The following is a 72,089-nucleotide window of genomic DNA, read 5'->3' on the forward strand; positions in this document are numbered from 1 at the left end:
AAATGAAAGAAGAGAGATGACTTTAAAACTAAGGAAAATGTTCATAAATTTTTTTCTAAAAATTTTAAGTTAAACTAAGGATTTGAATTCGTCAGTAATGCCCCAGTCCATCAAGCGATCTGTCTGGTTGAATAATACACGTCATGTCTTCTTGACGAGTTAAGGGGTGTTATATTGGAAATTTGAAGTCTTGCAAAGCAAGTTATCTATTAATGAAGGTAGAGCTAGTTGTAGCTGTAGACAAGGTACAAGTAAATGTGGAGGATACAAAGGTGGTAACAGAAGTGGAAAAGAAACATATGGGCAAGGCAATCAATCATATGGTAAAGGCTAGACTATTGAAGAGTATCAGACGTCTAGTCGTGGACGAGGATTTAGAAGCCAAGGCCGAGGCAAAGGCAAATGAAAAGACAGATTTCAACAAGGAACTAAATCTTAGGAAAAAAAATTTAATTGCAATAAATATCGTCATTTTAGTTACTAGTGTAGATCAACTCCCAAGGTGGAGAGAAATAATGTATTAGTAGTAGTTAAGGAAAAATACGACAATGTGGAATCTAGTGTATTTCTTACTAAAGAAAGTGAAAATTGAAATAAAAATATTTGATCTCTTGATAATTGTGTCAGCAATCACATGTGTAGCCAAAAGAACTATTCTCAAAGTTGGACGAGACTATTCATAGACAAGTAACTTTTGGAGATGAATCACATGTTGCAGTTAAAGGTAAAGGTGAAGCTACAATTACTCAGAAGAATGGAAAGAAGAAGTAAATATCAAATTTTTATTATGTACCAACTTTGAAAAGCAACATCATCAACCTTGGTGAACTTTTGAAAAAATGATGTAAAGTAAGTGTCGCTCGCTCACCCTATAAAATAAAAATGGAGAATTAATTGCCCAAGTTGATATGACAGGGAATCAATCATTCACTATTAACATTGAATTAGAAGAAGTGAAGTGTATGAAAACTGCTATCAAAGATGATTCATGGTTGTAGCTTTTAAGGTTCGAGCATCTTGGATTTTTTGGCTTGAAGTTATTGTCGAAAGCAAAGATGGTGAACAGATTGCAAAAAATTGATCATCCTGATCAATTGTGTGAAGTTTGCACCAACATAGATGTTGGAACATTTAGAAGATATGTATAATATTTCAAAATTTACAAATGAAAGGTTACAAGTGACCCAAGAGGTATATTACTTGGCTATTGATCTAGAGTTGTCACTATTCATAGTGATAAGGTATGTCTCTTAAATACCAAAAGTTATGTCACTTGGTTATTAACCAAGGGTTATCATTGTTCATAATGATAAGTTATGTCTATTAAATTCGAAAGCAATGTCACTTGGTTATTAACAAAAAGTCATGATTATTCAAGTAGGCATCTATTGAATAATTAAATTTATTATTAAAAGATGTAACTATCTATTTGGATAGTTCTGTTTTTATGAAGAGACATGAGAACTCCTATAAATAGGAGTGGACTTCCATTTGTATGATACACCAAAAATATAGAAATATTTGTGTAATGCCCCTTACCCAACCTGGCTATCGGGCTCGATTAAGTAATCTTACGACAAAACTAAATGACTAATGATCACTTTATTATACACAAAACTCTAATATTTAAAACATCATTCACATGTAAACTAATATATATAATTTCATTTCAGAACTCTATGGGGATCTATTTATGAACTTCAAACATATAATACGATTAAGTCTAAAAAACATTAATTTTTAAAGCTAAAATGAAAATTTCGTAGTTGGTATTGATACCCAATTGATACTTTACAAAAAATTAATACCAAAATTCAATTATGTTTTCTTAGTAAAACAATGATATCAATAATTAGTTGATGGTATTGATATTTTATGAAAAAGTATCGATAGTCAATTGAAAATTGATACCATTTTGGCATTATGTTTTGTTTGAGTATTGTTCATTTGGTCAAGTATCGATACCAAATGCTAAAGTATCGATACTTATCTCAATAATTGTAAAACTCTCATCTTAGCAAATGCAATTCATGCCAAAAAGATACCTGATCACAAAAGACAATAATTTTGTCTATTCAAACACTTAAATAACTAACCAATACGCCATTCTAAGGCACTACGATCAAGTTCATTCATTCAAGTAGCCTAATTTAAAATTCACATAACAATAATCATCAATTCAAGTTCCATTCACCAACCATAATAGCAATAATAACACATGCATAAAAACTTGCCATACCAAAACATTATAACCAATCTTAACCTTAAAGATTCACCTACCAAAAGCCAACTTAAGTATACATTCAAAGCTAACCATTCAACTAGATATAACATTATAACATAGCATTTGACATATTCACAACATAAGGTCAAGTGATATTAGTGATTTTAATTAAGTGTATAATGTTTTAAGTGATGTCGCTAGTGGACGAAATTGTAAATGAGATAAAAGTAAATTAAATAGTAAAATTGATTTTTGTGAGTAAATATATTGAAATTAGTATGATGGAGTGCCTATGTAAAATGGTATTGAATTATGAATAATTAATGAAAAAAAATGAGAAATAAGAGAAGTAAAGAAGTGAAATTTAGCAAAAGAAAGGTAAATACTCATATAACCTCTATTTATTTTTCAAAGGATTAAATTGAAACATATTGTAAATTAAGTGTAGAGAATGCAAAATAAATTAAAAATAATATTAGTGTGGGATTGATGAAGCAAAATAAAATTTAAAAATATTATAAGAATTAAAATGAGTAAATTGACATGTATGAGACATGATAAATGAAAGAGGAAACAATTGTGAAATGTACAAGACAAATTGGAAAGTGAGATTAATTAAATAAAATGTGAAAGTGTAGAGAAAGATGTAAATAAGTATTCGCGAGTTAGAAATTATTTAGTTAGTAATTAAATGAAATTAGTAAAGTGAGTATAGTAAGTGATATAAATCATGATAGAGTAAATAAGCCACAAAGTATGATAAAGTGATATTGAAATGCATTTATAGGGGTGTTATTAAATTGTATAGGACTAAATTGGAATGATTGTAAAGTTAAGAGTAGTGAAAATTGATGCAAATGAGGGCTAAATTTCAAGAGTATAAAAATATAGAAGTGTGAAATAGAGACACTTAAATTTAATTCTAAAAGATATTAAAGTAGTAAATTAATGAATATTGATTTGTAAGAAAATAAGGATTTAAAATGCACATAGTGTAAATGTCTTTATATGCTATTAATTGATAAACAGTAGCAATGGAAACCAAAATATAAAGGCCCAAGTAGACAAGATATGAACACGTTGGATATCAAGTGAAAGTGGCATTTCGGAGCAAATTAGTGATAATGGCTCTTCGAAGCATTCCATTATACTGATTCTGAACTTCGACGCATTTCAGTGTTAATTTCGCATATCTTGCTTGTTCAATCAAGCCTACAGTGGATTAAATGAAAAATGATTATTTGTATAAAAGTAAGAATGATTATCGAATCAATGAAATTTTGAGGACGAAATTTATTTTAAGGGGGGAGAAATGTAACATCCTCAAAACCCCCTTGGTCGTAAATAATATGTGATAAAATCTTAGCGAAATAAGGTAAGATAAAAGAAAACGAAAGTTGCAATATATCAAAAGAGAGCTAAATCAAGAAGCATGACATGATGTATTAAGGAAGGGACTAAATCATAAATATGAGAATTTTTTGGCTCAAGTGTAAATATTCAAAATTTAGGGGATATAGTATAAAAATAAGAAATTTGAAGGACCAAAAGTGAAAATAATCCAATTCACTAAGATATGGAATTGGCATGCAGGGATCTAATTGAATAGGTGAAGAATTGTTAGGGACTAAATCATAATTTTCCCAAATTAAGTGATAATTCAAGGATAAAATTTTGAAAGATCATAAAGGGTAAAATGGTCAATTAGCAAGAGGGAGAATTCTAGAATGTAATGATGATGTTGATGATATTTAGGTTATTTTTTTAATTAATTAGTTAAATATTATTTTATTAATATTTTACTTAGATATTTATTATTATTTTATTTAGAAAATGGTAGTATAAAAGGAAAGGAAGGATGAAGGAAATTTATCATCTTGCCAACGTGAGTGAAAGGGTGAGAAAGGAAGTTTTCTTTTCTTTACAATTTAGTCATTTGCCATGAAAACCTACATTTTTACCCAAAATTTTTGAAAATATCCTTAGATATTAAAGAGTGAAGATAAAGTAGAGATTTTAGAGAATATGTTTACTAATTTAGAAGCAAGAAAATAGTAGATGAAATTGGAGAAAATAGAGATGATGTCACGATGACAAGTTCGCCATGTCACGACTTGGAAACCCCAACGTCGCAACGATAGTTCAAAATTTTTTATGAACTATACAATTTGGCCTTTGATCAATTGTGGATGTTTTAATGAGCTCCTTTAACTCATAATTAGTTCTATCATAAATTCAATTATTACTGAAATGAGTTAATGATCTATATTAATTAAATAATATGATACATTGATTTGAAATTTTCAGCAGTTGCTTCAGCAACGAATGTGATATCCTGATGCCTTGACTAGGCGATCGGGTCGGGTATGGGGGTGTTACATAGATATTCTCATATATACATATAAACAAGTAATTCAGTGAATATTTCATACCTTTAGACATATTGAATATGCATCACATTTAAATCCATAAACCAGTTGTATATTCCATTAACATTTAGCCCGATAAACTAAGTATCTCGACTCAGATACTCGGGTAACTACATCACACCAGAGGCATCATAGATGCATAATAGGGGCACTGAAGTGCAAACAGAGGCACAAATGTGCAAGCAAAGGCATCGTAGTACAAACAAGGACACCAAAGTGTATACAGAAGCACCAAAGTGCAAACAGAGGCATCGGAGTGCAAATCTCGTACAAGTGCGCATACTAACCCTATTGGCATGCCAACTGTATCCGAGTGATTACTACATTCAACCGGGCATTACATGTAATTTCATTATCATTTAATCTCACTCATTGTTCAGAGGTACATCATTAATTCTAGACACATACTATACTCAATATATATCATCTTCAAATAAATACAATTTCAAACATTGAAACCATCAAATATTCGCTTACGTTCGTACTCATTTGCAATAGTTAATGTCACATAGGTAATTAATAAATTACTCACATATGAGTACTAATAACCAACAAATAATAGGATAATAGCTATAAGTTCACATGTACAATTAAAACACTATAAACTTACCTACGATCACTTCCGGTTAATATGCAGGGACTACTCCGTAATTTTCCCTTTTCCACGATTCTTGTCTTTTTGGTTCGATTCTTGATCTATATAATGATTAAATACAATACATTAAGTTCACATACATTCCACATCAATTTAATGCATATGACCCTTAACTTTTCATTAATTATCCATTTCCCTAAATTTTCACATTCTTCACAATTTAGTCCCTAAACCTAAAATCTCCAAAATTTAACAAGAATTTATAACAAAACATACTATCCAAATTTTACTCTACTATATTTAGCGCTTATCTATTCTAATTTCACAAAAATACCCTATCAAGTTAACATTTAATCAATTTAATCATTTACTCAAAAATAACAAAAATTACTTTATAACTAATTCTAATCATCAACTAAAACTTCCATTTTATCATTTAACATCCAAAATAATAAGAATTCATCAATGGTGAAATCCACAATTCTTAACAGTTTCAACAACGAAGGTACAGGTTAGCTAGACCTAGTTGCAACGATTTCAAAAACATAAAAATTAAGTCCAAAAATCATACCATGCAACTACCAATGCCTTAGCCGAACTTGGAGGACTCAAAAATGGATTTTTCTTCTTCAAAATCGGTGGAGGCAACAATTTGGTAGGTGATGGTTGTTTTAATTTAATTTATTTTTGTTTTATGATTAATTTATCATATTGTCCTTTAATAAAACATTCAACTTAATTTCTAACCTTATACCATCCACTTACCTTTAACTTGGTATAATTACATTACATAACCTTCCACTTCTACTTAATAATTCAATTAATCATGTAATTCCATAATAATTAAGTTTTACATCTTTCACGATTTAATCATTTTTATTCTATTAACTAACTAAACGTTAATATTTCTTCACCAAAATTTAATACGACTCTAATGTAAATCTATAAATATTAGTTAAATAATAAAAACTCGACCCCACATATCATAATTGTGGTCCTGAAACCACTGTTTTCGATACCACTGAAAAATAGGATATTATAATCTGTTTCTTTTGATTCTTCTCCATCTTTTGTTATTCTTATATTGTTCTATAAAGAATTATTATGAAAATTCTTTATAGAAATTGACATTCTTGCTATGCTCCATTCAATGTTCAGTGGATTATTTTCATCAATGTAAAACATAGACAATCATTGGACTTCATTGTATCCTCGAGGTTTATTTGTTAGTAATTGTTTTTCACACTAAAATATAGGTGGGGACAAATAGAACCTTAAAGAAAGTGGCATTGGTACATGCCTTAACACATTCGTTAACTTCTCATAAGTTTATTTTATCCCCATACACCAACAATAAAATGAGTTTTAAAGTTGGAAAACCCCAAAGAGCTAAGAAACAATTGGAGATTTTACACTCTGCCATAACAGGTCCTTTTGACATAACATTACTCGACGGAAACATGTACTTTCTTACCTTTATTGATTATTTTAGTAGAAAAGGTTGGATATATTTTATTAAAACAAAATCAAAAGCACTTGGTAAATTTATAAAGTTCAAAGCTATAGTGGAAAAACAGAGTGGATATTATATTAAGATACCCTGTTATATTATACATCGATAATGGCAGTAGGAATGATCGTAAAGTAATAAGAAAAATAAGAACACGCAGATTTTATGTGGAAAACCCTTACCTGAAAAAACCATGGGCAGATGAGGAGAAATTCACTATGTTGAAAAAAACAAAACAAGATGTTTTTGACTACACACACTTTAAGGATTAGGCATGATTCGTACCACAAGGGCTCTGCCTCCACACACCGGTCAAGTTTAGTAGTGGATGGGGATTTGTGGCGGGCTACAGCCCTCGGTCCTTCGCCTCCATAGATCTCACATTTTGCCTCTCTATTTTATTTCTTTAACAAGTGAGTTGCACCTCAAAATTTTCAGGTTAGATCAAACGAGATTCTATTCACACAACTCTAACATACTCAAATTTGATAAAGGAGCAAGTATACCTCGAAGTTGTTTGAAAGCTTTTGCAAGGAGCATGAAATCATTCACCAGTTCACAACTGCATACACGCCACAACAAAATGGAGTAGTTGAAAAGAAAAACCATGCTATTCTTGATATGGCAATAAGCACGGTAAAATGTAAGCATTTACCAAGAATTTTTTGCACTGAAGTTGTTCAATATGTTGTTTATTTCTTGAAACAATGTCCAACAAATAGTGTGAAATACAAGATGCCAAATAAGGCCTAGAACGATCAAAAGCTAGGAGTTAGACATTTCAATATTTTTGGATGCATCGCATATGCCCACATTCTTGATCAGATGATAAAGAAGCTTAATGAAAAATGAGTGAAGTGCATCTTCATTAGCTATAAAAAAAGACCAAAGCATATAGACTATACAACCCTCTCACCAAAAAAGTTATTATTACAGGAGATGCGTGAAGAAGAAAATAAAATTAAGTGATTATTTGCAGTGATGATAAAGATAATGACTTTATAATTCAAAATGAGCAAGGTGGTGATCAAAGGCCTTCATCAAGTCTTATCGCAACAACTTCTAATCTACATCGCCATCACTAGCAACTCAAAGAAATCACTTATGAGAATGCACAGTCTACGTGACATTAATAATGCTACATAACCCATAAAGACAACACTTGATTATTACTTATTCTATTTAATGAAAGAATGTGATCTAATAACATATGAAGAGGCTATTGAAGTTGTCAAATGCAGGAAGGTAATGGATGAAAAAATTACAGCAACAAAAAGAAATGATATGTAGGAGTTAATGAGTTTTCTAGAAGAACACAATTAAACAGGGTCAAATGGGTATACAAGATAAAGACCAATAAAGAAGGTAAAGTGGAAAATCACAAGGCAAGACTAGTTGCCAAAGGCTACAAGCAAAGACATGGAGTAGGCTATGATGAATTATTTGCTCCAGTAGCCAGAATCGATAATGTAAGGCTTCTCATAGCAATTGTAGCACAAAATAAGTGAAAGATTTATCAAATGGATGTGAAGTCAACATTCCTTAATGGCTACGAAAAAGAAGAAGAAGTCTACATCAAACAACCACCTAGATATAGCGAACGATGATAAGAACGCCAAGTCTATCACTTGAAGAAAACTTTGTATGGATTGAAGCAAGCTCTAAGAGCATGGAATACCATAATAGATGAGTATTTTCAAAATAATAGATTCATTAAAAGTCTACATAAGCACGCTTTATATACGAAGAAAATTGATGATGGTGATATCATGATCATGTGCTTATACATAGATGATATGATATTTACAAGAAATAATCTAGGTATGTTCATTAACTTTAAGAAAGCTATAACTAAAGAGTTTGAAATGATGGATATTGGTAAGATGTCATACTTTCTTGGAATCAAGGTGAAACAAATGAAAAATGGAATATTTGTGTCTCAAAAAAAGTATGCTGAGAAAATTTTAAGCAAATTTAGAATGAAATATTCCAAAAAGGTAACCACACCAGCAAAACCAAGCATGAAACTAATTTTGATTCAATGAGAGAGTTGGTAAATTTGATGTTGTTTAAAAGCATCATTGGAAATTTAATGTTTTAAACCATCATACGATCGGATATAATGTAGGCATTGGGATTGGTAAGAAAATTCGTGAAAAAGCTAAGAGAATATTATTTGATTACAACAAAAAGAATTTTAAGATATATCAAAGGTGTAACACCCTAAACCCAACTCGATTCACCAGGTCTGAATCTTGGGTGTTACTACATAAACTTAACCATTTAACAAAAACAGTTTACAATTTATTATTTCTTTAAAACTTGTTCTTTGGCATTTCAATTGAAAAACTTATTATATGGAAACAAGGGAAGTATTTAAAATAATTGGTTACATCAATATTGATACAAATTTTTACAAGTTAGAAGTTTATTTAAGACGGACTCAAAATGGTGTATTCCTAGACTACGCTACAAATCCACTGTATGCATAATACCCCACTCTGCCACCACCTTGGCATTGTCACTCCAAGCGAAGTCTTTTTTGAATTACCTGAAAAGCAATAACAAATCTTGTAAGTACGAGAGTACTTAGTGAGCTCATTATAACAATACCTTGATGGATACTTTGCAATCTTGTATGAACTACTGTGAGTCAACCATTATTCTACGTCATTTACTTCAGCTGATACCACAACCATTTTATTAGTCTCTTATATGTCAGTTATCATGTTATTGTCATGCTTAATCTTCCTTATCTAGTTAATTGAGGAATCCCTCCAAATGTCTCATAAATCTCTTGTCCCATAATAATTTTTTAACAAAACTTACCTTTAAAATCCACTTCCAACAATCCATGCCTTAACCCTTTCAACCAGTTGTTTACTGACATTTATCACAGGTGAATATATATATTTGAAAAATGCTTACAGAGAACTAAATACCATCAAATTATACTCGGACATATTTTAGTTCAACACTACACATCTTCATGCTGAAGAGTACATCTTAGACCATTTAGATAAATTCCATATCATTTTATATCATAATCCCATAACTCAAGATGACACTAACTCAGATTCAAAATAATTTTATAAAAAAGTACAATACCACTCACTTTCCATATTTACAAATCATCATGACAGATACCCTTCTTAACGTACAGATACACATATCTTTTTCACAGAAACCCTTAAGACTTAATCACTCTTAACCCAAATCATATCAATACCTCATCTTAGCCATACTTACTACAAAACTAAAAGAACTTACTCATATCTTACTATAAAGACAGACATTCAGGTTCAAATCTTACCAGAAATTCCTGACAGTTCACGCCACATAAGCCTAACAGAGCACGCCATACAGGCAATCATATAGAATCTCATGTTTACTGTCTCAGTGGACTTCACAGAAGATGCCATGGGTCTTAATCTCATGGTCTTACATACATTCATTCAATCATTTCATATCTTGCCATAGATCTTAACCACATGGTCTTACAAACATTCATTCAGTCATTTCATATCTTGCCATAGGTCTTAACCACATGGTCTTATAAACATTCATGTATCGCAATCTGCCTTTCCAGTCTCATCTTACTAGAGGTTACGCCATGAATGGTTCCAATTCATACCAAGCTGTCATGGGTCTCTACCTCATGGCCTTACACTCTTTTCCAGTCCGTGATATGCTAGTCTGGTTAGCATTATATCTGCCCTATTAGAGGCTTCACAATAGAGCATTTTTCATTTCTCACTTACCAAGATGATCGTATTTCTGTCTGACATTTCTTTTTGCACCATAACTATACCTGTACTTTTACCAATCAGTATTCTTCTCAACTGAAACTCTACACATATCGCAGTGATACTGTAATAGCCCACTTTCAGTGATTTTGGGACCACGATTCTGACAAGTGAGTCGGTATTTTATTTATTTATTTAATGTTTATAAGTATTTATTAGATTCATATTAAAATTTGCTTAAGAAATTTTACCGTTTAAATCGTTAATTACTTGAAAAGGGTTAAATTGTAAAAGCTGTAAAAGTAAGTTTCTATTAGTTAAAGGTGTCAAATGGATAGGGAGAGATAAATAAGTGGACTTAAATGGTAAATATACCTTTTAGTCTTATAGTGGACAATTTCAGTGACTAATTTCATGAAATTTAATTAGTTTTTAAAGGGAAAATGGTAAATAAGTAAAAAAAATAACATAAACAAAACAAATTAGTAGTCATTTTCCTCCTTCACCCATTTTCAACCGAAAAAAACCATAGAAATAGCTTGGGAGAATTCGGTTCACAACCTTGCTTGCATGATAAGTGATTTTGATCCCATTTTTAATGGATTTTATGCTTTTGAAGTCGTTTTAGCTTAATTTAGTTAACTCGGGGGTTAATTTTTGAAACTGTTAAAAGTTTAGGGATTTAACATGAATGAATTAAGTGTGTTAATGACTTAATTGATTAGATTCTTCAGTTTAATAGCTAAATAAAAGTATTTTGTTAAGTGATTTTTAGTAATTTTAATGTTTAGAGATTAAATTGTTTAAATAGTAAAACTACATGTAAATATTGTGAAATGATGATAAAATGGGCTGATTATGGAACCTATGAAATTAGACTAGCTGGTATTTCGATTAAATTTGGATAATTCGTAAGTTTCGGGATTTAGGACTAAATTGCATAAAGGTTAAAATGTAAAGGGTAATTTTGTATTCAAATTGATAAGGGTTATAGGCTTGAATTAATTATGTAAGCTACTTGAATTATTTAATTAAATGAAAATCATTATTTAGATCAAGAAACGGGCCAATCGAATTTAAATCGTTGAAAAGCTAAAGTATCGGACTAATCGTTGGCTTTGTTTTTACAACTATTTTTGTTGAGGTAAGTTCATATAATAGTTAATTTATTTCTTGTAGAATTGTTAAATGTTAATGAATAATTATTTTAGGTAACTTAAATGTTTAATGTGTACTATATGCTAATTTGGATTACATTGCTATAATAATCAATTAATGAAATTGTTGATAATGTGGATTACATGTATGTGAGTATGAAATGTTATAATGGAAATGAAGTTCAAGGATAAGGATATGAAAGTGTCTCGTTTGAACCTTGTGAATACTTAGAATACAAATGACATGTCATTAGGCGTTATACGGCTTCGGGTACTGGTCATGGATGTCCTATCGGTGGCTGAGGTCCTGTATTTGTTGCAGATTCTCCACAGCTCGTGTGAGCAGTATCGTGTAACTTAGCATCCCGACCCACATCTCGTGAGAGCAGACCCATTTCACATCTCGTGTGAGCACTACATATCACGGTTACAGTTACAGATACTGGCACACTTTGTGTGATCATGGGTCCCGTGTATCTAACGTTGATTTATTTGGTTCAACGGGTAATAAAGACTTAGTCAAGTGAGCTTAATTATATGAAATGTTATGTTATGTGATCATGAAAAATGAAATGGAAGGTTTTGGCATAATGTTTTGATTTGGATGAGTAATGCAAATTGGTATTGTTGTGAGTAAAAGGTATATTTGATATGTTAATATTATGTGTTTGATGACGTGATAAGATTATGTGTTTCCTTTTGATCTCACTAACTTATGGGACTTGTGATGTGTATAGGATTTAATGAATTCATGAGCATGATACTGAAGTTATGAATCAAATATATATAAATTGAGCCTAATAGGTTAGTTTACATTTATGATTATACAAGCTTACTAAGCATTATTTACTTAGGTAGTTTTTTTTTCCTTTTTTGTAGATCACCAGAAGGCTCGATCGGTTGGAATCTAGTCGGAGCACATTCACACTATCCATCCATCACTTTGGTAGATGCTTTTTATTTTTTATGGTTATAAATGGCATGTAATATGAGCTTTATGCTATTTTGTCAATATGGTATGGTTTGAGTTTATGTCAAGCTTGCTTGTATATATATGCCCTTAATTTTTTTTGGCTTGTAAATGGTTATGAAATATGTGGTGTTGATCTCTTAATTATGCCTCTTGAAAGTAGAAGGTTTATGGTATAATGGAATGTGTATGAATGGTTATTTGGAAGGTTTGCTATATGTTTAAGGTGTGAACTTGTAGCATTGTAAGTAAATTGATTTGGTGTATGAATTATGGTGCCAAGTGATGGCATATTGGTTAGGCACATAGGTTGGTTGATTTTGGCATGTTTTAGGTGTGTTTTATTATGTTTTAATGTGTGAAAGTTTTTGGAAATGATTTGTCTTGGTGTGTAAGAAAGGGTTGTTGAATTGGCTTGCATTAGAGGTCATTTTGGAAGCACACAGCCAGAGAAATAAGCTGTCACACAGTCGTGTGCCACACACGGTCACACTACACGACCGTGTGCCTTATTGTTTTTAAGTGCAGGATGGTCAGTCTAGTGACACGGCCGTGTGATGTTATTTTGAATCCTTACACGGGCAGACACACGGGCTGGGACACGGCTGCGTGTCCCATATTTTGAATTATACACGGTTAGCCATACGGCCATGTTTCTGAGTCACACGGCCTGACCACACGGCCGTGTAACCCTTTTTTCCAAAATTTTAATTTTTTTCTAAAATTTTCTATTTTGTTTCAAATTAGTCCCTGATTATTCCCAAACTATTTTTAAGGTCCTGTAGGGTCAATTTAAGGTCCGTAAAGGTATTTATGCTTTGAATAAATATTGGAATGGAATGTTAATATTTAAAATTGATTAATTGTTTCTATGTGATGTTAATTGTTTTGATTTATACTATAATACTCAGTAATCCTAATCCAGCGACGAAGACGGGTTAGGGGTGTTACAGATACATACTTTACCCTTACTATGATCATATATTTACTGATTTCTATAGTTAGTATCGTCCTTTATATATAAATACCTCTACTTAAGAAAGCCATGGTAGAGACTCACCTGATTCTTACTTACTGCAGTTCAAACTCCAGATCTAGATATCCATCTCGAACCAGCAGCAACCACTGCTTAGAAACATAATTTCACTATTACTACTCTTATACATACAAATGACTTACCCTCTCATTCAATGACAATCTCATGCAAGAACATTATACTTACAATCTTACTTTTCAATTACCACATACAAATTTACTCATTCAGAACTTAACATACAGGACTGAAATACTTACCCTAATGAGAAATAACCATTGATCATAAAAGAACCATAGCTTTTAGATCATAGATGAGAGATACATTCAAATTTGAGGAAAGTATCGATAAATACCACTTAAGGGAAAAGAAAAAGAAAGAAGACCCCTTTCAGAACTCATCTCTCACATATAAATATGACTCAACTTACTTAGTGGAATTTAACAAGTGTCATATGTTTCAGAACTTGCCTTCTTAATGGACTAAAGTTTCCAAGAGAAATATTAATAATTGTCTTGCAATCAAAATTATTCAGCTTAGCTATGTAGTTGATTTCTAACCAAGTTACTTAAAATCTAACTAGCATGGTATTCCAGACAAATCAAACATACTATACCTTTGGTGAATATTCAATCCATACTTCCCCTTTATCTCGTAACACGAACTTCTCCTAATATAACAGAATATCATGAAATCAAATTCTTACTAACTCATGTGGCAGTTACTATATGCTCACACGTATACGCCTAAATAATCATTTGGGTGGATAACACTACGCCAGACAGACTATTTACTGCTATATGCGAAAACTTTATACTCGCCAGATCTAGGGTGTTACAAAAGGTACGATGGATCGTGGTCTATTTTATACACACTCATAAAGTTCAAAATTGGTTGATTATTCAAACAGTGATTATGGTGGTAACTTGGATAAATGCAAAAGTACACATGGATATTTATTTCATATTGGCTCTGCAACATTTTTGTGGTTATCGAAAAATCAACAAATAGTGGCCCTCTCAACATGTATAGCAAAATACATAGCTGCTACAACTTGCACTTGTTAAGCAATTTGGTTGAAGAATATTTTGAGCGAACTATATCTTATACATAAAGGTCCAATTACGATTTATGTTGACAAAAAATCCACAATATCTCTTGTAAAGAATCTAGTGTCCCATAGTTGAAGCAAGCACATCAATACAAAATATAATTTTATTCAAGAGTAAGTGTAGAATAAAAGTTTAGAGCTAATATATTGTTGGACAAAAAACCAATTGACAGATATTTTTACGAAGCTATTGAAAGCAAACGTATTTCACAACGTAAATGAAAATCTCGGTTTGAATGAGAGTGTTAGAAGTTAAACCGATTTCAAAGTCGGCAAAGCATGGAAAGTGATTAACAAGACTTTACAAAGTGTGTACAGGGTGGCTAAGAATTGGTTTAGTGGCAAAACAGAAACGTGGCAGTTTGCTGAAAGTTGCTTTAAGGATTGAAATGATGATAATGACAAGTATAGACTTGCTGGAAGCTTCAGAAGCTTGTTACCGGCCTTTAAGTCAGTTAAATAAGGCTATAAATAGGCCTCATGTTGGTGTAATATAAGCATAAGTTAGTGAAGAAAATATGTACGAGTGCTGTAAATAGTAAGAGGTAGGCATGCGAGTGAAAAGAAACTAACAGCAAGTGTATTGGAAGAAGAGAAAATAGTAATTTTTTGGTATTGTGTGAGTAATAAAATTATTTCGGTTTTAAATCTCAACCACGCTTCCAACAATTTTAATGGCGGACGACTTGCTTCTTGTTGCATAGTTCAATAATAAGCAAGTTTAACGTCTGCTAAAACGATCCATTACTGTCTGCCATAGCCATCTTAGCCAACTCTGCAACTTCTTTCACTCTTTTCCTCACTTGTTTTCCCATCACTCCTTCCATTAACTCCTTCGCCATCTTCATCAACCTTTCCCATTTCAAAAACCCGGGTTTCATCCCATTGCATGTCGACTCAACTCTTCGCCCTACCTTGAATTCCTCCACCACCATTCTCGCATTCAATGCCTGTTCAGCTATCATCGGCCATGCAAGGATCAGGACCCTATAGCATATGCTTTCCAACGCTGAATTCCACCCACAGTGTCTTAGAAACCCTTCAACACATTGGCGTTTCAGTATTTGCCTTTTATCCACCCATTGTTTTACCACAATGCTTCTCCCTTTAATTTGTTATTAAAATTCTTTTTTTCCTTAAAACCTAAAAGAAGTTTGCTTTAGATTCTTGCAACCCCATCGCTATTTGTTGGAGTTGTTCCACTGAGACCTCGGCTTGAGAGCAAAATGCTACATATAAAATCGAGCACCCTTGAGCTAGCTTTTGGCCTAGCCATTGAATCTAAAATAGGTAAACAATAGGTTATATTTTAGTCATTTATGTTTGAAATGTTATATTTTAATCACTTACACGTCAATATTTTAGTCACTAAGTTGTTAATTACCGTTAACGGTATAACGGTAAGTTGACGTGGCACGTTTATTCATCATTTCAAACAAAAATTTTAGGTTAAATTATACAATTGGTCCTCATATTTTTTTCATTTTGAGCACTTTTTTTTTCTTTTATGTTCTTTAAACTTTCTTTTTTTTCTTCTTTATTTTCTATTCTCTTCTACTTCTTTTATTCCCCTCCCTTCTCCATCTCTTTTAACATAGATTTTTTATGTTTTTCATTTGTTAAAATTTTTTTATGTTTATGGAAAAAGAAAAGGTAAAAGTTGAAACCAAAATAAAACTTGCATATTCTCACCCCACAATTACAAACCCTCATTGTCCATTATCGCTTTAACGAACCAATTTGATCTCTCAATGGCCTAGTCCACAAGCTCGCCTCACTTGAAGACCTCGCCAGTCGTGACTTATGGCAGTCCACCCTCAACAAAATTTCCCGAGCTCGTTCCCTTAACCCTCCAAACCCCACGACCACCTTATCTATCTTACCTACAACATTCTCACCCTCTCAAAACTACATTGTTTCACGGATTCTTCAAACGAGCTCTACACTCTCAATGACTAAAATGACCACCATACAAAACTTATCATCAACTTTACCCAAACCAATTTGGTTCCATGCTCTCTTTCTCTTTTCGGTTCATCCATGTTCGGCTTCCACTCAAGCTTGCTTGGAAATATCCAAGAAGATTTAAATCAATTTTATCATTTACTTAATTTTATTCATCAGAAAATAAAAGAAAAGGAACGAAATAATCTACAAGATTCTGTAAAAGTTTGGAAAGAAAAAAAATTGTTTTGAATATAAAGAATTCAATTTATGTTAAGATTTGATTAATGATATAGTTTTTTTTATATTGATTAGTTAGATCAAATTTTAGTTTCAAAATTAGGTTATATTCAAATCGAAATTTGATTAAGAATTATTGATATTCGGTTTTGTGTGAAATTCAATTTAGGAATCATATGAAAGGAACAATAACTTGATTTATTTGGTGGGCAAAGACTATATTTTTGCAATAAAGAATATGAGAAGAGAGAAAAATAAATGGGAAGAAGAAAAAGAAAATAAAAAAAAAGAAAAAATTAAATTGTTCAAAAAAATAAAAGTATAGGGACTAGTTTTAACAAATGAAAAACATAGAACAACTACGTTAAAAGAAATGGAGAAGAAAGGAAAACAGAGGGAGAAGAAAAAAAAGAAAATTCAAAGAACATAAAAGAAAAAAAATTAAATTGTTCAAAACGAAAAAAATATAGGGGCTAATTGTATAATTTAACCTAAAATTTTTGTTTGTAATGGTAATTTAACATGCCACTTCAGCTTACTATTACACCGTTAATGAAAATTAACGCTTAGTGACTAAAATGTAAAATTTCAAATATAAATGATTAAAATATAAATAGAGACAAACAAAAAATGACTATTTTAATAATTTACCCAATCTAAAAGAATTTGGTTTGAGGTTTGGTTAGCCGGTTCAACTAAGCATAATGGTTTATTATATAAATAAAAATTTTCAAATAATTTTTTAAATAATTTTTTAAAATAATTTAATGAATATTTGTAATTCAATTATTTAAATAATTTTTTTAATATTTTTTTCATCATTTATAATATTTTAAAGTTGAATAATTAAAATTAAAATTTATTAATAACTTAGCCATCTTAATTATACCTTTTACAATTTCAGACCGGACAATTTCCTGAAAATATCACTTTGGAAACGACATATGGATCACATGTCGTTGCCAACTGCCAGCTTCTTAAAAACCCGTCATTTGAAAAAAAAAAGAAAAAAGAAAAAAAGGAATTTCTATACAAAATAGTAAAAAATAAAAAATCATCAAAAAAATTCCTTCTTCTCTTCTTTCATTCAAAGTTTCAATTTCAACCCAAAGAAAGGTTAGGAAAACCCAGAAAGAAAATGGCAATGGTGACTGTATCCAATTTAGTTTCATATCAAAAGGTGAATTTCTTTTCTTTATTTTAATATATATTTTCCTTTTTGTTGTTCATTAATTCTGGGTTTCTTTTACTTTGTTGACAGAGTCATGAATTCCATGTAATTTGCAGAAGGAGAGAAAAAGGAAGAGAAAATCAAAGTAATTACCCCTATAAAGTCATTGAAATTACACCCCCGCCCAAGTCCCTTGGTGTTCGTTGCTTCCCTCCTGTGAGTCCCACTTTCTTTCTTGTAATTTGCTGTCTGAAATTTATTTAATTGGAATTATATCTCTATAGATTTAAGGGGGGAAATTAAAGCCTTTGAATTTAGGTTAAATTAATGACTATTCAAAATATATTATGAATCAAATTACATTTTACCCTTTCTACTCAAGAAAAGGGTAAATTAGTTCTTGTAACAAACTAGTCATTTGTTAAAAAATTAGTTTCTGTACATCAGCATGAAGCACACGTGGCATGTCATCGGCATGTCATCTATTACTGTCTGATTATTCTTTCTGTCATGTCTATTTTGAACAATAGAAATAGATGAAATTTTTAACAGAAATAACAAATTTACTTTTTGATCTAACATAGAGAACTAATTTGCTATTTTTTAGTAGGGGGATAAAATGAAATTTGACTCTTAGAACAGAGGCTTCCTTGGTACTTTTACCTTCAAGTTGGTTATGTTTTGCCTCTTACTTGGAAAAAGGCAATCGAAATATTTCCAATCAATGTTGTTTCTATGGATGGGAAAGCAAAGTTTTTACTTGTTTTACTCTATTTGTGAAGCAAAGTATAATTCTTTACCTATAAGGGATGGCATTTGGACTTTGGAGTGGTATCTTTGTTGTTGAGGATGTTATGAAGTAAAGTGAAGTCGAAGGTGTAAAGTACCGATCCCGATCTTTTTTAAGTGTTTATTCAATGGCGAGTGCTTGGAAACTGTTTGATAGAATAGTTTATAAGATCAGTTTGAATGATTAGTTATCCAATTTTCAGGTTTTGATGCTCTCATTTGGCTTGATAATGATATTAGTAGCGTGACGAACCGAGACATGAAGAACTTGTAATCAGGTTTAGGCAAATGAAGTAAATATGACGACTTGGACTATCAATCTCTCTTGCAGTGATGTTTGAGTTTTATGACTCTGTAAATGTCAATGGCCCTTAATCGAATGCAGAACTTTAGTGATCATCTTGTTCAGTATTGCTACTTTGTTGAACTCGAAAACCTTTGCTGGTTGGGGTATTTATGTTCCATTTCCATGATGATGAAATATTTCTGTCTTCTGCATCAGAATTTGCAGTGTGGGGAGAGTGTGACGATCGAGGGCCAAACATATACGATATCAGCTGTAACACATCGGTACCAGCTTCGTAAAGGGAAGTATGAACCTAGTGAGAAACGGCTTGATGTTCAATCAACAGGGAGATACATCTTAAACTTATATCTTGAAAGCTTGCTAGAACAGTCTTGATGCTTAGTTTTCTGTACATATTTGTAATATGCTTAACTAGAGTTGGATAATGTGTGACCATCATTTGTATGAAATTATGATCTCATTATCTCTGTGCTTCAAATTGTAACGCTAAGCTGTGAGATTGACTTTAGTAATATTGAAAATAACTGTTAGTGGTGAGATTAAATATTATAATCGTAAGACTAAAATCAGTGGTAGGATATGTGTTTGGATTCAAACGCGTGGATAGCGGGGAGATTAGAATAAAAAATATCTATTAAAGACATTAAAATCTGTTTTTTTAACTTTTGTAAGTGGTTGAACTGGTTAGAAAACATGACACACAAGCTTTCTGGTTTGCATATCTTTTCCTTGCGTTTTCAGCCACCGTTATTTCAACTTGAAAACGACCATTTTAAACGTGATTAACACCATTAATTACATGTTCTTTTCTTTTCCAAAGGGAATTAAAACGACAAAGCCTGATAATCTACGTTACTTTAATTCTCATATGAACCGTAAAACGACTTACAGGGGTCCTCTGTTTTGCAAAGGAACTAGCATTCAATGGCCAATACCAATATTATTTACAGAGATTACATTTGTTGCCCTAAGTGAATTACCCTATAATTCTATGATCCTAAAGATTATATATTAAGCTTGTTAATCATTTCTTGAACCAATGCCAATGTAGTTCCATTAACTTTCTCTCCGTCTGCATCAATGGCTTGCATAATCTGTTCCATGAGTTCGTGTTTCGATTGTTTACTCGTCGAAGCATAATCTGAACAATCCCTCAAAAGAAACAACAGATCTCTAGCCATGTTCTTAGCTCCCCAAGTTCCATCAACACTAAGTTGAAGCAAACCAGGCATTACACCTTCCATTAATATCAACCCTCTATATTTATCTCTACAACTTTGACATATATGAAGAAGGATCCCAACAGCATGTTCTTTACATTGTGGGGAACCTTCTTCCATTGCTTCAACTATAATCCTGATTGAACAGGGGATCTCGGTTGTCTTGGAAATCGAATTTTCCGACCATGAAATGATGTTTCCAAGTAATGACATTGCCTTTTCTGTTAAGTCTGATGATTTTTCTGAAGTATGAATGAGTTGAAGCAAGGTATAGATTATACCAGAAGATGAAATCAATGGGATTATTTGATGACAAGTCGAGAGATTTTGAAGTGTAGCAATGGCGTCTATTTTTGCTTGATTGGTAAAAAGAGTGTTAATGACATTGTTGGGATCTGAATTTACCAGGTTTAAGATTTGCACAAGGAGTTGAATAGTCCCTGATGAAGCAATTATCAACTTGTTTGCCTTACATGAAGATAAGATCAACATTGCAGCCATTGAAAGTTCAATGAGTTCTTCATTTTGACATTGAAGAAGCTCTAACAAAACTGGAATAATCCCAGATTTTACAATCCTGATTTTGTTTCTGATACAAAAAAAAAACAAAAACCCAATTAAGAAAATTGTTTAAATAACGAGAACATTCATTGGATTTTGCAAGAGATAAACCGAGTTCAAACCTTTCACTTCCAAATGCAAGGCCAAGAAGAGCTAACAAAGAAGCTTCAATGGCTTCAAAGTCTTGAGATTGAAGCATTGAAATCAATGGTGAAATGATCCCAGTTTCAGCCAATTTATGCCTTTGTTTGCTACCGAGTTTACTGAGTTGAGTTGCAGCTTGAATCTGCAATTCTCTATTGCCATTGAAAAGGTTTTCAATCACCAAATCCTCCATTGGCAAAAGAGAAGGAAATTTTATTTATTTATTTTGTAAAAAGATAACTCTTTCTTGTATCAAATTAGGCAAATGAAGGAATACAAATAGGATTTGGTGGCGGTTGCTTGAACAAGTGAGTTTAGGCTTTTGCGGGCATCCATTGTTTCAACTTGAAGCAAGCTTGCTATTCTCTTTGGTCAGCTTTTACCTTTACTTTTTTTTCTTCGAAAGTCTTAATTTGGTAAAATAATACAAAATATTCACACACAATAAGCCATTCCTAAGCATGAATCATTAACTTTCCTTTTATATAAGCAAACACCTTAGCTTTTTAAAAAAAAAATCAAATTTTGCTTTATTCTTTCTATATTAATTGTAAAAAGTGAAAGTAAACTTTTTTTTTTTTTTTGCCTCTCTAGAGTTGAATTAAGTTTGGGTTTATCATTTTTTTGAAAATGGATTATAGGAGTGAAAATCCAATATAGAAATTGTTTTGTTGTTGGCATTTATGGTAGGGATTGCTTAAGAAAGTAAAAAGTGGTAGTAATTATATGTGTGAGATTTCTTGGGGTTATAATTTTAATTGGTTGGTTAGGGTATTCATTATTTTGGGAAACTTCTAAACCTAAACCTTTTATAATTCACATTAATATGTTTTTATAGTTTTTGGTTTATTATTTTTAATAATTTTATTATAGGTTGAGGCTATATTTGTTCTTTTTTATATAATACTTAAAATTATCCATAGTCTCTCCCTAATTCATAAATAGGAGGATAATGCATTTCAATATACTCGAATCCACATCTTTCTGCATTAGTAATAATACCCATATCAATCGAGTTAAGACTCAATCGACTATAGTTTATACTTAATTAATTGAACATTAATTCAGTTGAAAAATAATTAAATTATTTTAAAAATATTTTTTTCTTCTATTCTATCCTTCCTACGGAAAAAGATTATTTATAATGATTAAACATCATTATATATTGAGTTTTATTATTGTGATTATTGGTTACATGCTTTATCTTTTCCTCAAAATCAATGTAACGTTTGAGATTATTCATTATTTTTACATAAAAAATAAACCAATTTAATTTTATCTTAAAAACACCTCACTTGATCAATAAGGCTATATCTTACTATTAGTCCCTATAATTTAAAAAAAGTTATAGATTTAGTCTTTATACTTTAATTTAATCAATGTGAATTCTTGTATTTTTTTACATTTTAAAATTTTAGTCCCAACTTAAATAGTAACATTTAAATTCATTTACTAGCTCATATTTCATATTCTCCAATTGGTCATTCTAAATAACTATACTTCAATTTTCATATCCCAAGAAGATTATCTTCATAAATTTCCTAATTGTTATAATTATTCATAATAAAATATGGATTTTTTTTAGGGTTTTGAACTTGATTCCTTGATCCAAAGCAGAGAATAATTTACCATATATTAAAGTTTGGATAGTGGATGTCGTCCTTTATTAATATTTTTAATTTTGAAATAAGGAATGGAAGCTAAATTAAGCAACGATAATAGCATAATAAAAAAAATAAAAAAAAAGGACAAAAATGCATGGAATGGGCCCATTGAGTTACTTTCTAGCTTTACTTTAGCCGCTATTCGGCAGCATTGTCTTTACGGAAAATATTTCTCAAAATTTCATGATGATTCATTCATCTTTGGATTTTTGTAATAAAAACAACGATAATTGCTCCCATTCAGTTATTTTCTTAAAAAAATTATTACAAAATAATATAAATATGCAAACTAACAACTTGACTTGATGATTAAGACAGATATATTGAGTCTTTGATATTTAAGTTTCGTCATGTGCAATTATTATACGTGAGTCTTTATTCTATTTTGTACATGTGTTATGTGTAAATTTTATCCGATTCTTTGTACATTGTTCTACATTGTAGTTGATCGGACATATCTTTATACTTGTAATTTATTTATAATTTTAATCCTCTAAAATATAAATATAAATATTATATTTATAGATATTAATTATGATGTATCAATTTTATTGATGCTCTTCTAGGTTCAGTAAACTGGCTTGATTAAAAGGGTTTTTGCAAAGCAAAAATAAGCAAAGGAATCCAAGTTAGATTCTAAAAATTGAGGTGTTCAATTAGAATTTTTAAAAATTTTGAAAAGTTTAATTAAAACTTTTAAAAATTCTAAGAGATTTAATGATGATTTGCAAAATTTTGGGAGGCCTAATTAAATTTTTTTATAAATTTTGAAAGGCCTTTGATTAAGGATCGTGGAAACGAACTTAAGTTAGATGACTTTGGTAGGTTTAGGATGGTAAATGCATGAATTGTTTGAGACAAGCAATAACTAAGTTGGGGATTTGATAGTTAGCTTATTTGACATAATTTTGTTATTAATTCTAGTAATTTTTTTATATGGTTGCTATTAATTATAATAGTTGTGGGGTGTGCCTCGCATCTTCGAGCAAACTAGATATGAAATAGAATCGATGTCACGATAAGGAGGAGCATGACGTCGTGATGGAAGACATCCTGACAAGGCGATATGCCTCATCACGACATGGCAACGTGTATTCAACTTAGACCGGGTTTCTTCTCCTAGTTAAATCCTGCTATATTTTTCCAATTGAACTCTAATTAATCTAGGAATATTTTAGTTATATTAGGACTTTAATATTAGCATATTTATAGGGTCCTTGTAACCCTATTTAGAAAGTTAACAAAATATCTCTTACGTGAGATTTGATGAAGAGTTTTGGGCAAAGTTTTTTAGAGAACTTTGTATTCCGGTTTTGGGTTTTGCTTTTGGGGATTATTTTCTCCATCTTGTACTCTTCGTTGGTTTTTGCCGGATTAGTAAAGTTTTCTTTTCCCGTGATATTTATCCTCCACGTAAAATTTGTGTTTGATCTTCTCTACTTTTTTTGCTTGTTGTTTATACGGGTCGATTCCCAACAATAGTTTTTGTCTATTTTCTTTGTAGGTGCAACATGTGTCTAAAAGTATTAAACTACAAGTTAAAATATGAAGATTAATAAATAAATAAATAAAGGGCTTGAGCTTGGTGTGGGAAGCAATTTGGAGACATTTGGATTAAACCAATTTAAAATTCATAGTTATTTTTGTTTGAACTCCATTTAAGGAGGGAAAATTTGATGAGTGGTCACATGTTGTACTTATTTGTGTCAAATTCATAAATAGGATGAGATGTCTTTTTAAGTAAAATTACTAACATTTATATTGTTCTTGATACTTTTAAGGAAGTAATTATTTGGTGTTTCATATTTGTCTTTTTACTTAGTTTTAGATGCTTTTATGTTTAACGATGAATAAACTCATTGTGTGCAAAATGATGTAGACGAAAAGGGGAAAATGAACAAAGATTTAGAAAGCTAGCATGGAAGATCGTGACCGAATGCTGAGTAGAACATGACATTGCCAAAGTTGAGAAGATCAAATGAGTGCCATTTAGTATGGTCAATCGCAACATAAGGTTTAAGATTGTCATGACCGTTGTGACTGAGAAGGATTAAATTTATGAAGTACCAAGAGAATGTCATAATGTAGCAAGAGAGAAGGTGGCAACGTTTGACCTCGATTTGAAGCGGTTATTGTCAAAAGTCATGGGCATTTTTTGAAAATTAACTAGGGAGTCTGTGATGTTGTGAAAAAGGACATCACTGTGATCCGGCGATTCCTATACCTTCATTAACTAAAATTGTGGTTTTTTTCATAAACACCCTTTTTGAACTATTTTCAAGAGAGTTTTTGTTAGATATTTTAGAATTAATTTTGAGAGCTTTGTAGATTTGTATTAGATTTCTTATGCACTTGCTATTAAATTTAGTAGTTGCTTTGTAAATGTTGGATCGATCGTAAAAACAACAAAATAGAAGAGATAGAGAAGATCAAACACAAATTTTACGTGAAAAACTCTTTCGAAGAGGATAAAAATTACGGGTAAAGTAGGCTTCAGTTTTTAACTAAATGAGTAAACAAACGAGAGTACAATATGAAGAAAATAAACTTAAATGTACAAAACCCAAACCCCAAAAACAAAGCCCTAACTCGGGAACAAAATTCTCTTCATAGTTACCACGAAAACTCTCACCAAAACTCATATGCGACCACCTCTTGTCGTCCTCAAGAAAAATCCTTATTGATTGTCATATCTAAATGAGGGTTACAAAGATCCTTTAAATAGACTCAATACAAAGGGCTAAAATGACTAAAATAATCCCTAAGTAATTTGAGTCTAGCTAGGAGATGAAGTCTTGTTGAGTTGTACAAAACATGGCTGCATAACATCAAGAATCGTAGTGACATGTCGACTCTCCTCGTCACGACTTTGTCGCCACATCATTGCCAAAAACTGCCGTGTCGTCCCAGCGTCAGGCCTACTTTGGCCCTCCTTCGGTTGTTCGTTGATTCTCGTCTAAGTTGCCTGCAATGTGTCCGATAAATGCGAAGCACACCCCACAGGAAACAACTTTTGTTTCTTTTTATCCTTTTTGTAATTAATGCGTTCGATTAATGTAAGGCACACCCCATAGTAAACAACTTTGGTTTCCTTTTATCCTTTTTGTAACTTTCTTTCGGAAGATGGAGATTGGAGAAGGAAAAGCTTGGAATTGTGCATTAGCATTATTAGTTTAGATCTCGTACGCCATAATTGAGTTCTTTCGAACCTTAATATTATATTTTTAGTAGCAATTATGGTTGAATTGGTATATGTTAATGTTCGGTTGAGTACGATTCTAATGTCTAGCTAAATTGTCATGGTTTAGATGTGGCTGTGAAGTAATTTGACATAGACGAATACAAACGACCGGCAAGTAGATGAAGAAGAAGCAGTCGTCTAATGAAGATGAGAAAGGAAGAAGAAGATGCAGCTGCTGAAAGAAACTGAAAAGTTTTGATAGAGAAGAAACCAATGTATCTACAACAGTTCTGTTGTACAATCCTAAAAAAATTCATGGCAAAATGTTTAACCAAATGAACTGATAAATTTTTAAGGCGATACTACCAAAATTTTTAAGTGATATTAAAATTTCTAATGCAATACCGGGATTTCTAACCTCTACCAAAAGTTCTAGGATCAATTACAAATTTCGTCCTTAATAGTTTCATATTTTCATTTTTACCCTAATTCTTTTTCTGTTCGACTGCACTCTTATGGTTACCTTTTTATTCAAATGGATTATTTTTGGATGAAAATGTGGATGGGATTATAAGTTAACTAACGGTTAATGACTTTTATTGATGTGACTCACCATGTTTATTTAATTGCTGATGTGATAATATTTTGGCATATACCATATCAACAAATCATTTAAAAATAATTATAAATAAAATATAAGAGTTTAAAACATAAAATTTATAAAAATTTGAAAAATAATTCTTTAAAATAAAAAATAATGAAAAAACTAGAGAAATTTTGTAGAAAATTAATATATATATATATTTAAAAACCCAAACCTCCACTTTCCATGATGCTCCACTAGAACCCCGGATAATGGATAACATTTATGAAATTGAACAATTTTGAACATGCAAAACACAATTCCTTTGGGTTTTTTTATTAGTAGAAGGAAGAAAATGAAATGTTTTGATGTGCTCCGCCGCCGGAGAAGACGCCAACACATTGGTGAGGTGATACCGGTGTCGAGAAGAAAATGCAAATCATAAAATTTTAATAAAAATACTTATATATTAAGTACTTGAATTTGGTTTTAAATTTTAATTTGGTATTTAAAGTTTTTTTTTATCTAATTAGGTGCTTGTATTTGGCTTCTTGGTTCAAACTTTGCTTTTTGGTCTAAATTAGTACTAATGGTAAATGATTTATTTGAACCAATTTAAACTATGAAGTCATGTTCAAGTACTAATTTGAACCAAAAAGCCAAGTTCAAGTGCCTAATTGGATAAAAAAAAACCTTAAGCACCAATTTGAAACTTGAAGCCAAGTCCAAGTACCAAAATGTACATCCATCCCATAATTCATCCGATTAGGTACCAAAAGTGATACATGCACGGATGGGGTGAAATTTATTAAATTTCATTTACCGAAGCTGCTAATTTTTAAGTTTGAAAAATCAATTGACTTGCAATGCATTTTTAATTGGATCCAAGCATTTTTGGGTTGAGATGTTCATAGAATCCGAAGATCTATGTCTTAGATTCATAATGCACTTTGAATAACTCGATTTTGAATTCGGGAGCTCAAGTTATGACCGTTTTAGTGAAGACTACATGAGCAGAATTTTTGGACAGAATTATAACGAAAATTATTAGTTTCGAGCTTTTAATTCAAGTTTAAGTCATATTGGTTTCGATTTTTAGGCTTAATTTTTATTATATATGAGTCCAATATTGTATTTATTAGGCTTTATTATTTTATTATTTATTTATTCCGAATTTTGAATTTTTTTAAATATTGTAAGTTATTTAGGAGTTTTCTGTATCACACCCCAAGTCTGGCGGATCTGAGAATAAGGCATGTAGTTGTGAAGTTATGGTTGACATTTGTCAAGTTCCATTAAAGAGGATTAATGTTATATATAGTAAGAGAAAGGTTCATGGGGAAGTTTCTTTTTCCCTCAATATTACCCTCTGATTCTTTTTCTTAAATCTAATTGTATATCTTCCTTATTAAGTTGGAAGTTAAGGATCTTGATTTAATAAGTGGTTATTCCACCTCCTGGTAAGTAATATAGTTCTGCATGTTAAGTTTTTGAAAGGGTAAGGTTGTTAAGAGTTATATGAACAGTGGGTCATAAATATAAGGCCTTGCATAATTCAAATTATTTATTATTTTAATGTTAAATTTAAATTATGCGTATGGTAAGCAAATAATAAGGTATTATTATTATTAAGTTGAAAGAAATTCAATTGAATAATGGATATATGTATGGAATTGAAATGAATATTGACTTGAAAATAGAAAATTAAATTTGAATTGAATTGTGATTGAAAGTGAAAAAGTGAAATTGAATTGAAATGTGAATTTGAAAAGTATGTGTTGGTATTGAATTGTGTTTTGATTAGTGAATGGAAAAGTATAATTGATATTGAAAATGAATTCTTGAAATAAAGGTGAAAATTGGATTGTGAAATTGAAATACCCTATTAACTAGTCGGACTGAGTCGGATATAGTTGGAATGCCATAGGATTTGGAAGAGTACGGGATTTATCGGCTTTGCCGATCAGACACTTTATGTGTCGTACATCAAGCACTTTATGTGTTGTATCTCACGCACTTTATGTGTCGTATTAGGCACCTCGTGTGTCATTTCAGGCACTTATGTATCGTATACTAATCAGGTATTATGTACCGTTTTAGGCACAATGTGTCGTACTGGTGTGTTTGGGTTGGAATCCGTGTATCCGCCAAAGTCCAGATTGTTAATAGGGTGAAAAATTGAAATGAAGAAATCAAATGAATTTGATCGATTGTAGTATTGATTATGAGGAAATTTAAAATTGTGGTTTGAAATTGAAATTGAAATTGAAATTGAAAGGCATGAACTTAATGTTCATGTAGTGATTGAAATTGTTACATGTGATATGTGATTGAAATTGAAGAATAGCTAAAAATTATATTGTTATCGTTAATTAATGAAAGTTTATGAATTAATATATAAGAAATTGGATAATTACATGCTTGGTAATTATTCTTTATTGTTATTATAATTTGAATTATGGTAATACCACTGAGTATAAAATACTCAGCGTACGGTTGTTTCCATGCGCATGTTGAAAGAAGTACAGAGTCTCGGTTCAGCATCCAGAACGATCCCGACTTCAGCATAAAGATTTTGGTGATGTTTTCTTCCTTTAAGTGAAAGTGGCATGTACATAGGGATTATAATGGTTATTTTGGCATGTTATATAATTTTTTTTGTAAAGAAAAGTATTTGGTGTTTGATGATTAAATAGCAAAATGGTAGAAATTGTTTATGGTATTGGTATTGAATTGGAATGGCTTGAATAGTTTTATGAACTAATTAAAAATGATAATAGGGTTTTATTTATTAAGTAGTTAAGTTAATATGTCAAGTATGTTTTAAATATATTTGAGTATATAAATGCATTGGTTGAATTACTGGAATTGGTTTGTTTTAGTTTTAAATTTGCAGGGGGTTTTATGTAAAAATTAGCAGAAATACTGTCAAAATTTTAAAAAAATTTGAATGTAGTCAATTAGTAAGAATTTTTATGAATTTATGATTATATCATATATGTTTGTTATTTATTTAAGAATTATTTGTAAATTGTCTGAGATGTCCGGTAATGCCTCATAATCCTATTCTGGCGACGGTTTGGGGTTAAGGATGTTACAATCTATAACATACTTATATAAATGAACTTACAGGACTGATTTTTAGTAACGGTTCAGAGTATCTCAATCAGTAATCGACGTTATATCAATTCATTATTTCCATTTTTAATTACACACATCAATATAATCCAACATTGTAATTAGGTTCATATAATACATTTAAAAATGTACTAAAATTAAACCGAACAAACTTACCTGACTAAATTGCAGCAATGACAAAGGTACATTACACCAGCACAAAGCCAGACTAACTACATCAAAAATGGAATTTGAGGGACTATTCAATAATTTTTCTCTTTTCCGCGATTAACAGCTTATTCTCAATCTAGAATAATAATTTCATGCAATTAACTAATTCTAACAAAAAAAATACTCATTTTATGCAAGTAGGTCTTTTTGATATTTTTTATAAAATTATTCCCAACATTTTACTTTTATGCAATTTAGTCCCTAAGCCCAAATCATGTAATTTAACCAATTTTAATCAAATTTAAGTTCAACTCAATTGTATACGACCGTATTTCAGCCCATAATTGCTGTTATTTCACATCAAGTCCTTATAATTTAATCACTTTAATATTTTAGTCCTTTAACATTAAAATTACTACAAATTACTTTACAAAATAGTCTTATTTAACAACCAAGCTTAATAATTTATCACTAACTTATAAAAACAACTCAAACTCATTAATGACATAATCCAAAACATTTAAAATTTTTACAAATTAGTCCTTACGTTAGCTAAATCAAGTTAATATGAGTTCAAAAACATAAAAATTACCAAAAACGGGTGTCAAACACATACCAAATGGAGGAATCCTTGCTAGCCGAAGCTTGCTCTCACCTTCAATGGTGCTTCGGCCCTTTTTGGAAGAAGAAGACAGAATTCATAGACATTTTGGCTTTCATTTCATTCAAATTTCATTTATTTACTTAATTACAATCTTACCTTAATTAACTCATGAAAGTTTACCTAAATGAAAGCCAAAACCGTCCACTATGGATAATGCTGGTTTGTTTACCATTCAAACCCTTTTAATTTACCTTTTAACTAATAAATCTATTTTTTCATATTTATAATTTAGTCCTTTTTACTTAATTAATCATCCAGTCGTTAAAATTTCTTAACCAAATTTTATTATCATGCTAATGACCATGAAAATATTAAACAATTTATATTTACGGCCTCACACATCTAAGTTGTGATCCGAAATCACCATTTCTGATCATACTGGAAAACGAACTAATTAGTAGATCCTTATTTAATTAGGATTTAATTGTAATTTACCAGAATCTAGAGAATTCCACATCATTTCTATTATTAGGCCATTAGGAGGGTTCGATTACACAATTGGCCCTTCGATTAAATTCAATTCCAATTAAACAAACTTATTTACAATTTAGCCTTAAACTAATTAGGACTAAATAAATAAATAACCTAAAATTTGGTGGAATGATTGACATCCACCGCTTGGACTTTTTGACCATGGTTTAATCACCATTTTGGTCCCTTTACTATTTTAAATCTATAGCGATTAATTTTTACCTCTTTTACAATTTAATCCTTTTACCTTAATTAAGTAATAAATCATCAAAATTTTCGGACCAAACTTCAATTCACATATAATACGCCTCTAAAAATATTTAATAAAATATTTACGACCTTAAATTACGGAAATGAGGTCCCAATACCTCATTTTTATAAACCACTCAACTTTTGAACCGAACCACTTATACTAACTTTTAATTTAATTAGTTAGAATTCCTCAAATCAAAATTCAATATAAAAATTCATATAACTTAAATACTAATTATATGAACTTACTCGTATGATTTGTGGTTCAAAAACTATTGTTTTCGACACTACTAAAAAACGGATGGTTACAACTCTCCCTTATTAGGAAATTTCGTCCTCGACATTTTTTTCTAAAAATATAATCGAGTATTGTGACTTCTTCAATTACTCACCTAATTCCAATCAAGACTGTACGATAATTATTGGAGCTTGCTCTCATCTTCAACGATATTTCGTAGGAGTGTGCAAAATTCGGGTAAAATCGAAAAAAATCGGTTAACTGACCGAATTTGGTTAATCGGTCGGTTAACCGAATTTTTTCTATCGGGGGTCAGTTAATTATTTTTTAATTTTTCGGTTAACGGTTAATTCGGTTCGAAACTGATCGGTTAACCGAATTTTTTCGATTTAACCTAAAAAATTAATAAATAAAATTATAATATATAAATAGGTCCACTATTCACCTAAACCCAATCCAAACCCAAGTATCCAACCCAACCCAACCCAATCATAAAAATCACAAATAATTTAATAAATAAAAATAAAATTTCAATGATGTGTTAATTTCAAGACGGTTAATTCTGGTAATACGGTTAATTTTTAACAAAAAATAAAAAAAACATATAATTTTCGGTTAATTCGGTTAACCTACCGAATTAATCGAAAATTTTGAAAGGTTGGTTAATTCGGTTAATGTTATTTTGAGTCGGTTAACCGATTGAACCCCTAATATTTCGGCGCTTTTTGGAAGAAGAAGACATGAATTCATAGTCAATCTGACTTTTATTTCATTTAAATTTCATTTATTTACTTAGTTATTATTTTACCCTGAATTAAATCTAAACGAAAGCCAAAACCATCCGCCGATAATGTGGTTTATTTACCATCCAAACCCCTTTAATTTACCTATTAACTAATAAATCTATATTTTTCTATATTTACAATTTAGTTCTTTTTACTTAATTAACCATCCAAACGTTAAATTTTCCGAACCAAATTTTAATACGATACTAATGACCTCGTAAATATTACATAAATAATATTTACAGCCTCACACATCGAAGTTGTGGCCCAAAACCACCATTTTCTATCATACTAGAAAACGAACTAATTAGTAGATCCTTATTTAATTACGATTTAATTACAATTTACCACAATCTAGAGAATTCCACATCATTTCTATTATTAGGTCATTTAAGGAATTATATTAAATTCAAATTAAACAAAATTATTTACAATTTAGCCTTAAAATAATTAGGACTAAATAAATAAATAACCCAAAAGTTAGTAGAATGATTAACATCCACGGCTTAGACTTTTTGACCATGGTTTAATCACCATTTTGGTCCCTTTACTATTTTAAATTTATAGCGATTAACTTTTACCTCTTTTACAATTTAATCTTTTTACCTTAATTAAGTAATAAATCATCAAAATTTCTGGACCAAACTTCAATTCACATATATTACGACTCTAAAAATATTTAATAAAAATATTTACAACCTTAATTTACGAAAACAGTGTCCCAACATCTCATTTCCATAAATCACTTGACTTTTGAACCGAACCACTTATACTAGCTTTCAATTTAATTAGTTAAAATTCCTTAAATCAAAATTTAATATAAAAATTATTATTGACTCATATAATTTAAATATTAATTATATGAATTTACTCGTCAGATTTGTGGTCCTAAAACCACTTTTCTGACACCAATAAAAAACGAATTGTTACAACTCTCCTCTACTTAAAAACATTTGTACCCAATATTTTTATTTAAAAATAGAATGGAGTATTGTGACTTCTTCAATTACTCACCTGGATAATTATTGGAGCTTCCTCTCACCTTCAACGGTGTTTTCGGCCCGTTTTGGAAGAAGAAGACATGGAATTCATAGCCAATTTAACTTTTATTTCATTTATTTACTTAATTACTATTTTACCTTAATTAACTCCAAAGGAAAGCCAAAACAATCCACTATGGTTAACGGTGGTTTATTTACCATCCAAACCCTTTTAATTTACCTTTTAACTAATAAATTTATTTTTTCTATATTTACATATTAGTCTTTCTTACTTAATTAATCATCTAAACGTTAAAATTTTCTAACTAAATTTTAATACGATGCTAATGACCTTGTAAATATTAAATCCTCACACATTAGAGTTGTAGCCTAAAATCACCATTTTCGATCATACTAGAAAACGAACTAATTAGTAGAACCTTATTTAATTACGATTTAATTGCAATTTACCACAATCTAGAGAATTCTACATCATTTCTATTGTTAGGCCATTTAGGGAGGGTCCAATTATAAAATTGGTCCTTCAGTTATATTAAATTCCAATTAAACAAACTTATTTATAATTTAGCCTTAAAATAGTTAGGACTAAATGAATAAATAACCCAAAAGTTAGTGGAGTGATTGACATCCACCAACGCTTGGACTTTTTGACCATGGTTTAATCACCATTTTGGTCCTTTTACTATTTTAAATCTATAGCAATTAACTTTTACCTCTTTTACAATTTAATCCTTTTACCTTAATTAAGCAATAAATCATCAAAATTTCCAGACCAAACTTCAATTCACATTTAATACGACTCTGCAAATACTTAATAAAAATATTTATGACCTTAAATCACGGAAACGGGATATCAATACCTCATTTTCATAAACCACTCGACTTTTGAACCGAACCACTTATACTAACTTTTAACTTAATTATTTAAAATTCCTTAAATTAAAATTCAATATAAAATTATTATTGAGTCGTATAATTTAAATACTAACTATACGAACTTACTCTTCGAATTTCTGATTCTAAAACTACTATTTCCCACACTATTAAAAAACGGACTATTAAAACTCTCCCCTCCTAGAAAAATTTCGTCCTCAAAATTTTTATCTGAAAATAGAATCAAATATTGTGAGTTCTTCAATTACTTAGTTGATTCCAATCAAGATTCTACGATAATTCAACGGTGTTTCGGCCCGTTTTGGAAGAAGAAGACATGAAATTCATAGCCAATTTGACTTTTATTTATTTAAATTTCATTTATTTACTTAATTACTATTTTACCTTAATTAACTCATGAAAGTTTAGCTAAAGTCAAAACCGTCCACTATGGATAATGGTGGTTTATTTACTATCCAAACCCCTTTAATTTACCTTTTAACTAATAAATCTATCTTTTTCTATATTTATAATTTAGTCATTTTTACTTAATTAATCATTCAAACGTTAAAATTTCCTAACCAAATTTTAATACAATGCTAATGACCTCATAAATATTAAATAATTTATATTTATGGCCTCATACATCGGAGTTGTGGCCCGAAACCACAATTTTTTATCATACTAGAAAACAAACTAATTAGCATACACTACACCAAAACAGGTTTTTAGCGGCATTTTTTATGCCTTTAAGCGCCGCTAAAAGTATTTGCGGCGTTTTTGAAAGCACCGCAAAAAATGCTGCTGTTGTGCGTCGTTTTTAGAAATAAACGCCGCTATAGACCATGACCTTTAGCGGCACTTTTCCCACAAACGTCGCTATAGTTCAGGACCTTTAGCGGCACTTTTTCCACCAACGCAGTTATAGATCAGGACCTTTAGCGGCGCTTTTGCACAAACACCGCTATAGAACAAACCTTTAGCGACGCTTCTTGCAAAAAACGCCACTAAAAATATAACATTTAAAAAAAATTATTTTAATCAAATAATATTTATTTTTATGATAAATATTATATTATGTTTTATTTTTTAAATTTGAACTTTAAATATACTTTTAAGGATAAATAAAAAATATTATTTAAATTAAAATTTCTATGAAAATTTTAACTTTAAAACTAAATATAAAAATTAATGAATTTAGTTTTAGCATATAAAATAATAAATTAATAACACAATTAAAATCCAAAAGTTAGAACTCAAGTTGTCATAAATATTAAAGTAAAAATAAAAATTTAGAATTAAAACTAAAATAAATAATACATATGAGAAACAGACTGACTAGCTGAACTTGCCTATGACTATACACATTGCAAGGTAATAAAAAATACAATGCAGTCTGCTGCACCATCTTTGCTCTGCAAGTTTCATTGAAGGCATTCCAAGCTATATCCTGCAATATAAACATGCATTATTCATAAGAAAGATAAAAGGTACAAACCACACATGTAGGGAGAGGAAAAGTGAAAGAAAACAGAAATTTATGCGTGTAAATACAAAATGCTTCTAACATAACCTAATTGTGATTCATAATAAATATTACCTCCACTTTTGCTGAAGAGTAAGCTGGATCCAAGTTCTAAAACAGAACAAGTTTTCCAAACTCGTGTGCATCCCGTAAACTTTCTTCCCAAGGCTGAAACAATGTAGGAAGCAGTTTAAGATCAGCTTAAAGAATGTAGACTGATTTTCCCACAAATAACAGCAATCAAAGTAGGCTATGAAAATAATTTAAACAATTGGTTTAAGAGTGACAGAGGAGTGCTTACGAGTTCTCCAAACCATTTGCTTCTATCCTGTAAGCATGAATAAATAGCAAAATGTAAGTACTTCTTCACAAGAAATATCCACATCAAGGAGAACAACAGAGGGATAACAGGATAGTAAATCTGCAATAAGGAGGAAAGCAGAAACTTGCAAGCATGATATTGTACAGGATGATGAGGATTAAACAAATAAATTTATTCATCCAAAAAGAAATACGAGTACCAAGTAGGAGAAACAATCAAATGAGGCCACATTATTCTTCCAATAAATGTTAAAAGAAATTGAAATTTGAGATCATGTGATTTAAAAAAAAAAGATCCAACGCAGGAGGGAAAAAAATAGGCTATAAAGTGAGGTGAACAAAGAAAGAAAAGGTGTCACAAGATTTACCTAAAAGAAACATTCAACTGCAAGTTGTAATGGTATCCATAGGAAGAAGAAAACTGTAAGGTGTTAAGATAATTTAAAATGTAAAAGTACCAAGCAAAACCATGGGTCATATTCAGTTTCTGAAACAACAGAACAAACAAGTTATGAAAATTTTACAAATGAACACCTAAAATTCCAATCAATCAAAAGCAACTATAGAACTCCAGAGAATAAAATTTTAATCATGTACGTAGCTAAGATCTTTAACCAGTCAAATATTCCACAATGAGCCAAGATAAGAACACAACCTCATCTTGAGATGGTAGCGTGGAATTTTTGGACTCCTGTATAATTTGCTCTTTGGCATCCTCCATGCCTGACGTAGCTCCTTGTAAACCCTAGCCAATAGCACCTATGATAGCACACAAGTAATTTGAATAAAAACTTCACTAATGCTAGAAGTTTGACAAATTAGGTAACACGAAAAAAAAAACTAGGTAGAAAACAAAATACAAAATCTTTGTAAACAAAAGGCAAACATCATAAAAAAGGCTATGATGCAAGTAAACAAAATTCTCAGAGTATCCATATCTACTCAATACCAATTCGTAACATAACAAGCCCCAAATAATTACTAAAGGAGTTCACCAAAATTCTAGAAAAAATTGAACAAAAATTATAAGCAGTATTTATTCAACCTATTAATGACTTTTCAGGCTTAAAATACAAGTATCCCATCCCTAAATATTTACTTGCTGAAACATATATGTTCGGCATCAAAACCTATTATATAATTGTAGTAACAATGAAAAACCCCCAAATACCAAATATTTTACAATTAATAACATGCCAAAAATTTTACATTACATTAAATTTTACAAATACTAACCATTAAATTTAATTAATTTGAGGCAGAAGAAATGAGGTCCTTTCTTAAGCTAGAAATTCGAATTAAAAACCCTATGAATATCAAAACCTAACAAACAATCAAACCACAATATATTCTCCAACTAAAATTAAAAACAACCTTACATAAAAAAAAACCTAGGTGCTAACAATTATTTTACAAGTTAATTCAACAAATAAATGACGATAAATTGGAACTAAATTCAAAGATTGGAGGCAATAAAATGCGAAATTGAAAAAATACCGAAGTACCTGAATATTTTTCAGCACTCTGAAGGGATCCGAAATTCAAAGAAAAAGATTTGAAAAATGGCGTTTGAAAAAAAATACAATATAAAAAGACTGTTGAAATTTTTGGTGGAGTTGTTTTCAAGATGGCAAATATAAACTACATGGAATATGAACAAATAAAATGTCAAGATGGAAATCAGCATGGTCGGATGAATGGTCTGTGAAATCAACAAACTTGCAGAAGGAAACAGCCACGAGTGATTGAGAGTCGGATGAATGGGGTGGATGCGGATCTGAAGTGGGAATAGGATGAGCAGCCGTGGTGGCAGAGAAGCACATGGACAGTGTCATCCTCTGAGGGTGAAAGGAAGCGCAAAAACCAGAGAGAGGAAATGGCGCGATTTTTTAAATGGGAAGATTAGGGATTTCAGGGGGGAAAATTTTGGGTAAATGGCACGATTTTTTAAAGCATAATGATGTTTACGGCGTTTTTATAAAAAATGTCGCTATTGTTTACCTTTTGCGGTATTTTTTACTTAAATACCACAAAAAATTATTTCATTTTGAACAAAACGATGTTGTTTTACTTTACTAAAAATCTTTTATTGTCTGTTAAAAATTATTAGTTAAGTGATTTTATAAAACATTTATTATTATTTTTTATAAATTGAATTTTTATAAAAAAACCAAGTACTCTCAAAATAAATATCGTATATTTTAATAAGAAAAAAATGATTAAATAGCTGTAATTAATTATTAAGTTAGAATTATCCAATGTAAGCAATTAATCTCTCACATATCAAATTTCAATTAAAGATTGAGACGTTAATCATGATTTTATATTATTCATTTTCGATCTAATCTTTATTTTATTAGAGGTATTTTTTCCTAACTAAAATATAACTATTTTACTATATGTTCGACGTGGAATGATTTTAGTTTTTGTATTTCATTTTTATTTGTTATAATTTGGTCCTATCCAAAATTGATAGTTACATATCCATATCAATCTGTTACAATATTAATTTATTAATTTATTAATTTTTAAAAAAATCTAATATTTAATTATATCAAATGGTTTAGATTAAATATTTTTAAATATAAAAGCATTAATTAATTGTATAAAATTTCATCATTTAACAAATCTAAAGTAAACTTTAAATTCTAAACCCTAAATCACTAACTCTTAACCTCTAACCCCTAACCCCTAACTACTAACCCCTAAATCTTATTTAATATATAAATTAAAAAACATTAATTAATCTAAACCCTAACCCCTAACCCCTAAACCTTATTTAATATAAATTAAAATGCACTAATTAATCTAAACCTTAAACCTTAACTTGATACCGAATCTATAAACCTTAAATCTCTAACTCTTAATCTCTAACCCCTAACCCCTAATGCCTTACTGTTAACCCCTAAATCACAACCCTTAAACCAGAATCCCTAATCCATAGTCCCTAGTTCCATAATCTATAAACCTTAAAATTATAACTCCCAAACTGGTCTTAAATCCTAAATTAACCATATACCCTAAACCATATATATTAAACCCTAAAGTATAATGATAATTAATTAAATATTTTAAAATTAATACTATCGTATCTTTTACAATTATATATGAAATTATTTAATATATAAATTAAAAATCAGTCAGTCATGTACCTCAAAAATTTTAAAATTATTTTAAATAATAGTATTTTAATTTTTCCATTTTTAACAAATATTTTCTATGTTTTTTTATTTTTCTACGTGTCATTATTTCAAATTTATCCATTTTTAACAAATATTCAATTAAAAATAAATTGAATTTTAATTAATATAAATAAACAAATTAAATAGTAAATAGACAGATAAAATGCTTTTGCAGCGCATTTTCAAAAACGCAGCTAAATCCCAGCATTAGCGGCGCTTCTTGGAAAACGACGCTAAAAGCCTGAGCATTAGCGGCGCTTTTTTAAAACTGCCGCTAAAAGCCTGCGCATTAGCGGCGCTTTTTTAAAAATTCCGCTAAAGCTCTAAGCAATAGCAGTGCTTTTTAAAAAAGCCGCTAAAGCCCCGAAAGGTTAGAAAACGATGCGTTGGGCTTAGATTTTTTGCGACGTTTTTCCAAAAAACGCCGCTAATGCTCATTTTTAGCAGCGCTTTCCTGAAAGTGCCGCTAATGCTCAATCTTTAGCGGCGTTTTTTTGTCCAAACGCCACTAAAAATGCTGCTAAAAGCCTATTTTAGTGTAGTGATATATCCTTATTTAATTAGGATTTAATTGCAATTTACGACAAGCTAGAGAATTCCACATCATTTCTATTATTAGGTCATTTAAGGAGGGTCTAATTACACAACTGGTCCTTCAATTATATTAAATTTCAATTAAATAGACTTATTTACAATGTAACCTTAAACTAATTAAGACTAAATTAATAAATCACCCAAAAGTTAGTGGAATGGTTGAAATCCACCACTGCTTGGACTTTTTGACCATGGTTTAATCACCATTTTTGTCACTTTACTATTTTAAATCTATAGAGATTAATTTTTACCTCTTTTACAATTTAATCCTTTTACCTTAATTAAGCAATAAATAATCAAAATTTTCGGGGAAAAATTCAATTCACATATAATACAGCTCTGTCAATATTTAATAAAAATATTTACGACCTTAAATTACGAAAATGGGGTCCCAATACCTCATTTTCATAAACCACTCGACTTTTGAACCGAATCGCCTATACTAACTTTTAATTTAATTAGTTAAAATTCATTAAATAAAAATTCAATATAATAATTAATATTGACTCATATAATTTAAATGCTAATTATATGATTTACTCGTTAGATTTGTGGTCCCGAAACCACTATTTTCAATAATATTAAAAAACATTTTTTATAGTAAATATGTTATATGTGTGAATATGATATGTTTGAAGTACTGTATGAATAAAAATTTGAATGATATGTATGTTGGTAAAACTTGGAATAGGAAAGTACGAACCGGTCAGGTATGTGAATAAATTTGAGTAAGAGAATGATGATTAAAATATCCCTTTATGATGGCTCTTGTAAGACAGTCATATTGCTAACCAGATTGGCAGATTATGATACAAAAATAAGTGTAAGGCTATGTGGTTGAGACCCTTGGCATAATATAATATAAAGACACTCATGGTGATGCCTCTAGTAAGATGAAAGTTGGACTGGTAGATCACCACATGAGAATGTGTAAGTCCATGTGGCTGAGACCCATGGCATAATATGATATAAAAACACTCATGGTGATGCCTCTAGTAAGATGAAAGCTGGACTGGTAGATATGATTGTAATAGCCCAATTTTTAGTGATGTCAGAAACAATGGTTCAAGACCACCAAATCCAGAAAATGAACTCATAAATTGTATTATTTAATATTTACGAGCCAAATGTGGTTTTTGAAAAAAATTTAAATTAGTAAATTTGTGTTTATAAGGATTTTTTAAATTAATTGATTTAGAAAATGAGGTATCGAGACCTCGATTTTATAAACTGAACTTTAAATATTTTTATAAATATTTAACGAGTGTCATTAAGATAGTATTAAATTTTTGTTAGAAAATTTTAACGTTTTGGTAGTTAATTAATTAAAAAGGATTAAATTAAAAAAGGTGCAAAACTTGCTAAAGTAATTAAATAGCTTAAATTTAAATAAGGGAGGACTAAAAGGGAAAATTGACCTATTTTAAATGGCAGAGGCGGCCTAGCCTGAAAAAAAATCAAAGATTTTATGTGATTAAGGGCAAAATTGGAATTAAAATAAAGTTTATATGGCCAAATGTGATTCTAATAGTTTCTAGACATTTTATTCATCATTTTTTTTTTATCAAAAACAGCCATTGAAGAGGGTTTAAGCTGATGTTTCATATTTTAGCTTCATGTAAGTTTAATTCTTGCTTTTTCCTTGAAATTTTTATATTTTTGGACTTTTACAACTAGGTCTAACTTTCTATTTCATTAGTTTTTGGATTTTGTTGAAAGTTTTGGAAGTTACCGTTGATGAATTCATATGATTTTAGTTATTATATCATGAAATTGAGATCTTGGTGGATATTTAAAGGTATTTTATTAAGGAATTTTGGATGAAATCATGAATTGGGGGGTTAAATTGTGAAAATGCTAAATTTGTGGAAAATTCTAATTTTTGTGAAAAATATGTGCTGTTATAGTTACATATAAAATTTGGATAGGCTTGGAATAAGGGTTAAATTGCATGAATTTTATTTTCCGAGCCTAAGGACAAAATCGTCATTTAGTAAAAGTATAGGGGCAAAATAGTAATTTGGTCTAAGATGTGACTTGGATAGAATTGAATGTAAATTGTATTAAATTGATGTTAAATTTACTCATATAGATCCGGATAGACCAAATACGGAGTTAGATCGTGGTAAAGACAAAGTATCGGATTAGTAGATTTCAACTTACGAACAATTGTCGAGGTAAGTTTGCGTAACTAAATTGTGTATATTTATATTATTAAAATTGAATGTTGAATATGTAAAATGTATAAATTTCATGTATGTGTATATAATTTACCTCATATCTGACAATTTCAAATAAATGAATAAGTTCTGATAAAATGAATGAAACTCGATTGGATACAGGGTTGTGTTTCCCAAAATAGAAATGTTCCTGCATATGTTGTGAACGTACCGTAACTCGATAGAGCGTCCCATTACAAGCCCTCTCAAGCTTCCCATTATAGTGTTCTTGCGAGCTTCCCGTAAATGCTCTTCGGAGCATCCTGACTGGTTGTGTTTTGCATATGTTGTAGACACACCCACGCTCTTATGGGCATTCTGTTTATAGGTTCTTTGTGAACCTCCTGTTAAAGTGCTCTTCGGAGCTTCCCATTAGTGCTCGCTTGAACTTCCTGTTATATGGCTATCCGATGCTTTCTGATTAAGTGCTCTTCAAAGCTTTCCGTTAAGTGCTCTTCGGAGCTACTCATTATAGGATTTTTGTGATCTTCCCGTTATATTGTCCGGATAAGCTTCCCGTTACATGGCTCAATGAGCTTCCTGTTATAGTGTTTGAGAGAGAGAGCTTTCTGTTTAAGTACTCTAATGAGTACTCCCGGACATGAATTGACAGATTTCTGATTTGTACACTTTATGTGTACTACCTTCGTATCCATCGAGATTTCAAATGATTCAACGGGTGATATTCTAACATGAAGACAAGTGAAAATCAAAATGAAATCAATATCTGAAAAAAACATGAAATGCATGGAACTTGGTATTGGATGAGTTCATCTTCGTTATTGATATTTATATGAAATGAATAACTAACATATTTGATGAGATTGTGTGCTTAGGCTATGGCCAAGTTGTTTGGAATGCATGTGTATGTTTACTTAATGTACAAATGAATGGTAAGTTTATTTCCCATTATAAGAACTTACTAAGCACAAAGTGCTTACTCGGTTTTATTTCCTTTGTTTTATAGTACTCAGAAGCTCGTTAGGTTGGAAGCTTGGCAGAGATCACTCATACTATCCATCGGTTCACTTCAGTATAATTATGAAATTATTTTTGGATATAATGGCATGTATAGGTTTGGTTAGCCAAAATTGGTATACAAATATTTTGGTTGTAAATAGCCATTGGAATGGCTTGTGATGAATGTGTTTTGGTATATTAACATATGAGTTAATTTCATGTTTGGTATAAGTGCTTAATTTGGTTTATGAACATTAGTATGATATTAAGTAAATGTGGTCAAATAGATAAATTCACAAACATGGATTTATGAAGTGATATGATATGTATGAGACTTGAGTTTTGCATGATTTTAAATGTTTTGGATTGGCTTTTGGATGTGTTAAAATGTTTGTGTAGGTGAATGATCAAATGGGTGAGAAATAAAGCTTGAAAATGGCCCTATTTTGTCCACACAGGCAAAGACACGGGCGTGTGTCTCAGCTGTGTGTGACACACGGCCTAGCACATGGGCGTGTGTTCTAGCCATGTGTCCCCTGCATCTTAAAATTTAAAACAGAATGCTCAGTATTTTTCACACGGCCTGGCACACGGGCATGTGACTTGGCCGTGTGACTCCTGCACTTAATTAAGTTGCAAGTCAGAGACTTACACGGGTTAAGGACACAGGCATGTGCCTTATCTCATACGCCACACAGCCTGAGAAATGGGCATGCCACTTGGCCATGTGAGCCTGTAATGCCCCAGAATTTTTATTTTTGTTCTTGCGAAAGGGTGACACAACTGTGTATCTGCTTCAGTGGTTAAGTGTTCTAGGTGTGTGTATGAGGTCCCAAGTTCAAGCCTTGACTTGGGCAAATTTTGGTATTTTTATGAATAAAGCATTATCTCTGGTCAGTAGGCTTATAGTTAAAAGTTGGTAAAAATATATTAGAATGAGCTTGTTGGTTCGAATGGTAAGGAGTTAGCTTGTTAAAGGTTTGGAGTTCAAGTCCCTACGCAAGCAAGGGAATTATTTTTTGTTGCTTGGCCATGTGGCATGGTGGAGTCCTAGTCAAATTGAAATTTCGAGTAGTGGAATTGTTGTGGGAGGTTAGGGAGAGAATTAAGGAGATGAGTTACTAGATTTTTAGGCATTATCTTTTTGTTTAGTTTTTTTTTCAAAATTTCGGACTCTTCTCCACCTTTTTGACGTTTTCTCTCTTCTCCCCCACTCTCAGTTTTTGGTTTTCCTTTTTTTTTCTAAATAATAAATCCTTGCTGTTGAATTTCCTTTGAATTGCTCATCCGTTTTCGTTGTCTTTCTTCATCTTTTTCCCTTTGTGCAGGCGTGCAATTGTGTTGTACAGTAAATTTTCGTTTTATTAAACTCAAATGTTACTCTGGAAAAGGGATTAAGGGGTATTTTGTTAACTGTTTAGGAGTCGATCGTGAGGCTGGAATTAACATTTGTCGATTTGACTCGAAGTGGTGATCGTTTGGTAAGCGTATAGGGTATGCATTTTCTTGTGTTATTTGGGCAAGTGGTTTTGGCTTTGAATTCGTTCTTAACTTTGTTGAACTCTTCATTAATGAGGAATGGTTATTTTTACAGTAGCGAATCGTTTCGGTTTCTATCTTCCTCGTATTGATTAGTGGTGGAATTGTGCGAAGTTAGAAGGTTTTTGGTGATCTCGGGATTGTGTAAGCAGTGAAAATGATACAGGTGTGTACCCAAAATATTAAAAATGGGATTAAGCAAAAAGCCAAAATTGCTTGCTGTCGATAAATAAGAGAAATAAGAGAAAATGATGCGAAAAATTGTAGAGAAAGGAAATAAGGCTGTTATAAACTTGGAAATCAACATTCTCCACTAAAATAGTTTTGGACAGCAGTAGTAGTCTAACTTTGAAAAATCATCAAAAATAGTGAAAATTGAGTTAGAGGCTGAATTAAATACAAAATTAAATTTTATTAAGTCTAGTTTTTCATGGAAGAAACATTGTAAGCAATGAAATTGTAAGTTATGAAATATAATGAATTTTGCGAGACAAGGTCAAAATGGGTTTGGGTTCCCCTGTTTTGATTTTGGAAAAATCATCAAAAATTGTAAAAAATTAATTAGGGGCTTAAATTTATATGTTTGAATCCTTAACGAGTCTATTTTCAAAAGAAACAAACAGAAACATCATCGAATTTTGTACTAAGAGATAAATAATTTTTAGTAAGGAAAGGTTGAAGCAGTCAAACAGCAAAATTGTGATAGATTTGAAGATTTTACTTTACTTATTTGATAAACTATAAAATCTGAAAATTTTATGGTAGAAAGGTATTTAAGTCTAGTTTTGAACACATTAAGCGGATCTTAATTTAGAATTTTGTAGCTCAAGATATAAATAATTTAGTGACAATGACTCAAGTAGATAGCTTTTAATGAGCATATAAGTAAATATTAAAAACATATATGAATATTTAGCTAGCATGGGTTACATTAAAAATGGATCACACGGCCAAGGCCAATTTGGGCCGAGTGGGCCACACGGGCACACACAGGCGTGTGGGCCTATTTTTATCGGAATGTTTCCAAGGTTGCACGGGTCTCCTAAGTCGATTGTGAACCTATTGTAAGGTCGGTAAGCGCTACTTAGACCCCTAAATGTTTGAAATTGATTGAATGATATCTGTACTGAGCATGTTCATAAATGAACCGAATATATGTACTAAAATTGCATAATAGCATATCATCCATTGTATGCAGCATTACATCGGGTTGGGGTTGTCATTCGGAGGTAGTGTACTGAAAAAGCTTTAAGCCTAGTTTACTGGCAGCTCAGCTGCAAACTACTGTTTTGTGCCGCATTCGGTACTACTTGGAGTGTAGGGATGGGTGGGTTGATTATATTCCTACATGGAGTGTAGGGTTGGACGGAGATGGTATGTAGAGGCTGGATGGGTAGGATTTTGCTACTGCATAACTGTTACTGCTACTGATATGTGATAGGCTAAGGCCTTACTGAATTTTTGACACTGTACTGAGATGGGCTAAGGCCCAAACTGTCACTGATATTGAAAAGGGCTTAGGCCTAAGACTGTTCAACTGTGCACTGTGCACTATGAATACTGATTTTTTGTTTATTTCTGCGGGATTACACACCGAGTTTATGTAAACTCACCCTTTTTGTTTAATGTGCACAGGTAATCCCCAGACTTAGACAGATCGATGCGACGGAGGACTCAGCAGTGACCACAATACTTTTTAGACTTCATGGTTTTCAATTTATATTTTATGATTTAATTATTATTGATTATTTGGGTTGTAATTTAAAGAACCCATGGGACTTTAGTTTTAAATTTTGGGTTTTTATTATTTATTTTACTTTATAGATTTATACCTGCTGGTCGTAATAAATTCGATTTTCAAAAAGTTAAAAGTAGTTTCCAAATGCATGATCATTTAGACTATTTTACAATTTTTTTATTTTTATAATTTTATAATAATTTATTAATTAAAATCGGATTTATAATTGAAATGAGGAACCAAAATTCGACCACAATCCTTCTAATAAAGTTACTTGTCTTGACCCTAAACGAATACTCGAACAATCATGAACACATTTAAAGGATTATAAATTTATTTTGTTGATGGATATGGTTTTTCATAATCAACGAAACAGAATGGAAATTCTTGAGGTGACCCAAGTTGCCCCAACCTCTAACTCACAAGAATCAACGACTGAATTCCGTCTTCCACTCACTTTCTGCGACATATTCTGGTTCAAGTTTCCTCCTGTTGAGCGCCTCTTCTTTTACCAACTCGACGAGTTAACCCCTGCCTGTTTCAACTCAGTTATCCTCCCAAAACTCAAGCGCTCTCTTTCTCTCACACTCGACCATTACCTCCCCCTCGCTGGCAATCTCAAGTGGCCACCAAACGAACCTAAACCCATCATTTTATACACTCCAAACGATGGAGTTTCCCTCACAGTTGCCCACTCCGATGCCGACTTTAACATCCTCTCCAGCGATGGGGTCTATGACGCTTCTGAGTTGCATCCTCTCAAACCTGACCTCGTAACTTCAGATGTTTCGGCATCAGCTATAGCTGTGCAACTAACCCTTTTCCCAAATAAGGGGTTCTGCATAGGAATCACAGCTCACCATGCAGTTCTTGATGGCCAAACCACAACCATGTTCATCAAATCTTGGGCTTATATATGCAAGCAAGGCAATGAAGAGAACTCACCCTTGCCACCTGAGCTAACACCATTTTTCGACAGGTCTGTTGTCAAAGGTCCTGATGGACTTGACATGTTATATTTGAACCAGTGGCTAGCTAGTAGCGGGTCAGATTCAGATACAAGTAAGAAAAGCCTGAAAATCACGACAAGTGCAGGAGGAGGAGCAGCATCAGATCTAGTTCGAGCAACGTTTGAGATTACTCGTGAAGATTTCAAAAAGTTAAGGGAAAGGGTGTTACCTAAACTACCAGATAGTGGGAAAGAAGTGCATCTATCAACTTTTGTTCTTTCGTTTGCTTATGTAACAACTTGCATGGTGAAAGCTAGAGGAGGAGATGGAGATAGAAAAGTTGCTTTCGCATTCACAGCTGATTGCAGGCCACGATTAAACCCTCCTGTCTCACAAAACTATTTCGGAAACTGTAATAGACCTAAATTTGAAGTGGCGAAAGCAAGGGATTTCCTTGATGAAAACGGGTTTGTGTTTGCTGTTCAGAAAGCAAGTGGGATGGTTAAAGCTTTAATGGAGAGATGGGTTCTTGAAGGAATGGAAAAGATTCTATCAGATTGTTTCGATGTTCTTAAAGAAGCATCCGAGTCAAAGCTTCAAATTATATCTGTTGCAGGGTCGCCTCGATTTGGTGTTTATGGAACAGATTTTGGATGGGGCAAACCCCATAAGGTGGTAATTGTTTCCATTGATAAGAGTGGAGCTATTTCCATGGCAGAAAGTAGAGATGGGAGCGGGGGGATTGAAATTGGTTTGGCTTTGCATAAGCACGAGATGAACAATTTTTCTTGGTTGTTTCCTAGATGCGTTTAACGGGAGGGTTTATTTTAATTTATTTTGTTGTTTTGTAATGATATTTTATTAATATTATATGAAAATCATGCTTGATATTATGCTATTTTTCATTTAAGCAGAGGTCGATTTCTCGACTTTATGTTATTTAAGCAGAAAAGAAAACATGAGGAGGTGGTCGATTGCTTACCCCACTTTTATATATTTCTCCAAATAATACTTTATTTGATATATATGTTAAGGAAATTCCGAAAAACACTGATGACTGAGAAGGGCCTTTATTGGCTTCCACAAAAGCATGTGCATGCATTAATTAAGTGATGAAGCCATGTTAGCTGCAAGGGAGAATTACCCATAAATGCCGGTATGTTTGGAAAATTACCTGATTAGACTAGGTTTTCTAAAATTTATTGGATTAGGCCAAATTTGGAGAGAGAGAACGAAAATGAGTGTTTTCCACAATGCCTACCCCGCACCCCAACGGTCAAATTATAATGTCTCCCCCACCCCCAACGGCTATTTCAACGAAATTTTAACCTCCCGTCTTTAATCGGACCATACTTGAGAGATGCGAGATTTTTGCATATGGCATGTATGGGTAGATGGTGTAAATTGGACCCCATACTTATAAGTGCGTTGGAGGAAAGATGGAGACCCGAGATGCACACATTCCGTCTTACTATCACACTCAAGGATGTGTAGTTACAGCTAGGGTTACCGGTGGATGGGCCGATAGTGATTGGGTCAGTTGTCGCAACTAATTGGAGAGATGTCTGCGAGCAACTTTAGGAGAGGGTTCCAGACCTGATTTATGGAGCCTGGATAGATGCGATGTAACAACCCGATTTGACCCTAATCGGAACAGTGGTTTTGGGAAATCGAGTCTGAAAAATATTTTAATATTATTTTCTGTGTTAATTATGTGTGAATTTACATATGTGAAAGTTTCGTGAATTAATTTTATGTTTGTGTGCTTAATTTGAAAAAAAAAAGGCTTAATCGCGTAAAATGAAAATTTGATGGTTAATTAAGAAAGTGCCTAATTGTTGTTGTCTTTATAAGTTTGAGGCCTCATGTTGTAATTTAGCCAATAGTAATAGGTAGTGGATGGCATAATGATGATATGTAATTTATATATATATAAAATAAAAGTTAAAATAATAAAATAATAATATATGTTATAATAAAACAAAACATTAAAAGCCACCATTTTATGTTCATCTTTCTTCACCGAATGTAGAAAAGAAAAACAAGGTTTGAAAGCTTGAAACATTCGGCCATTTTGAAGCTTAATTCAAGGTTGGTTTTTGTTCGGTTTTTGATAATTTTTACGCTTTTTGAGATCATTGCTTTGAATACTTCAAAACCCATATCTTAATTTTGTGAACTGTTGATGATTTTGAGAAATGCCATTGATGAATGCTTGAGCTTTGTGATAGTTGATGATGGAATATGAAAGATATGTGAAAGATTAACATGTTTTGTCTTTAAATTTTTGATGAATTTGAGTAATTAGGGTTTAATTGTAAAAATAAAATTTTGAGGGACTAAAATGTGAAATAAATGAAATATGTGGGCTTGTATGGACACTAGGAATATTCGGCCCTTAAGGAGTGAAGTCAAATTTTGTGTTTTGAGCAAAAAGGACTAAATTGTAAAAAGTGTGAAATGTTAGGGGCAAAATTGTAATTTGCCTATTTATGTGTTTTTAGGTTAAATTGAATAGAATGATGTTTAAATAAACTTAATTTGAATATGCTTAGATCAAGAATTAAAGAAATCAGATTTGGATCGGGGAAATACAAAAGTGGTCGAGTAGCCGATTTAATAGTCGACGACATCCGAGGTAAGTCTATTAGCATATAAATGTTGTTGAATTTGCAAATATATATATGTTATTTGTTGAATTGAATTTTATGGATATATATGTGTATTGGCCGAATGTGTGATAAGCCAGGAAGTTTTATTTCGTGTTTGATTCGATCGAGATACGTTGTCCGAGAGCCCGTACGAACCTTAGGAATAGATAGGATACATATGTCATGACATAGGATTTCCGATATGTGTTATCGTGTAAGACCACGTCTGGGACGTTGGCATCGACTTGTGTTTACGTGTAAGACCATGTCTGGGACATTGGCATCGTATTTGATTCGTGTAAGACCCTGTCTGGGACAGTGGCATTGATATGTGATTACATGTAAGACCACGTTTGGGACGTTGGCATTGTACGAGTCTTTCGACTATCCGAGTATCCTTTTTAATTCTGAATGGTTCAACGGGCAAAGATAAGTTGTGTACGAATGTATAAATCAGGTTAAGTGACGAGGTATGTGATCGTTGATTACCTATTTGAAAAGTATACTTGAATTGATGATATGAAGTTATGTGAAATATGAATTATGTGATTGCATATTTGAATATATATGTATTCGGCCTTTGATGTATATGTGCATTGAGGAAAGTGATGATTGTATATATTAATGTTCAATTGATTATTCGGTAAAGAGGGAAGTTATTACAAATTATATAAGTTTTGATATATATAAATTGATAAATTGAATTATATGTGAAATTATAATGATTTATTACTAATTGTCTAGCTTAATTTATGTAAATGATTAAATGTTTATTTGCTTATGGCTTACTAAGCTTTAATAGCTTACTGTGTGTAATCGCTTTCAATTTTATAGATTTGGAAGTTGGTTAAGAGCACGGGAATCGTCAGAGAAGTCTATCACACTATCAACTGTTTTCGGTATTTTACTAAGTTTGAATTTAAACTTATGGCATGTATAGTCTAGTTAATATGTTTGATTTTTTGGGTATGTAAATATGAGCCATGCAAAAATGGCTCATTTATTTTGTTAAGCACAGTTTTTATACTTTTGATCAAGTGATAGATATGTTGATTTTGGTATTTCAGCTATGGCATATTTATTTATGTGAATTATGTTTGATATGTTTTGTTAAGAAGGTGGTAAATAATTCGGCATAGGTGAGCTTAGTTAAAGCATATAAGTGAAGTGAGTTTGGTATAATATGTTAATCTCTGAATTGGCCATGGTGTATATATATATTATGGTGTTTTAGTCATGTGCTTCGGTAATAAGGTAAATGATATTAAAGCTTAATTAATCTTGGTTATGTGTTATATATATATGATATGTGTGATATGTTTGGTTTTAGTCTTAGTGTTTCGGCTATGGTTTATTTATAAGTAAATATATGTGAATCTTGTTTGATATGCTTTGTTAAGGTATTGTTATGTAATTTAGTAATTAAGTGAACCCGGAAATGGCATATTTTGACTTATGATTTAATGGCTAAATCTTGTACAAATTATGAGGTTATTTATGGATGTCAATTTGTTATGAAATAAATTAGGAATGTGGAGTATTTAATAAAGGTACGATTTGCTCATGCAAGTGGACTTAATATTCGATTTTATTTTTGTAAAATGATATGAATTGTATGGATTTTTTTTTGATATGGCTAAAATGGTGTATTCATATGCGTAAACTTGTAATAGATAAATATGCATGTTTTTGGTCTTTTAAATGATATATATAAATGATTTCAAGGTAGATTTAAAATTTATGAATAAGATACATACAAATTCGGGTAATGATAGTTAAGTGAGCAATACAAGTTTGAATTTAGCTTTTATAAATTTATTGGATTAGTCGATTAAATGATAAGTTGATTTGTATTGAGCGTATATAGTTTATGATTGAATGATTTCATTGAAATGGTCATATGTGTATAATATAATGACATTAAAGGTATGTATGACCATAATATAATGTTACTAACGTTGTAAATGTGATTGGACATTAAGTTGTATACATATTGGTTTCATTATGTACATATACAGAAGTTATGAAATGCAATGTTTGATATTTAAATAGTGAAATCATGTACGGACATATTTTCTATATATGAAAAGTGAAGATATATGCTTGAATATGATTTAATTATGAAAATGTCATTAATACGATGGATTTAGGGAAATCGAATATTGAAAGTATTATATAATTTAACATGACTCTGATGTATACAAGTTTGGTTCGAATTTGTTAATTATAGAATATGTTCGATTGAGCTTTGATGTATGTTTAAATTGAATTAGTTTGAATTTTGAAATGTGTTTATTTGTGATACATGCTTAGTAAGGTATGATTGATTTGAATTGTAATTATCATTTTATATATTTGAATTTAAAATAAGTAAATTGAGGATATTCAAGTTTGATAATGTTATAAATGTATCGTTATTCTTTGGTGTATGAAAAGAGATAAATGATTGTGCTGAACTGTGTCTTGTTCGGTAATACCTCGTAACCCTAATCTGGTGACGGATACGGGTTAGGGGTGTTACATGCGAATTGATTGAAAAGAAATTTTTTTGGGCTCAATGCAAAGTCAAGTAAAGTTGGAAGAGTGTCATATTGAAGTTTGGTTTGGTAAACTTTAACGTTTGGCTAGTTAATTAAGGAAATAAGTCTAAATCGTAAAAGGTGTAAAACTTAGTCTCTATTGATTGCTATTAGTTAAAATGTGTATTTAATGTTTGTTTAAGGATCTAAATGGTAATTATACCCTTTTTAAGGTTATTGGACGGTTTGTGGAGGAAATTGAATTAAATTTATGTGTTTTATAATATTAATTTTAAATTAAACAAAAGTTAAAACAAGTAAAACAAGTTTTCGTCTTCTTTATTTGTTTTTCCATCGAAAAACCAAACATAAAAACACCATGGATAAAGCTTAAGCTTTGGCCAAATGCATGTAAGTGAATTTCTAATCCGTTTTTCATAAATTTTATGTCATTTAGGTTGTTGTAGTTTAATCTAGCTAGCCTAGGGTCTATTTTGAAATACTTTCAAAGTTTAAAAAATTTACCATTGATGTTCTTGAAGCTTTTTAGATGTTAATTCTTTAGTTCGAAGCTTGATTATGAAATAGGACTATTTTGTAAAGTGATTTTGAATGGTTTCAAATTTAAGGACTAAAATAATAAAATATTGAATTTAGCATGAAATTCTTGTAAAATTTCATTAATTATGGGTTGTAAAAGAGTAAAGGTGAATTCAGCCTAAGGGTTTTGGGCTTAATTTTTTTAAAAAAATAAGTTTCAATTTAGGGACTAAAGTGAATAAAAGGTAAAAGTTTAGGGAAAACTGCTAAATAGTCCTTAGCGTGGTGTTATAATGATGGAAGGAGTATGAGAATTTAGTTAAAGTATGAGAATTTAGTTAAGGCCCGTGTGAGCTTAGTGAATGATTAAGATACAAATGACATGTTATTAGGGTTTATCAAGCATTATGTATCACTGACCATATTATTAGGTACTTTGTACCGGTGATATATTTATGGTTCATGTGCATATCATGTTAATAGATAGTTTGGAATGATGTACTAACCTATTTGGTTATATAAGGTGATTACGGAATGATAAGCATGTATGTTATTTGCATTAAGTAAATTATGAAATGCTAGGTACATTGTGCTTAAATTTTATACGAACTTACTAAGCTTTAAGTAAGCTTAACTTGTTTCATTTTCTTCCTTATAGATTGTCGGATTCATGTTATCAATTGGATCGTCTTTGGAGAATCACACTATCTGTCAACTCTTTTGGTAGATTTTTATCCATTTTGGAATAGGGTATAAATGGCATGTAAATAGGTGTTTTGGTTACAAATGTACATATATGCAAGTTGTGGGTTGAAATAGTACATGAATGTTAAACTGGTATTTTGGCTAAGTTGGTAGCTTTATGGATATGAAAGTCTATTTATATGAAATTCTTTGATCTTGCTCTATAGGTTATAAGGTACTATGGAATGGATAGGTATGGCATGTAAATACATTAGATGTTATATGTTTGAGCTCTTATGTAACACTTCGGGTGAAGTAGATTTTGAATGGTTAAGTTAGGTTATGTGGTCCATAAGGTAAGGTTATGGTAAGTGTTTATAAATGCTACGTTTTGGTATTTGAAATGATGATAATGTGAAAATGTTTTCGTATGTGATTTTTGGTATGAATGATGATGAATGTGTGATTGTAAATGGTTCAATTGAGGTGCCAAGTGTGGCATATTGGTTAGGCACTTAGGATGGATGTTTTAAGGTGTGGTTTTGGAATGTATTTTTATGTTTTTTTATCAGGTTGATTTATGGTTAAATGCTTACTTGTGGCTTAAGTGAACCTAGGATGTTGTTGCTTGGTTTAGAAGGTATTTTAGGTGCACACAGTCTAATACACGGTCTGCCACAGGATAGTGTGCCATACATGGGCATATGGCATGGCTATGTGGTCTATTTAATTTAGGTGCTCATTGGTCCACACAGCTACAGTTTGTTACACGGCCTGGCAACATAGCCATGTGACCCAGTCTTACATAGCTTTAGTTTGTTTCACGGCTTAGACATACAACCATGTCTTCTAGCATCATAGGGCATCAGCCTGTCACATGGCCTGGCCACCCTACAATGTGACCCATGTTTTTACTTTTTACTTATTATTTCATAAAAGTTTCAAATTAGTCTTGATTTGTTTTCGAGTTGGTGTAAAAGCTTCGTAAGCTCAATTAAGGCTCGGTTTTGGTTATAAATCATATTACAATGATGTGGTTGAATGCTTGATGCTTTAATTTGATATTTAAGTTGAATTCTTGGATGATAGATGTTGTTAACTGTTGTAACATCTTGTAGCTCGGGTCCGACAATCGAATTAGGTTAGGTGTGTTACATTATAGGTTTATTAAAGTTCAATGGTTAATACTATGTCGTGCTACTGAACGTGTCCGACAATTTTCTAAACTTCACAATTGACTTCAATCGTCGTTCACAACCATCATTGCCCTTCCAATTGATTCCACTTCTTCTGGGATCTTGCCATTTATCACATTCCTTCATAATTTGGTTTCTTACACGAACACAACTGAAGAGATATCCTCGATTGAGGCTATTATAGGTTAAATTGAATAAGGCATAACATTCATCCCCTATTGATCCCTCACTTTGGGAATTGAGGTTGCATTTGAAAGTTTCTATTTTGTCATCGATTTTTATAATAACCTTGTTTTGCTCGAGATCGATAGTCGATTTAAAAGTGGCCAAAAAGGGCCTACCCAACAGAATGGGGATTTCCCAATTTTCCTTAAAGTCAAGGACTACAAAGTTTATGAAGATTATGAATCCTTACCTTAACTAATACATCCTCAAGTATACCTTTCGGGTGCACTAAAGATCTATCGATAAGTTGTAGCATTATTGAGGTGTTCTTGAGATCCCCATGCCTGAGGTTCCGATTGATCAAAAGGGGTATTAAATTTATGCTAGCCCCTAAATCATAGAGGGCCTTGCTAAAGTGTTGATCCCCTATCTCTATTGGAATTGCGAAACTACCTGGATCTTTTAATCTTGGGGTATCTTATTTGCGATTAGCACGTTATGCGAAGCATCAATGTCAATTTGCTCGCCTTTTTTCATTTTCCTATGTTGTTTCATAATTTCTTTTAGGTACTTGGCATATTTTGGAATTTTATTGATAAGCTCTAAGAGCGGTAGTTTGACATTGAGGGATTTAAATAAATTCAGAAAACATAACAAATCATTCTCATCCCTTTTTTGCTTGTCTAATAGTCTTGTCATGAATGGTGTTGTCTTTGTGCTTTGAGTTGAGACTACTAGATCAGGCACCGGTTCGTCTACCTCTTCGATTGGCTCTTGATCCTTGGCTTCTTCCTCCCCCGTGTGTTCATCGACGTCTTCTGGAATCACTTCCTCTTCATGGATGGGCTTGCTTGGCGAGACTTCAATTCCTTGCCCGATAGCAATGTGATCGCCTTTATGTGTTCCTTTCCATCTCTCCGAGGATTATTCTCCGTCTGGCTGGGGAGACCCTGACCACTTTGTTTTTGAAGCATCAACATTAACTGGCTCATTCAGTCGTAAAGATTATCCATTTTGGATTTGAGTCATCCACATGTAGCTTGGTTTCCTCTCCACTTGAGGTTCACATGATCTATCAAACCAAGATTATAGGTATTTGAATAGGGATATCGACCCCTATTAGCTACATAACTTGCTTCTTCTGGTTGGTCCTCATAATTTGGCTCCATTCTTATCGGCTTGACAAGCGTCTCCAAACGATTGAGCTTCTCTAAGATTTGTTGGAATCAATCATCGTCGTTTTCTTTGTTCACCTTTTCTTCGTCCTCATAATTTGTACATAAACCTCTCATTGGGCCATATGTACAAGTTCATAGTCATATCTTTTATGATTTTGTAGGCTCGTTTGTACGTATGAAACATGAGAGATCTGCCAGATGCTTCATCTAAGCTAGATTTAATGTGTCCATCAACACCGTTATAGAAAATTTGTATTTAGAGCCACGCTTGCAGTCTATGGTGTGGGCACTTCCCTATTATTGTCTTGAAACGCTCCCACTCCTCATACAAGGTCTCACATTCGTATTGGTTAAAGTTGGTGATTTCTCCCCTGAGTTGTATGGTTCTACTTATCAAGAAAAGTTTATAAAGAATTTTTTCTACTAGATTGTTCCACGTAGTAATGGAACCTGGTTCTAATGAGTCTAACCAATCGGCCGCGTTGCCACACATATAAAATGGAAATAATCGAAGACTCATAGCATCATTATATGCCCCGTTGTACTTGAAGGTGTCATAGAGTTGTAAGAATCGATTCAAGTATTGGTTCGGATCTTCCACCATGTTCTCCTTGAATTGCAGCATGTTTTGGATCATTAGAGTTGTGTCCCGAAAGCACCATTTTCGATCATACTAGAAAACGAACTAATTAGTAAATCCTTATTTAATTAGGATTTAATTGCAATTTACCACAATCTAGAGAGTTCTACATCATTTCTATTATTAGGTCATTTAGGGAGGGTCCAATTATAAAATTGGTCCTTCAATTATATTAAATTCCAATTAAACAAACTTATTTACAATTTAACCTTAAAATATTAGGACTAAATAAATAAATAACCCAAAAGTTAGTAGAGTGATTGACATTCACCACCGCTTGGACTTTTTGACCATGGTTTAATCACCATTTTGGTCCCTTTACTATTTTAAATCTATAGTAATTAAGTTTTACCTCTTTTACAATTTAATCCTTTTACCTTAATTAAGCAATAAATCATCAAAATTTCCAGACCAAACTTCAATTCACATATAATACATCTCTGAAAATATATAATAAAAATATTTACAACCTTAAATTACGAAAATGGGTTCCAATACCTCATTTTCACAAACTACTCGACTTTTGAACCGAACCACTTATACTAACTTTTAATTTAATTAGTTAAAATTCCTTAAATCAAAATTTAATATAAAAATTATTATTGACTCATAATTTGTGTATTAATTATATGAACTTACTCGTCGGATCTGTATTCCTGAAACTGTTGTTTCCGACACTATTGAAAAATGGACTGTTACAACTCTCTCACCCTTAGGAAATCTCGTCCTCAAAATTTTATCTGAAAATAGAATCGAGTATTGTGACTTCTTCAATTACTCACCTTATTTCCAAACTGAAAAATAATTATTGGAGCTTGCTCTCACCGTCAACGATGTTTCGGCCCTTTTTAGAAGAAGACATAAAATTCATAATCAATTTAACTTTTATTTCATTTAAATTTCATTTATTTACTTAATTACTATTTTACCCTTAATTAAATCATCGAATTTTAGCTACACGGAAGCCAAACCCCTTTAATTTATCTTTTAACTAATAAATTTATATTTTCCCATATTTGCAATTTAGTTCTTTTTACTTAATTAATAATCCAAACATTAAAATTTTTTAACCAAATTTTAATATGATGCTAATGACCTCATAAATATCAAATAATTAATTTTTAAAGCTTGACTCATCAGGGTTGTGGCCCGAAACCACCACTTCCGATCATACTAGAAAACAAACTAATTAGTAAATCCTCATTTAATTAGGATTTAATTGCAATTTACAATAAGCCAGAGAATTCCACATCATTTCTATTATTAGGCCATTTGAGGATGGTCCAATTAAAGAGTTGGTCCTTCAATTATATTAAATTCCAATTAAATAGACTATTTACAATTTAAACTTAAATTAATTAGGACTAATTAAATAAATAACCCAAAAGTTAGTGGAATGATTAACATCCATCACCGCTTGGACTTTTTGACCATGGTTTAATCACATTTTGGTCTCTTTACTATTTTAAATTTATAGCGATTAACTTTTACATCTTTTACAATTTAAATTTTTTACCTTAATTAAGTAATCCAGACCACACTTCAATTCACATATAATACGACTCTGTAAATACTTAATAAAAATATTTACGACCTTCAATTATGGAAACATTGTCCCAATACCTCATTTTCACTCAACTTTTGAACCGACCACTTATGCTAACTTTTAATTTAATTAGTTAAAATTCCTTAAATTAAAATTTAATATAAAAATTATTATTGACTCTTATAATTTAAATACTAATTATACGAATTTACTCGTCGGATTTGTGGTTTTAAAACCACTGTTTTCAACACCACTAAAAAACAAACTGTTACAACTCTCCCCTCCTTAAAAAATTTCGTTCTCGAAATTTAAACCAAATCATTACACAATTAACAATTCCAATTAAATTAATATTTTTTATTATTTAAATATTCAAATTAACTAGAAAATCGAATTTAATAATTTAAATGGTACCGTAATTTATTTAATTAAATATTAAATAAATGGATTTAATAGAAATTAAATAGAATAAGAATAGAATTTAATAGAACGAAATTTTTATCTAAAAATAGAAATTGTGACTTTTTCAATTACTCACCTGATTCCAATTAATACTGTACTATAGTTATTAGAGCTTGCTCTAACCTTCAATGTTGTTTCGGACCTTTTTTTTTGAAGAAAACGACATGGAATTCATATCCAATTTGACTTTTATTTCATTTAAAATCCATTTATTTACTTAATTACTATTTTACCCGTAATTAGTTTTAGTTAAATGAAAGCCAAAACCGTCCGCTATGGATAATGGTGGTTTATTTACTATTCAAACCCCTTTAATTTACCTTTTTAACTAATAAATTTATCTTTTTTATATTTACAATTTAGTCCTTTTTCCTGAATTAACCATCCAAGCATTAAAAGTTCCTAACCAAATTTTAATACGATGCTAATGACCTCATAAATATTAAATAATTAACATTTACATCCTCACACATTGGATTTGTTGCCCGAAACCACCATTTCTAATCATACTAGAAAACGAACTAATTAGTAAATCCTTATTTAATTAGGATTTAATTGCAATTTAAGAACTCCACATCAATTCTATGATTAGGTCATTTAAGGAGGGTCCAATTACACAATTGGTCCTTCAATTATATTAAATTCCAATTAAACAAACTTATTTACAATTTAGCCTTAAACTAATTAGGACTAAATAAATAAATAATCTAAAAAAGTTAGTGGAATGGTTGACATCCACCACTGCTTGGATTTTTTGACCATGGTTTAATCACCATTTTCGTAAACTATTTTAAATCTATAGCAATTAACTTTTACCTCTTTTACAATTTAATTCTTTTACCTTAATTAAGTAATAAATCATAAAAATTTTCGGACCAAACTTTAATTCACATATAATACGACTTTACAAATACTTAATAAAAATATTTACGACCTTAAATTAAGGAAACGGGATCCCAATATCTCATTTTCACAAACCACTCGACTTTTGAACCGAACCACTTATACTAACTTTTAACTTAATTAGTTAAAATTCATTAAATAAAAATTCAATATTAAAATTATTATTGACTCATATAATTTAAATACTAATTATACGAACTTACTCTTCGGATTTCTAATTCTAAAACTATTGTTTCCCACACCATTAAAAAACGAATTTTTACAACTCTCCCCTCCCGGAGAAATTTCGTCGAAATTTTTATGTGAGAATAGAATCAAATATTGTGAATTCTTCAATTACTTAGTTGAATCAAGATTCTACGATAATTCAACGGTGTTTCGGCCCGTTTTGAAAGAATAAGACATGAAATTCATAGCCAATTTGACTTTTATTTATATAAATTTCATTTATTTACTTAATTACTATTTTACCTTAATTAACTCATGAAAGTTTAGCTAAATGAAATTCAAAACCGTCCACTATGGATAATGGTAGTTTATTTACCATCCAAACCCCTTTAATTTACCTTTTAACTAAAAAATCCATATTTTTCTATATTTATAATTTAGTTCTTTTTATTTAATTAATCATTCAAACATTAAAATTTTTTAACCAAATTTTAATACAATGCTAATGACCACGTAAATATTAAATAATTTATAGTTACGGCCTCACATATCAGAGTTGTGGCCCGAAACCACCATTTTTATCATACTGGAAAACAAACTAATTAGTATATCCTTATTTAATTAGGATTTAATTGCAATTTATGACAAGCTAGAGAATTCCACATCATTTCTATTACTAAGCCATTTAAGGATGGCCTAATTATACAATTGGTCCTTCAATTATATTAAATTCCAATTAAATAGACTTATTTACAATGTAGCCTTAAACTAATGAGGACTAAATAAATAAATAACCCAAAAGTTAGTGGAATGGTTGACATCTGCCACCGCTTGGACTTTTTAACCATGGTTTAATTACCATTTTTTTCACTTTACGATTTTAAATCTATAGCGATTAATTTTTACCTCTTTTATAATTTAATCCTTTTACCTTAATTAAGCAATAAATCATCAAAATTCTCGGACCAAACTTCAATTCACATATAATACAGCCCTGTAAATATTTAATAAACGTATTTACGACCTTAAATTACGGAAATGGGGTCCCAATACCTCATTTTCATAAACTACTCGACTTTTGAACTAAATCACTTATACTAACTTTTAATTTAATTAGTTAAAATTCATTAAATAAAAATTCAATATAAAAATTATTATTGACTTGTATAATTTAAATGCTAATTATACGAATTTACTCGTTACATTTTTTGTCCCGAAACCACTGTTTCTGATACTACTAAAAAATATATTTTTATAGTAAATATGTTATATGTGCGAGGATGATATGTACGAAGTATTGTATGAATAGAAAGTTGAATGGTATGTATGTTGGTAACACTTGGTATAGGAAAGTACAAATCGGTCAGGTATGTGAATAAATTTGAGTAAGAGAATGATGATTAAAATATCCCTTTACGATGGCTTTGGTAAGGCAGTTATATTGCTAACCAAATTGGCAGATCATGATACGAAAATAAGTGTAAGACTACGTGGCTGAGACCCATGGCATAATATGATATTAAGACACTCATGGTGATGCCTCTAGTAAGATGAAGGTTGGACTGATAGATCACCATAGGAGAATGTGTAAGTCCATGTGGCTGAGACCCATGGCATAATATGATATAAAGACACTCATGGTGATGCCTCTAACAAGATGAAGGCTGGACTGGTAGATATGATTGTAATAGCCCGATTTTTAGTGATGTCGAAAATAGTGGTTTGAGACCACCAAATTCAGAAAATGAGCTCGAAATTTTATTATTTAATACTTACGAGCCAAATGTGGTTTTTAAAAGATTTTTAAATTAGTAAATTTGTGGTTATAAGGATTTATTAAATTAATTGATTTAGAAAATGAGGTATCGAGACCTCGATTTTATAAACTGAGCCGTAAATATTTTTATAAATATTTACAGAGTGTCATTAAGGTAGTATTAAAATTTTTTTAGAAAATTTTAACTTTTTGGTGGTCAATTAATTAAAAAGGATTAAATTGAAAAAGGTGCAAAACTTGCTAAAGTGATTAAATAGCTTAACAATTAAATAAGGGAGGAATAAAAGGGAAAATGGACCCATTTTAAATGGCTAAGGCGGCCTAGCCTAAAAAATATAAAAAAAATCAAAGATTTTATTTGATTAAGGGCAAAATTGGAATTAAAATAAAGTTTATATCGCCAAATGTGATTCTAATAGTTTCTAGACATTTTCTTCATCATTTTTCTGTCAAAAATAGACATTAAAGAGGGTTTAAGCTGGTATTTCATATTTTAGCTTCATGTAAGTTTAATTCTTGCTTTTTCCTTGAAATTTTTATATTTTTGGACTTTTACAACTAGGTCCAACTTTCTATTTCATTAGTTTTTGGATTTTGTTGAAAGTTTTGGAAGTTACCGTTGATGAATTCATATGATTTTAGTTATTAGATCATGAAATTGAGATCTTGGTGGATATTTAAAGGTATTTTATTAAGGAATTTTGGATGAAATCATGAATTAAGGGGTTAAATTGTGAAAATGCTAAATTCATGGAAAATTCTGATTTTTGTGAAAAATATGTGCTGTTATAGTTACATATAAAATTTGGATAGGCTTGGAATAAGGGTTAAATTGCATGAATTTCATTTTCTGAGCCTAGGGATGAAATTGTTATTTCATAAAAGTATAGGGGCAAAATAGTAATTTTACCTAAGATGTGACTTGGATAGAATTGAATTTAAATTGTAATAAATTAATGTTAAATTTACTTTTATAGATCAGGATAGACCAAGTACGGAGCTAGGTTGTGGTAAAAAAAAGTATCGGATTAGTAGTTTTCAACTCACGAACAATTGTCGAGGTAAGTTCGAGTAACTAAATTGTGTATATTTATATGCTTAAAATTGAATGTTGAATATGTAAATTGTATAAATGTCATGTATGTGTATATAATTTACCTCATATCCGACAATTCTAAATAAATAAATAAGTTCTGATAAAATGAATGAAACTCGATTGGATACAGAGTTTTGTTTCCCAAAATGGTAATGTTCTTGCATATGTTGCGGACGTACCGTAGCTCAATAGAGCGACCCGTTACAAGCCCTCTCAAGCTTCCCATTATAGTGTTCTTACGAGCTTCCCGTTAAATGCTCTTCGGAGCATCCTGACTGGTTGTGTTCTGCATATGTTGTAGACACACCCACGCTCTTATGGGCGTTTTGTTTATAGGTTCTTTGTGAACCTCCTGTTAAAGTGCTCTTCGGAGCTTCCCATTAGTGCTCGCTTGAACTTCCCGTTATATAGCTCTCCTGTGCTTTCTGATTAAGTGCTCTTTAGAGTTTTCCGTTAAGTGCTCTTAGGAGCTACCCGTTATAGGCTCTTTGTGAGCTTCCCGTTATATTGTCCGGATAAGCTTCCCGTTACATGGCTCAATAAGCTTCCTGTTATAGTGTTTGAGAGAGAGAGCTTTCTGTTTAAGTGCTCTAATGAGTACTCTCAGACATGAATTGACAGATTTCTAATTTGTACACTTTATGTGTACTACCTTCGTATCCATCGAGATTTCAAATGATTCAACGAGTGATATTCTAACATGAAGACAAGTGGAAATCAAAAATGAAATCAATATCTGAAAAAATACATGAAATGCAGGGAACTTGGTATTGGATGAGCTCATCTTTGTTATTGATATTTACATGAATCGAATAACTAACATATTTGATGAGATTGTGTGCTTAGGCTATGGCCAAGTTGTTTGGAATGCATGTGTATGATTACTTAATGTACAAATGAATGGTAAGTTTATTTCCCGTTATACGAACTTACTAAGAACAAAGTGCTTACTCGGTTTTATTTCCTTTGTTTTATAGTACTCGAAAGGTCGTTGTGTTGAAAGCTTGGCGGAGATCAGTCATACTATCCATCGTCTCACTTTGGTATAATTATGAAATTATTTTTGGATATAATGGCATGTATACGTTTGGTTAGCCAAAGTTAGCATACAAATATTTTGGTTGTAAATAACCATTGGAATGGCCTGTGATGAATGTGTTTTGGTATATTAACATATGAGTTAATTTCATGTTTGGTATAAGTGCTTAATTTGGTTTATGAATATTAGTATGGTATTAAGTAAATGTGGTCAACTAGATAAATTCACAAACATGTATTTATGAAGTGATATGGTATGTATGAGACTTGAGTTTTGCCTGATTTTAAATATTTTGGATTGGCTTTTGGATGTGTTAAAATGTTTGTGTAGGTGAATGATCAAATAGATGAGAAATAAGGCTACAAAATGGCCTTATTTTATCCACACGAGCAGATACACGGGCGTGTGTCTCAGCCGTGTGTGACACACGGCCTAGCACATGGGTGTGTGTTCTAGCCGTATGTCCCATACATCTAAAAATTCAAAATAGAATACTCGTTATTTTTCATACGACCTGACACACAGACGTATAACTTGGCCGTGTGTCCCCGTCACTTAATTAAGTTGCAAGTCAGAGAGTTACATGGGTTAGGGACACGGGCATGTGCCCTACCTCATACACCACACGGCTTGAAACATGGGCATGTCACTTGGCTGTGTGAGCCACACGGCCTGACTACACGGGTATGTGACCTTTGAACCTAGAAAAATTTTTAAAATTTTGCCAATTTTTTTTTAGTTTTTGATTCAGTCCCGACTCGTTTCTAATAAATGATTTGGGCCTCGATGGCCCATAGAATGGACAATAATGTTAAATTATAATTAATTTTCTGATACTATTGTGAAATAACATAAAATATTTGAATATGATCTATAAACTTTAGTAATGCTCCTAAACCTTGTTCCGACGACGGATACGAGTTAGGGGTGTTACAATGATAGTATGATAGTCTGTCCTTGCGGCTGAGACCCATGACATGATATGATAGTATGAATAGTCATGGTGATTTCTTTAGTAATATGCAAATCGAACTGGCAGATCAAGACATGAAAATATGTACAAGTCCATGAGGAAAAAATTCATGGCACTTTCTATAAAAGTCCATCGGGACAGTAAACACTTGAATTTCTATGTTGCCTATCTGGCATGATCTGCTAAACCTTTGTGGCGTATTCTATATAGCCTATGTGGCATATTTTGTATGGCCATTGTGGCAAATTATGAATTGTATCATTAGCATATTCGTTAATGTCCATATGGTAGAATATGGTTATCCGCCCCTATAGTAAATTCTAGATAAGTTTTGAGAGTTCTCTGATAGATAAGTTTATGATAAGGATATGTTACGTATGAATTTAATTTAATTTGATTAGTTCTGTGCTGTAGTCGTCGAATGCGGTTTAAGAAAAGTTCCTGGAAGAATATATGTATTTGTATTGTTAATAGGGGTATTTGCCATAGTAACCTACCAGTTTAGAATATGGGAGTATTCTTAGATATGGAAGATATAAGTATTCGTTTATTTGATTTTGTCTCTGTAAAATAGAGATGAAATTTTTGTCATTTGGTATTGGCCATGTCTAAATGGCATCATGTCTGGTTCTGGGATCTTATGGAATCTGAGTTGTTGCCATCTTGGGTTTTCTTATGTTTTGTAACAAAGGTGTTTGGAATATTTTTTAAGGACCTGGATAGTTCAGAATCAGTTTGAGTATATGTTGGCCTTTAAACTAGGACATGACCTGTTGGGCAAACTAATAGCATCATACTCAGTATAGGAATTTGCTAAAAATGTGAATTCAGTTAGTAAGTTTCTGCCAGTGAGTAGTATCTGTGAATATCCATTCTAGAAAATGTTTGTATGAAGAGTAAATTTGTATAAAGAGGGTTCGATAGAAATATTCCTTTGAGAAGTATCTTTCTTGTTTTATGAGAAAGAAGATAACAATATATTGTCTGATAAGACCTGAAGGTAGCCAATTAGTAAAAAAGAAAGTTGATATGTTAAGTATGGTGGTTGGCGTATACGTGCAAGACTAATATTATGAAAGTGTTTGCCCCAAAACATATACGACAGGTTAAGTATGAAACTGGCGTGCATGAATACAACTGAAATTATAAAAGTACCCACCAAGGTATTCTATATTAAAGCTCACTAAGTTCTCTTGAAATTACATATTGTCAAAACCATTTTTTTCTGAAATCGACTTTATTTTGCAAAAGAGAATGGGAGTCGGCACCAATCTTTTTTAAGAGGTGTGATCGGGTTACTTTATAATTTGATCGTTTTAATAAGAGATTTGATTTACTAAAATAAAGATTTTTGGTCTACGAAATTCAGGAAACGGGTTCGGGAGTCGGTTACGCACGAGGAAGGATTAGCACCCTCGTGGCCCTCAAAATCGGTAAGTAGTTGATTAATTAAAGTCTTGGTGTCGAAAATTGAAAATCCGAAAAGAATTTAAAAATACAATCCCTCTTTGTAGTAATATTTTTTCTTAAAAATGCTTGAATAAATTGAAATGCATGTTAAAGACTCTCTCATCTCGCAGTGACAAAATGTCACATCCTGTAAGTTAGGACACGACACCTCGAACCTTTGAGAATAAGCTTGCCTTTTATTTTTTATTTAAATCTTATTATTTTGATTTTAAAAGGATATTCGGTAATTTGAGTTCAACGAGAGAATCGAAACCCCGTGAGTTAGGGTACAATTTCTCGAAGCTCTAAACACGGAATATTGCCTTTATTTCCAAATTTTTTTGAATAAATACACATGTAATGTTTAAAACTATACATATTTATTTTATTTGGATTATAGTGTAAAGAACGAATATTTAAACACGGCTCGCGACATAATTGGAACAATAATAGCATTCGCGAATAAGCGAAATGACGATATATCGCGAATAATGAGATGACAAATAAGCAATGGCAATAATCAATTAAATCTAATGTTAATTAAACAATAAATAATAATAATAAAATAAAGTGGAATATACATGATAAAAATAATAGATATGAAAGTATAAAAAAAGGGGAATAAGTAACAAAGAAGAATTAAAATAATATAATGATGATAATAGTAGAATTTTACGTAAATAAGAGATTATAAACAATTATATAATAATAAACAAGTAAGTGAAGAAATAATAGATAAAATGGAATAATAAAAATTATGTATATAATATATATATATAAAGAATACACCATAAAGAAAAAAAAACGAGCCAATTTGAAATACTAAAAAACAATAATAAAAGAAATGATAGGAACGTAAGTAAACAAAAAAATGAATCATTAATAAAAATTTGATTAAAGATTGAAATTATACAAATAAATAAATAAACTAGACACTTTGAAATAGTACAAAATTTGAAGATAAATAGATTAAGGGTGGAATTGAAATTAAAAGGATGTTTTGGGCCTAAATCATAATAAAATAAATGCCTAAAGGACTAAATTGAAGTTTAAACGGAATTTTGGGCAAAAATCGGAAATGAAAATAAAGTAAAGGACAAAGTTGTAACGCACGAATAATAGGAAGGGACCAAATGGAGAAATAACCCAATCCTCTTGACATGTGTCCCTTCTCTAGTAGATCAATGAGCGAGGGACTAAATTGAAACACGCGACAAATTCGATGGCCAAATCTACAAAAAGAAGAAAGTAAAAAAGGACTAAATTGAAGCGCGACTCAAAATCAGAAGGACTATTCGTGCAAATAGCCCAAATGTTGAAAACATGCGGATCCTAGCTTTCGGGTCGAGTCGGGTCAGACGTGGGCCAAAGCCAAAACGAAACTGTTTGGGGTTTAAGGAAACAAACCAAAACGACATCGTTTCCTACCTCTATTTAAGTAAAAAATTTCCCAAAAAAATCATTTCATCTATATTTCTAAAAAAAAATCTGAAATCCTCTCCTCTCTCTCCGAGCCACCCATCGGCAGTCCTTAGCTCCGACGATTAGCCGCCGTATCGACCACCGGTTACAAGCGACGGCACCTCCGTACACGGTGGCCGAAAAGTCCAAAAGCCTATTTTTTATTATCTTTTCGAGTAGAACCGAGATTTGGGGTTGAAATGCCCAAAAAAGCCCTAAAATCCAAAAAGAAATGAAAGAACCTTTCGGTTCTGCCCTTCTCCGTCGCGGCCCTTAGGCGAACCCCCAAGGGTCCGTCAGTCTTCCAAAATGGAGGGAGAGGCAACGGTGATAAATGTAAGGTTTTGTTGTTTTATTTTTATGTATATATTTTCGAAAATAAAATATAAAGAAAAAAATATCACCTTTTGGATTTTTGAATTCTATTTTTGATTAATCTTGTGTGTATATCTTTCTGTAAAAAACTACAAACTGGTGGTGGTGGCTTTTATAGCCAGTTTACATACTTGTATTTGCTATTTTTTTGCTTGCTTTAGTTTCTACTACTGTCTCTCGTGCTGTTTCTTTTTTGGTTTGTTTGCATGTTTTAGCGAGGTCAACGGAAAGGCCTTTTCCATTTCGGTGCAAGGCGGCTAGGCCTCGGGCGATAGGCACACTGCGAAGGCACGTAAGGGGCAGCAGAGGGTACGGCACAAGGCATTAGGGTTTTTGTTTTCTTCTGAAAACAGTTTAGGTTGTGGGCTAGGGTTTTTGGTTATTTTGGGCCATATGGGCCTGCTGTAATTTGGACTGTAATTTTTTATTTTTATTATTTATGTTTTTGTTTGGGCCCAAGTAATTTGGGCTGATTATAGCTACCCCTCTTTGCTCATTGTCGTGTAACGAGGATAGAGGAAATATATTTAAGAAGGACCAAATTTTCTCGGCTTCCAAATCTCAACTTCTTTGGTCCTCGTCTTCTTCAAGTAGCCCCTTTCTGACCCATTATAACTTCAGAGGTATAGAATTTGTCGCTTCAATCTACTCCACTGCAACTTTGAGGAGATAAGATTAGTATCTTTAATTTGCTCCACTACATCTTCAAGGATATAAGATTAGTAACTTTATCCTGCTCCACTGCATCTTTAGGAAGATATGGTTTATAGCTTTAATCTGCTCTATTGCAACTTCAGAGAGATAAGATCTGCTATCTTCAGTCTACTCCACTGCAACTTCAAGTAGATATGACTTGTATCTTCAATCTGCTTCACTGCAATTTCAGGGAGATCCGATTGTAATTTGTAGCCTTAATCTGTTCCACTGTAACTTCAGGGAAATAAGATTCACTATCTTTAGTCTGCTCCACTGCAACATCAGGGAGATAAGACTCGTAACTTCAACTTGCCCCACTGCAACTTCAGGGAGATAATGTTTATAGCTTTAATCTACTAATGCAATCTCCTTGGCAACTGATGCAATCTCCCCATGGTAGACCAATAATACCCGAATCTCATGATTTACCTGGCCATTGTAAAACCATTGACGTGTGTTCCGCAAACACCCTCGTGGACTTCTTCTAAGATTTTTTAGCCTCGACAGCGTCTACACATCTTAGTAGTACCTGATCCTTTCTCCTTTTATATAGGATCTCCCCATTTAAGACATAGTCACTGGCCAGTCTTCTTAGCATCCTTTTGTCATTCTCAGTTGCTTGGTCAGGGTATTCACGATTCTTCACATACTGCAGTATATCATGGTACCAATGGTGATCGTCCTCTTTTTCTTCTTCTTCTTCTTTAATGTTGTAACAATGAGCCAGAGTCTCATAAATACTCATCTGGATAGGTTTTAGATCTCCTTGTTTGTTCACTTTGACCATTGAAGCCAAGGTAGCCAAAGCGTCAGCCATATGATTTTCGTCTCGTGGAAGATAGCAGAAGGTGATGTCATCAAACTCCTCAATTAACTCTAGGACCAGTTTTTAATAATTGATACACTTGGGGTCTCTCGTCTCCCATTCACCTTTGAGTTGATAGATCACTAGTGTAGAATCTCTATATACCTCTAGTACTTTGATCTTACGTTCTATGGCCGCACAGATACCCATGATGCATGCTTCGTATTTTGCCATGTTATTCGTGCAATCGAAATCCAATTTGTTAGTAAATGGATAATGATCTCCGTTTGGGGATACTAGGACTGTCCAGATCCCGTTACCCACAGCGTTTGAGGCTCCGTTGAAGTTTAGCTTCCAAGGATGACCCTCTTGAAAGTCTTCCTCAGTGGTTGCCACATGCATTAGATCTTCATTCGGGAAATCAAAGCTCAAAGGCTCATAATCTTCTAGAGCTCTACCAGCCAGAAAATCTGCTATTGCGCTCCCTTTTATAGCCTTCTGATTCACATAAACTATATCGAACTCGGACAACAGAATTTGTCATCGGGTCAGTCTTCTATTTAATACCGTCGACTCCATCATGTATTTTAGAGGATCGAGTTTTGAGATGAGCCAAGTTGTGTGGTACAACAATACTGTCTTAACCTTCGGGTTGTCCAGATCAAGGCGTAAAATAGCTTCTCGATTGGCGAATATCTTGTCTCACATTCAGTGAATTTCTTACTGAGATAGTATATTGCTCTTTCTTCTCTCCCTGATTCATCATGTTGGCCAAGCATGCATCCTATGAAATTCTCGAATACTGCCAAGTATAGTATCAGCGGCCTATCTGGGCTGGGAGGCATTAGAACTGGGGAATTGGACAAGTAATATTTGACCTTGTCAAAAGCCTTCTGGCACTCCTCATCCTAAACGCCTGGATTGTGTTTCTTAAGGAGACGAAATATAGGGTTGCATTTCTCAGTTAGTTGTGAAATGAAATGAGCGATGTAATTTAGTCTTCCTAAGAAACTTCAAACTTCTTTTTGAGTGCGCGACAAAGGCAATTCTTATATAGCCTTGACTTTGTCTGAGTCAATCTCAATTCTCTTTTCACTGACTACAAATCATAGCAATTTTCCTGACCTAGCCTTGAAATTACATTTTGCTGGATTGAGTTTTAGCTAGAACTTTCTTAACCTTAAGAACTGTTTTCTCAGGACTTGCACAGGCTCCTTTTCTGTTTTGAATTTTGCAATAATATCGTTGACATAAACTTCGATTTCTTTGTGCATCATATCATGGAACAGGGTTACCATGGCTCTCTGATATGTTGCTTCCACATTTTTCCAGTCAAAATGGCATCACCTTATAACAAAATGTTCCCCACATAGTTACGAATATGGTCTTTTCCATGTCTTCAGGATGCATCTTTATCTGTTTGTATCTCGAGAAGTCATCCATGGAGTAGGACAGTGAGTAACCTACCGTGTTTTCCACTAGAGTGTTGATATGCGGCAATGGGAAATTATCTTTTGGGCTGGCTTTGTTCAAGTTACTATAGTCTACACATATTCGTACTTTCCCATCTTTTTTGGGAACGGGGACTATATTGGCTACCCATTTTGAGTATTTAACCACGCGTAAGAAGCCAGTATCGAATTGCTTCTTGAATTCCTATTTTATTTTCAGTAAAACATCAAGCCTCATCCTTCAAAGCTTCTGTTGAACTGTCTTGCACTCTTCCTTTATAAGGAGTTGGTGTACCACGATATCAGTACTTAACCCGGGCATGTCTTGATATGACCATGCGAAGACATCCTTAAATTCTTAGAGTAACTCAATGAGGTCTCGCTTCGTCTCTGTGGTAATGTAAGCTCTAATCTTCACCTCTTTTTCCTCTACCAAGCTCACAATTTCCACTGACTCCTTGTAAGGTAGGATTTGTTTTTCATCTTGTTCTACCATCCTCAACAAATCAAGAGATAGGTTACAGTCTCGATCATCTTCAAAATCTTGAGAATCCTTCGTACACATATCTTACTCAAAAGGAGATTCTGAGTCAGTAACAGCGTCACTCATATCATTGATATCTGGAGACCTATTATAAGGATGAAGAAAAATCAAAAGAACAAAAGAATCTAAGAATAATTATTTGTCTGGTATGATTATGAATAAAATGAAAAGAATAAAAGAATATTTGCTCAAGATGATACGCAAAGATACATTTTATTGAAATAAGGAGGTTAGACATAAACATATTTCACAAAAGGATTCTTATTGCTCCTAGGCTTAGAGCAATAAGCGTGTTTTGAACATTACTCTGAATTAGCTCTAAAAACTACAGGAATCTCTTCCGTAGTCCAATTGTTCAGAACACTTCCAGGTATATAATGGTAAATGCTTGATAAATACTCTTCTCTGATTCCTTCTTTGAATATGTTGTTGATGTTTAGGTTTTCCAACATTTCCTCCTCAATTTCCCTCATTGACATCTTCTGTTCAGGGTAAATAGTTCCTCCTAATATAAATGTCCTAGATATATAGGGAAATGTCATTGGTTCCAATTGATCTCTTCATCACTTAAATGTGCTCTCCTCCTCTCTTG

General features: G+C 31.8%; 4 protein-coding genes, 1 long non-coding RNA gene and 1 other non-coding gene across 7 annotated transcripts; 4 read left to right on the forward strand and 2 right to left on the reverse strand.

The window, feature by feature from the left end:
* The first annotated feature begins 17,892 nt into the window (after positions 1–17,892).
* On the forward strand, positions 17,893–19,689 carry LOC107926371 (uncharacterized). Its single transcript, XM_016857211.2, has 3 exons — positions 17,893–18,139; positions 18,221–18,346; positions 19,422–19,689. Exons 1-3 carry the CDS (start codon positions 18,098–18,100, stop codon positions 19,599–19,601), a joined length of 348 nt encoding a protein of 115 aa, XP_016712700.1. The 5' UTR covers positions 17,893–18,097; the 3' UTR covers positions 19,602–19,689.
* Positions 19,690–20,074: 385 nt separating this feature from the next.
* LOC107926370 (U-box domain-containing protein 41) lies at positions 20,075–21,601 on the reverse strand. Its single transcript, XM_016857210.2, has 2 exons — positions 21,130–21,601; positions 20,075–21,035 (listed from the first exon to the last, which is right to left on the reverse strand). Exons 1-2 carry the CDS (start codon positions 21,342–21,344, stop codon positions 20,231–20,233), a joined length of 1,020 nt encoding a protein of 339 aa, XP_016712699.1. The 5' UTR covers positions 21,345–21,601; the 3' UTR covers positions 20,075–20,230.
* A 13,702-nt stretch (positions 21,602–35,303) lies between these two features.
* On the reverse strand, positions 35,304–37,927 carry LOC121219598 (uncharacterized). Of its 2 annotated transcripts, XM_041098040.1 has the most exons (6): positions 37,503–37,927; positions 36,653–36,756; positions 36,366–36,484; positions 35,978–36,004; positions 35,752–35,844; positions 35,336–35,601 (listed from the first exon to the last, which is right to left on the reverse strand). In XM_041098040.1, exons 2-6 carry the CDS (start codon positions 36,716–36,718, stop codon positions 35,595–35,597), a joined length of 312 nt encoding a protein of 103 aa, XP_040953974.1. In that variant the 5' UTR covers positions 36,719–36,756; positions 37,503–37,927; the 3' UTR covers positions 35,336–35,594. The 2 variants fall into 2 exon arrangements, 1 of the variants encoding a protein (XP_040953974.1); XR_005916458.1 differs by lacking the exon at positions 36,366–36,484 and having other exon boundaries at positions 35,304–35,601.
* An 8,558-nt stretch (positions 37,928–46,485) lies between these two features.
* On the forward strand, positions 46,486–48,077 carry LOC107926399 (phenolic glucoside malonyltransferase 1). The gene has a single exon (XM_016857248.2). The coding sequence runs from the start codon at positions 46,574–46,576 to the stop codon at positions 47,990–47,992; it is 1,419 nt and encodes a 472-aa protein (XP_016712737.2). The 5' UTR covers positions 46,486–46,573; the 3' UTR covers positions 47,993–48,077.
* An 894-nt stretch (positions 48,078–48,971) lies between these two features.
* On the forward strand, positions 48,972–51,451 carry LOC107926456 (uncharacterized). The gene is made up of 3 exons (XR_001692202.2): positions 48,972–49,270; positions 49,735–49,817; positions 50,665–51,451. It is a non-coding gene; the product is annotated as an uncharacterized lncRNA (long non-coding RNA).
* Positions 51,452–56,384: 4,933 nt separating this feature from the next.
* On the forward strand, positions 56,385–56,491 carry LOC121219654 (small nucleolar RNA R71). The gene has a single exon (XR_005916544.1). It is a non-coding gene; the product is annotated as a small nucleolar RNA R71 (small nucleolar RNA).
* The last annotated feature ends 15,598 nt before the right edge of the window (positions 56,492–72,089 follow it).

This window comes from Gossypium hirsutum, chromosome D07, assembly GCF_007990345.1.
Source record: "Gossypium hirsutum isolate 1008001.06 chromosome D07, Gossypium_hirsutum_v2.1, whole genome shotgun sequence".
In the NCBI taxonomy this organism is placed as follows: Eukaryota; Viridiplantae; Streptophyta; class Magnoliopsida; order Malvales; family Malvaceae; genus Gossypium; species Gossypium hirsutum.

What these genes read in the sequence shown, in the direction of transcription:
- LOC107926371 (XM_016857211.2), top strand. Translation starts at nt 18,098, where the DNA reads ATGGCAATGGTGACTGTATCCAATTTAGTTTCATATCAAAAG. An exon ending in ATTTAGTTTCATATCAAAAG is followed by an intron (nt 18,140 to 18,220) that starts GTGAATTTCTTT and finishes CTTTGTTGACAG; the next exon opens with AGTCATGAATTCCATGTAAT. An exon ending in GTGTTCGTTGCTTCCCTCCT is followed by an intron (nt 18,347 to 19,421) that starts GTGAGTCCCACT and finishes CTTCTGCATCAG; the next exon opens with AATTTGCAGTGTGGGGAGAG.
- LOC107926370 (XM_016857210.2), bottom strand. Translation starts at nt 21,344, where the DNA reads ATGGAGGATTTGGTGATTGAAAACCTTTTCAATGGCAATAGAGAATTG. An exon ending in CTTGCATTTGGAAGTGAAAG is followed by an intron (nt 21,036 to 21,129) that starts GTTTGAACTCGG and finishes TTTTTGTATCAG; the next exon opens with AAACAAAATCAGGATTGTAA.
- LOC121219598 (XM_041098040.1), bottom strand. Translation starts at nt 36,718, where the DNA reads ATGGAGGATGCCAAAGAGCAAATTATACAGGAGTCCAAAAATTCCACG. An exon ending in CAGTTGAATGTTTCTTTTAG is followed by an intron (nt 36,005 to 36,365) that starts GTAAATCTTGTG and finishes TCATGCTTACAG; the next exon opens with GATAGAAGCAAATGGTTTGG. An exon ending in GCAAATGGTTTGGAGAACTC is followed by an intron (nt 35,845 to 35,977) that starts GTAAGCACTCCT and finishes ACATTGTTTCAG; the next exon opens with CCTTGGGAAGAAAGTTTACG.
- LOC107926399 (XM_016857248.2), top strand. Translation starts at nt 46,574, where the DNA reads ATGGATATGGTTTTTCATAATCAACGAAACAGAATGGAAATTCTTGAG.